Source organism: Dreissena polymorpha, chromosome 14 (genome assembly GCF_020536995.1).
Source record: "Dreissena polymorpha isolate Duluth1 chromosome 14, UMN_Dpol_1.0, whole genome shotgun sequence".
Lineage (NCBI taxonomy): Eukaryota > Metazoa > Mollusca > Bivalvia > Myida > Dreissenidae > Dreissena > Dreissena polymorpha.
In genome coordinates, this window is record NC_068368.1 from 26,214,585 (window position 1) to 26,286,673 (window position 72,089).

The 72,089-nt window shown below is 33.9% G+C and overlaps 2 protein-coding genes across 2 annotated transcripts in view; both read left to right on the plus strand.

Annotated features, from left to right (window-relative positions):
- The window catches only part of LOC127858731 (tyrosine-protein phosphatase non-receptor type 7-like), a 5,368-nt gene extending 953 nt beyond the window's left edge, over positions 1-4,415 (plus strand). The window contains exons 2-4 of the mRNA XM_052395972.1: positions 1,068-1,207; positions 2,403-2,538; positions 2,830-4,415. Of these exons, the coding sequence (XP_052251932.1) occupies positions 1,068-1,207; positions 2,403-2,538; positions 2,830-2,910 (357 nt within the window). The 3' untranslated portion in view covers positions 2,911-4,415. The remainder of the gene's footprint in view (positions 1-1,067; positions 1,208-2,402; positions 2,539-2,829) is intronic.
- Positions 4,416-19,424: 15,009 nt separating this feature from the next.
- Positions 19,425-52,045, plus strand: LOC127858729 (multiple epidermal growth factor-like domains protein 6). The gene is made up of 13 exons (XM_052395971.1): positions 19,425-19,640; positions 39,826-40,035; positions 40,298-40,510; positions 41,688-41,819; positions 42,857-43,006; positions 43,548-43,697; positions 44,096-44,233; positions 44,830-44,967; positions 47,454-47,583; positions 48,081-48,196; positions 48,409-48,489; positions 48,823-48,903; positions 49,312-52,045. Exons 1-12 carry the CDS (start codon positions 19,574-19,576, stop codon positions 48,900-48,902), a joined length of 1,605 nt encoding a protein of 534 aa, XP_052251931.1. The 5' UTR covers positions 19,425-19,573; the 3' UTR covers position 48,903; positions 49,312-52,045.
- The last annotated feature ends 20,044 nt before the right edge of the window (positions 52,046-72,089 follow it).

A 72,089-nucleotide genomic window follows, 5' to 3' on the forward strand; every position in this document is an offset into this window, starting at 1 on the left:
AAAATTTTGTGTTGAGATCCTCTTTACGTCCAAAGTATCAAGCTTTCAAACTTTAAATACTTTCATAGTATCACGATGGTACTGTACCCCCCCCCCCCCTGTCAACCCCCACCTCCACCCTCAACCCCCCACCCCTCCCAAAACATTTTTGTTTGAAAAATGGTTTAATAAACACAAATATTTATTTTTATTTCTTAAATTTTGAAGGACCGTCCAAACAACCACCCCAGAATTCCCCCCTTCCCCCGAAAACATAAATATTTGTGTGTATTTATTTTTCTTATTTTGGAAGATAATGTAATAAATGGCCACACGCCCACACTATAAACCCCTCTCCACCCCACACCTCTCTCCGTTTTGATTGAAGTATTGAGGTAGGTCCCTTTATCTTTAAAAAATAAAAATAGATGAGCGGTCTGCACCCGCTAGGCGGTGCTCTTGTTAACGTTTTAATGTCACTGTGCGAATAGTATGCAATACTCAGAGGTCAAGGTTATGGATATAGAACAAAAATTATATTATAATTACTAATCAAATGCCTACAATTTGATCATTCGTTCTGGTATACACTTTTGACGTTATGTAAGCTGTAAGTCTCCTGTTCAATTACGTTCATCCGCTCATTCGTCTTTCTGTCAGCCAAAAAAAAAATACTTCAACAACACGTAAAACATTATCGTTACACTTGGAAATAATATTTAAAGTGAAAATGGAATAATTGGAGAGACCCGTTATTACTGCAGATGTAAAATCTCAGGTGGCTGTTACAAAACCATAAGTACACTAAGTAACTCAATTTCTTGGAATGAACATAAGACATAATCATGAAATTCTTTATGAACGCGCAAATAGCACTTTGCCTACAGTACTAAAAACTGCTGGTCACTAATTCATTTACGAATTCATTCGTCTGGAAAATTGAAAAAAAAACACACGTAATATTGCTAAACTAAAGACGTAGTCAGATAAAGTGCTATTTCCAATTGTTTTAGATTGTTCAGTGTTTGTCGTACTGTTTTATGACCCCTGTCTCCAAGAAATAATGCTAAGCAGTGTGGACTTTACAGACACACAGGTTTTCACAGATAGTGTACACAGGCTGGTCGCAAACGATGGAACTGCCCCAGAGTCCTCGATCGTTTATGGATCTGTTGCGCCACGTACGAAATGTTGCCAGAAGTGAAGCCCCCATCCTAGTCCAATGCCTGTAAGTTATTTAACGTACCCATGTATACACATTTAAGCCGAGCCTTACACTGTTTTACATTATGTATAAAATGAACATGTATTTGTTTATTTCATATAGTGTATCTGTTGTAATAAATGCTATTACATTTTATAATAATAATAATTAATGATGATGAATAATTGTTAAGCTGTTACTCTGCATTCGTACCATACTCATTTCACATACTCAATATGAGACCTGTATTCCCTACTTCCTTTAGTTTAAACCTATTTATTTTAGCTCGATTGCGTCGAAAGCCTTAGGCTTATATAAACGCTCTCGAGTCCGTTTCCTGGGCCTAGAACCAGTACTTGGTGTCTTTGGGGGAGATTTAAAGAACGCTCCCGCGGTGGGGATCGAACCCGTGACCTCCCGGTCGCAAGGCGGACACCATATCCATTACACCACGGCGACCTTTTGCTGATACACGGCGACCTACTTCCTTTGGGAAAGTGTCAAAAACGAATCACCTGAGACTTTGTTATTAACAATTGTGATGTATTTTTCTATCTCTATTTAAACATGATCAATATATATCGACTTCTAGCACACGAAAACATCCATTTTCTTTACATGTTATTTACACTGTTTACATAAAACCAATGTACTGGGCTTGGGGAGTAATTTATTTCTTAAATACAATAGTATGTCAGTTTGCATGAATCCAGTTCACACACATATACTGCTGAAATTCTGCATAACTTCATACAAGGATTATGTGTAATGTAATTTATGTATTGTTTAGAATTTTCTTTCATATATTGTATTGATATTCCTACTGTTATTCTCATATTTATGATATTTAATGTGCAGCTTTAAAATAGTACTAAGGTTTTTTTTGCATACTGGAAATAGTTATAAGTGAACCGAGAATATAACAATCAATCATTACGAGAGGTAAATTGGTTGATGTGATATATACGGACCGTGCTCTTTGAAATGAGGGTTTAATGCATGTACGAAAAGTTCCGTCCAAGATTAGAATGTGCAGTCCGCACAGGCTAATCATGGACGACACTGACCGCTTGTGTGATATTTGTCGTTTAAAGAAAGTCTATTTTAAGCAAACACGACACTTTACGCACGTGCATAAAATCTCTTTTTTTCACACAGAACGACCCATATATAGTTATGAACTAATCATGAAACGTTTTTACATATCATGTTTAAATAGTAATGGCGCCGACAAAAGCGGTCTGTTCGTGGTCACATGGACGCTTCTGGAACATGTGGAGAGTGATGGTGAGGTCAGCATACCACGTGTCGTCAGGCACATGAGGCTGAGGCGAAAACAGATTATACCAACCTTCGTACGTTGTGACGCGTATTTTAGTACACATACTACACGCACTCAAAGTTTCGTATTTAGATACTTTGTGTAATAAAGATCATTTAAAATTGTTACCCGATCACTGACAGATTGACAGGACGGATGAGACCCCATATGACTTGCCCCGTAATTGTTAGTTTAGAAATGAACTAAATCGTTAGACTACTTCGCATTCGCAACTGTTTTGTAGATATATTTTGGCATATTCAGACGAGTCAGTATATTTTTCGGTTGTAAAATGATTTAAAGTAAAACAATGTGTATGTTATAGGACCAGTTCAAGTTTTGTGCAGACTGCATTGCGCTGGATGATGCGAACACATACGCAAACTTTCAGAAAGTGTCGTCATAGTTATAACATGAAAATGAAAGCATGTGTTGGATGTTTCTATACTGAACACGGATATGTCATTTGTGCGTTCGCAAATGTAAAATATATCGCACGCAGAGCAAGAAATACCGTAGGTACAGAAACAGATGCTTAATTGTTAAATGGTGTAGCAATATTTGTTATTGTATTATATTTGTCTTACGTGTAATTGTTTGTAATATTTGTTTATGTGTAACCACAAAGTGTACAGCAATTATGTATTTGTTAATGATTTAGTTAAAACATTATTTTTCTATATATTTACTTTTCCATTAATTTTATTATTTTATTATGCTTACTTATGAAATAAACATATTTTTGGCTTTTGTTATCAATATGTCAACATACAACATGCAGATGAAATGAAAGGACCAGTGTTGCAAACAAATCTAAGCGATTGAATGGTGCACGGTGTTTACTCGTGTTGGGCATATTCAAACAAATTAAAACTGTTTCGTGTTTCATGATCTGCTTGGTTCGTTCATTTTACGAAATATCTTGTTAAAATAGTGTTAATATCAAAAGGTTTTATATATGTTTCAATCTTTGTCTTTTACAAGTAAGTTGCCATTACAATACTGTTGGTCGACATTTTATGCTCATTTATGCATGCGACTAATAGTCTTAACAATACATAGGCCTTGCATAACTATGATAGAAACAATATTCTCGAGTTGGTAAGCTCTCTTATTGAGTTACGAACATTCGAGTGGCATTAACAATATGCAATAATAATCATCTTCGTTTAGTTTGTAAAAATGCAAGCGTAACACATGAAATAAGCGACATCCGAAGAAATTACTAAGTAGAATTATAATTATTATTACATCGAACATTCAGTAATGATGATTTCGTCTAATTTGCAACTGTCAGAATGTTTTTACGTTAAAGACAAAAAAAAATAAAGTATTGAGTATTTGACCCTTTTGATTATTTGAGAGTTGGTTACACAGTTATGCATCATTTCTGTTATAAAAATATTTGTGTTTGATATAAAGTTACGCTCCAATATTAGAAGGATATAACGATTTTAAACGTTTCACCATATAAATCAACATATGAACTTGTAGGTCGTTTATCGAAAGACACAACTATTGGTTTACTTATATTGAGTGTAAGTTTGTATGTATTACACTTGTTTTTCCATGTCAATTTATATTATTGGACTTATGTGGAAGAAATTCAAATATGACGTGATAATTGGCGTAAGATAACAATATTGTTATATCCGTAATCGTTATGGTCCCGTCAATATTAGAGTTAATATTTAAAATAATAACTTGAACGAACATTATAGACAGGTTGCTTGTGCACTGGTCGGCTAATTTTACGCCAGGGTATGAATATATGTATTCAGATGTTGTATTCTTTAATCTGACCGCGGATTTAAATGATGAATACCGTGCTTTACGTTCGAAAAAAAAATGTAGAGCTTTTTTGTTTGAAAATTAATTTTTGCCTTGGAAGTAATCGATATAGTCATATCATGAAGCATAATCAATACAATTAAAATGTTATATAAGATCAAAGTTGTAAACCTTTTTTTTTAATGAATGGTAAACATAATTGGTCATTATCGGTGTGTGGTGTATTGATGGTATGTTCACGAATTTCATTATATATAATATGTTAAGAATCACGTTCGTTAAGGTCATTAAAATGATTGAGCATTTCTTTCAGTTTTATTGATCTGTATTTTAATAGGTTTATTTACAATTGAAGTGTTTTCCAAAACTTGTTTTTTTTTCGTGAAATCCTACATAGGCATTTGCTTCCAATAATCGTATTGCTTTTCCACAAATAGCATTGTATGTTTTTCTTAAACGTATTCATTTTTGCCTGTTTGTGTTGGATGTATTCTTGTACAATAGATGTATGTGGGTTTCGGAAAGTTCTTATTGCTGTTTTGCAAGTCTTATCAGACATTTCTTTATTTTGTTGATGCTTTTGTGTATTGTTAATTAATTGTAATACTTTGCAAAATACATAAACACTTTTTTTCATATTGGTATTGCGTGAACATGTCAATTAGATGTTTAAATACTTATACATTTTATCTATTGATACATACATTTTCCTTTTATTATCATTATAAAATACTATTTTGTATCTATGTTGATTTGTCTCTTGTATGCTATGTACTTTTAACATTGTTTATCGAGAGAAAATTAAACTACATTGCAGCATGATCCGATAATTTGTTCCTTCCAAGTATTTCAAATCCATGAATGAATTTCCCATTAAACGTTTCTTAGCGAAGTGTTATTACCCACCCTATATCCGCTCAAACCTCCGTTAAAAATGGTATGATCGATTTATTTGCGAATATGGGATTAATTCTCGGCCCTGGCGCTAAAAATATGGTTCATTTTAATGTGAATGAACTTTGTTATTATCCTCCTAATGTTTATTTTATCTTTAAATATCGGATAACAAACAATTTCTTTAATATAATGCGTATATAATTAAAGTAAATCATAAGACGCAATATTGTTCTATTTTAGACTTAATTTCTTCGAATAAATGACATCTGGATATCTTGAGACTTTTGACTTACTTGGTAGAATTTATGCACAACCAAAACCTGTTCTATCTCATTTAAATAATAAGCCCAAATCTTTGTACGTTTACAATCAATGCTTTATATTTCAATACGCTTGTATAATAAATATAAAAACACTCTTGTCGCCCATTTTCAACTTCATAACATGTATGTCCATAAATGTATGTACTTTCAGAGTTATTTATATTTAATGTATAAACTATTTGTTTTGCTCTATGTTTTCCTAACAAAACATTATCGAATTGATTAATATATTCTAGAAGATCAATGTAATTGAATATGTAATTGAATTTTCTCACATGTCATTTTACATTTTATGATAATACTTTTAACTTCCCAGTGTTTTTATTTCACGACAGCAACCGTTTTGTTCTTTCAATAGAAGCTTAGAACCGACCAATATGGTTGATAAACACGCTGTCCGTTCTGTGTCAACCATGATTTTCTGGATTTGTCGCTTGTCGAGTGTACCGTTGGTTTGCTGCATTCCAACACGTTGATGCATCGCCCTGAATTCCTGGTTTCTTTCACTTGAGGTGTTGCTTACGCGCGAACGCTAACGAGCTCTCGGTCGGGGTTATGATGAAAAATCGTTTCCCCATGCTCCCCATAGAGTGTTTCATGAAATCTATCGAGTTCGAGGTTCTTTTCAATTCGACAGGCATATCCAAATACTGTTTTAATAACTTCCGATCAATTCTCTGCATTTGATAAACTTGATGCCATGGAATAATGTGTTGTCTTTTAGTGTGGAGAAGTCTTATATGCCATTTCGTTCGTCGATCAGAGTCGAATTTATTTGGTTGTTTTGGATGACATTGTCAAACTTGTATTCTGTTCAGTTATGCAGTTTGAACCATTTTCCATAAGTGTACTTGTACGTCTTTTTTTCTAATATGTATGGGTTTAATTTATATACTTTTCGAGTTTATTAATTATGGATACGTGCGGTAAGTTTCGTCCCTAGATACGCCTGTACGGTCCATACAGGACGACACTTTCCACATAAAATGGAATTTTGCTAGGAAGATATTTCCTTTTAACGAAAACTACAATAAAAGTAAAAATTGTCCTGATTATCCTACAAGGAATTCACAGGCCAAGTGTGAGGTTGAGCGCTCTAAAACCGACGCAAACCCCAAATGCTTTGCATTGACCGTTTCAAGGCGGTGACTCCAGCTTTATTCTTATATGTGTGTATGTTGTTTTGTATTGTGCTGTTTCATACTGATTTGGCAATTGGTCACTTGCCTTAAATGAAGGACCAACTAAGTGTATATAATGAGAATGCAATACTGCTCCAGCAGCTGGAGTTTCACTTCTTTATATTATCTTGGAAAACACTTTTCGCACATGTTTTTATCTCGTTTTCCTAGAACGATGTTAAATGTGGTCTCCTTTGATCTACATGCAGACTCGGGTTGTATTGAATACATTTGAAAATGTGAAAGATGCATTCCGATTTGATACACATAAGTGATTAATGTGAAATACCCAATTGACACAGAACAGGCGTTCACATAAGCACCATTTTAAAAAGTATAAGTGTGTCGCGTCGTGAAATAACCTGCATTATTGACAAAAAATCGATTTTTCATTTTTATATTAAATGCAAGTTCTTGTGTTGGAAATGATGTATAACACTCTTTATTTCAATTTTCAAAAGTTTATGAGTACCGTTGATGTACACTTGGTGGCCTATTATTATATTAAGACCATTCATCAAACGACACTCAATATTTCAACATCAACGAAACAGTTTAAATCTACGAGTTTAAAAATGTACATACAATATATCAGATGTAATTGAATAGGGAACAATTTGTGATTTTAACATACATTTCGTTCAGTTTTGGATTATTATGCATGATATGAGATGCTAGCTACCTGCTGCTAATCCCTCATATTTCAAAGACGCTTATTCCACACCTTTTGAATTTCGTACTGGTGGTATAGCGATAAAGAAACTTTACTTAATCTAAATACATTATTGAAAGGACGTTGTAATAGAGATTATTCAGGAGTATGTCTAAATTGATAAACAATATCGCTTCTGAAAGGTCTGCCATTCATTATATTCAATTTTAAACTTAAAGTAACATAAATACTCAAAATCAGCGAATATTTCGTTAAATATATCGTACAATATAGATAACCCATAAAAATCATTGTTCCTTATAGCAATAGCAAGACTTTCAACGCTAGATGTGGTATGGTAACTATGCTGTCTACGAAAAGACGCCAGTTACCAAGTCCAAACATTCCGTGTTATTCTTTTATTTTACAGATGTTAAGACAGTCGTGTATGTGGTAAATTACTGAAACATACAAAGAAAGAGAATCACATAATCTTGGCAATACAACAATTATTTTCCAGTATGCACAGAACACCTCATAAACAAGTAAACAAACTCTTTCTACGAAATACCCGAATATCAATCCAAAATACAACAATAATTTCAACATTCTTTTAGGAAATAAGATTTTAATCTTATACAAATTGAACACAAAAATGTTATAATATGTAAAATACTCACGCCATGGGTTTTAGCATCAAGATGAATGAGAGATTTAAACCAAAAATGTCTTAACGTAACATGTCGATTGTAATTACCGGAAAACTGAAAAATTCTATTTACGCCTAATAAATTTAAGTGAAGAAAAATAACCAACAAGAAAACCGATGTACTAAATCGACTATGAGACTGGTTTCCAGCTTGAGGCTGGGGGCATCACACTCCCCGCCTGATATAACAAATATCACCAAAAAATTATGAATCATTAAGTATCACAAAGAAAAATTAATACTTAAGTCTCAAATTAAACAAACATACCTTAATACAATAGAAAACAAAATGACCCACATACATTGTGTCATCATAATACAATTCAATTCAATATTGTAGTTAACAATATGTACACTATGCTGGAATTTATTTTCCTATACAAGAGTCTTACGCATTGCATAACAAAATCGTGTGTATAAATCTTCTAAACTATGTTCATGTCAATCAACAACACAGGTTATTCGGACCTGTTAGACAATGAAAAGTTACTGTTACTAATTACAGAAGTTTAAACCAATTTTATCATTTTGACAATAGGCCGAGTATAAAAGGATTTCTTTCCATTTTTTGACACTACAACCTCCACTGTACGAATCCGATCGTCAGCGCTTGGAAAAACCCTAGTTATGCGAGCTAATGGCCATCTATTTCGAACCAATTCCTGATCCTTCAAAAGAACAATGTCCCCAACATTTACAGGATTTTCTTCAATATTCCACTTAATTCTCTTCTGTAAAGTGTGCAAATAATCACGGCTCCAGCGAACCCAGAATTGATCAGCCAAAAACTGGACTTTCTTCCATTGATCCCTGTACAAATCCTTGAGATCTAAATTACCAACAAACTGTTCATCACCTTGGAGTTTCTGAGTAAGAAGTGCAGCTGGAGAAAGAACACTTGGATCATCTACATCGCTTGACACAGGCACGATAGGGCGAGCATTTATGATAGCCATAACTTCTGCCATAACTGTAACCAAAACATCATGTGTGAGATGTCCACAACCTGTAAGCATAGAATCAAGAATTCTACGTGCGACACCAATCATTCTTTCCCACGAACCACCAAAATGTGAACTATATGGTGGGTTAAACAACCAGACACAACCTGAATGATATAGAAAACTCTTAGTTTTTTCATCTTCAACATTGATAACGTCAATTTTAGCAGCATCTGTAGAACCAACGAAATTTGTTCCACGATTCGAACGAAAAACCATTACTTTTCCCCTAATGGCAATAAATCGTCTGAGAGCATTTATGAAAGCAGATGCTGACATTTCTTCAATTACTTCAATGTGTACGGCCCTGATTGTTAAACACGTAAAAAGAACTGCCCATCGTTTTGATAATGCTTGTCCACCTCTAGGCCGTCTAGCAACCACCTGCCACGGGCCAAATACATCTACTCCTACATATGAGAATGAAGCTGCTTGGGTTACCCTTTCTTTAGGCAAATCTGACATTTTTTGACATTCGAACTGACCTCGGAGTTTTTTGCACTTGACACAATTGAAAATAATGCTTGCAACCACACGCTTGCAACCAATCAACCAGTAGCCGCTCGACCTAATAGCTCTGTGAAATGACGGCCCTGATGATGTACAGCCTGATGACAATGAAAGACAATGAGCTTACTAACATGATGCCAACCAGGTAGTATAATAGGGTGTTTTTCAATTTCAGGGAGATAACCTCTACCTAAACGACCGCCAACTCTCAACAGGCCACCATCTAGGAAAAGGTCTAATGACAGGATAGAGCTATTCTTGTCAAGAGATTGATTGTTGCTAAGACACTCAAACTCTCTGGGGTATACTTCAAGTTGCACTTGTCTCAAAATGAACCTCTCAGTTTCTTCCTTAGATTGCGCAGAACTGCAAATATGCCAGCCACTACACTGTAGACGTTCATGGTAAGAAATGGCCACATGTCTGAGAACACTAACTGCACCAACCAACCTCTTCCATGAAGAGAAATTCTCAAAACTGTTTGTTCCTAACTGTGAAGTTTCACGAACACTTAAATGTAACACTTTAGCTTGAGATCGAACCTCATTGTCATGATCTGGACTCAAAAGTGGAAAGAACTCTGGTATATCAACCACAATTTCCTTTAAAAATGTGGGACCCTCAAGCCATGTACTACTTCTTAACTGCTGAGGGTTAGCACCACGACTTCCAATGTCAGCAGGATTGATGCACGATTGAACATAGCACCATTGTGTGGGGATACTAGATTGTCTAATCCTGTTTACTCTATTACAGACATACGTGTAAAAACGTCTGGACTGATTATTAATATAACCAAGAACAATTCTACTATCAGTGTAAAAGGTGGTTTTGAAAACAGAGACATCTAACTTATCAGTGACTGTATCTGCTAACTCTACTGCCAAAACAGCAGCACAAAGTTCCAACCTAGGAATGGTGTGTCCGCTCGTAGGGGCCAGTTTCGACTTCCCTAATACAAAGCTTACATGTTTGACACCTTCACTTACTCCTACTAAATATGCTACTGCGGAAACAGCTGTCTCCGATGCATCTGAAAAAACATGTAACTCTAAGTGTTTCAAACAGTTCATGGAAACCTTGAAATAGGGTCTGGATATTGTTATTACACTAAGGTCATCCAGCGAGTTCCTCCAAGTTAAAAATCTTAATTCAATGTCAGGGTCAATGGGATCGTCCCAAGATTTACCAGAAATCACCAATTGTCTCAGAATGACCTTTCCAAGGAAAACAAATGGTGCCAAAAAGCCTAGTGGATCAAATACACTATTTACTGAAGCAAGGATCCCACGTCTGGTAATAGGATGATTTAAGACCTGAACTCTGCAGATAAATTTATCTGAACATAAGTCCAAACTAACTCCTAAACTACGTTGAACATGATCAGTTTCTCTATCAAAGTCAGCAGACTTGATACCTTTTGCTAGGTCAGTTTCTGGAAACTGCTTGAACACCTGAACATTGCTAGATGCCAACTTGTGCAACCGTATTTTACTTTCAGCTAACACCTTTTGAGTTCTTTTGACCAAACTTACAACACTTTCCACAGACGGTTGTGACGTTAAACCATCGTCAACATAGAAATTGTTGTTAACGAATTCACGAACATCAAGATCAGAATTTTCTACAGACTTCCTCAAGCCGTAAGTAGCTACCGCTGGACTAGGACTGTTTCCAAAAACATGGACACACATACGATACTCTATCAGATCAAGATTTGGGTCATTGTCCCTGTACCAAAGAAACCGTAAAAAGTTCCTGTGCTTCTCTGTGACCAAAAAACTATAGAACATCTGTTCTACATCAGCCATAATAGGAACTTGTTCGCGGCGAAATCTAAGCAACACGCCTACCAAACTATTGGTCAGATCTGGACCCTGTAACAAAACTGAATTCAATGACATGCCCTTGAACTGAGCCGATGAATCAAATACTGCACGAACTTGATCAGGCTTTTTCTGGATGGGTCACACTGAAAATAGGCAAATACCAACACTCTTCTCCATTTGCTAAAGGAGGGGCTACCTCTGCATGCCCTTTATCAAAGATGTTGGCCATAAACTCTACAAACATAAGTCTTTTATTTGGGTGTTTTGACAAATTCGCATGCAGACTCCTTGCCCTATGCAAGGCTAACTCATAGTTATTGGGACAACGTTGCCTATCTTTTCTAAATGGAAGGGGGGCAATCCAATGACCACTTACGTCCTTACAAAAGTTTTTGTCCATAACTTCTAGAAACTCCTGGTCCTCAATTGACAGTCCAATCTTATTGTCATCTCTGCTTCTGTGAAAAATAGCCTCACACTCTGAAACATCATTCATATCAGAATCCTTCTGAAGAAACCCAGCTTCATTTATCAATAGATGTGAATCGCAAGGCTTAAACAAAGAACTACGTCCATTTGTCAACAAATGAGTCTTGTTAACATTTACAGTATTACTGGCATGAAATTGACCTAAACACATCTCACCCACAACAACCCAACCCAAACCAAGACGTTGAGCAAACGGTGTACCCGGAGGGCCTGTGACCTGTTCTAAAACATGGTGTGCATCAACTAAATCCCTACCAATAAGCATTAGTACCCCAGCATTGGTATCAAGAGATGGCAAATTATCTGCAACATGACTTAAATGTGCAAATTGGCATGCATATTCTGACAAACAAATATCATCCTTATTGCCAGGCATATCATCACATTCTAATACAGTTGGCAATTTGTAGCTAACCTCATTATCTAGTGACATAATTGTACAATCATTTAACTTGCGACCAGATACAAAAGAGGTGCCTGAACATGAATTGATACAATAATCAAACTTATCACCTTTTACACAAAGTTTATCAAAAAAAATTCTGGTTTTGCTAAAGTTTTGTTAGACTGATCATCTATGATCACATAGCATTGTAAAATATTATCTGGGTTATCGTTACAATACACTTTCGCAAGTAACACTTTGGCACAAGACTTAGGGTGATTTACACCAGTTCCACAAATCTCTGTACATCTGGAATTTCACAGGAGTGGACTGCTTTCCCTCCCCGCCATGCTGCACCTCGCCTCCGAAACGTGAACTGTTGTGCATCAACGTAATGTGACTGGTGCTACCACACTCTTCACATTTTATGTTAACATCACACTCTTTCGACTTATGATTCTTTGAAACACAACATTTAAAACATATCTTGTTTTCAAACAAGAACCTTTTCTTATCATTTAATGACTTGTATCTAAATACTTTACACTGAATCAAACTATGATTAGCATTATGAATTGGACACAACTTATCACTTTTTACACTTTCGGTTTCAGCTGGTACTTCAGTTTTCATGACATCAAAGGACTTCTTCGTGAAGACTGATGTGAGACCGCTTCTGGTGTTATTGCTTGTTGTGAGGTCATATCTGAAACTAGGATCATTCCTTATTTTGGCTTGGTCGTTCACAAAGTCAACAAACTTGCAAAAGCAGCCAACTTTTCTTGCATACTTGGAGGCAGCTTGGCCACAATTGGAGACACGCCTACAAATGAATCGAAGCTGGACAAAATGGTTGAATAGCTGGGATCCTGCTTAAGTCCTTGGATTTCAACCAAAATATCTGATAGATCATACAGTTTTTTTGGGTCTCGTATTGTAAACCTTGGAAACGCATCCAATTTCTTCATAACGGAACTGTATATATTCTCTGCTGCACCATATCTTTCATTTAACCGGGACCAAATTTTTTCCAAACCAGAACTTGGATTATTGATATATGCACCTTTTAAAGCAACAACTTGTCTTTTGGAGTGGTTACCCAAATATTTTATCATCAAGTCAATTTCTTCTGCTGGAGAAACACTTATTTCTGTCTTGACCGAGATGAAAGTCGCCTTCCAAGCATGGAAATCTTCTGGTCTGTCATTGAACTGTGTCAACCTCGACATAATAATGTCTCTTCTAAGAAGGTATCTTGTTATATCCTTTGCAGGAATATTTAACTCATGATCATCAGAATGTTCATGTTTAACTGTAGATGTCTGTGTAACATAGTCTGCTGTTCTTGCATATTTGTTTTCAATAGGTAGGTCTAACTCGGTACTTGCTTTAGATTCTGTTTTCAATTCTCTTTTACTTTCTAACAGTTTTATTTGTATCTGAACTTCCGATTTACGTCTTGCGACAGCTGCCGCTTGTATTTTTTCTTCTTCATCTATCCTTACCTTCTCTCTCTCCAACTCGGCTAGATCCGTCAAGATTTGTTCTACTTCAAATTGATCTTTCTGTTTTTGACTCGACCTGGTGGGTGTGGAACTATAGACCGACCTTTCATGTTTATCGTATTTGACAGTACGTAAGTTCTCTATGAAGGCATTAGTTTGTAAACGGTTTGAATTTATAATTGATGAGAACTTGGACAGAAGCAATTTACTTTCCTCAGTTTTAATGCCTTGAAGATAAATAAGATATTCTTGTCCCTTTGCATCATATTTAGCAAATGTTTCAAACACTTCATTTTTCAACGTTTTTAATGTTATGTAATCAACATTGTCAATGTTAGTAGAAATAATTCCTTGCACATTTTTCCACAAACTGTCTAACTGTTGATCATATATATTCACCTTTTCTTGGTATGCTTCCATAGCTTTTCCCGTCATTTTTCAGCTTACCCTGAGGCCAGCTGTCATCAGCAAAAACTCGATGTGTGGTTCCTATAACCTCGATGTGTTCTTCCTATAACCTCGTTGTGTGGTTCCCATAACCTCGATGTGTGGTACATAACGCCAGGCTAATTTACTATGCTGTCTACGAAAAGACGCCAGTTACCAAGTCCAAACATTCCGTGTTATTCTTTTATTTTACAGATGTTAAGACAGTCGTGTATGTGGTAAATTACTGAAACATACAAAGAAAGAGAAACACATAATCTTGGCAATACAACAATTATTTTCCAGTATGCACAGAACACCTCATAAACAAGTAAACAAACTCTTTCTACGAAATACCCAAATATCAATCCAAAATACAACAATAATTTCAACATTCTTTTAGGAAATAAGATTTTAATCTTATACAAATTAAACACAAAAATGTTATAATATGTAAAATACTCACGCCATGGGTTTTAGCATCAAGATGAATGAGAGATTTAAACCAAAAATGTCTTAACGTAACATGTCGATTGTAATTACCGGAAAACTGAAAAATTCTATTTACGCCTAATAAATTTAAGTGAAGAAAAATAACCAACAAGAAAACCGATGTACTAAATCGACTATGAGACTGGTTTCCAGCTTGAGGCTGGGGGCATCACAGTAACATAGATTTAACGAGATACAAAGTGCTTTTGTGTGTGTGACAATATATTCCATGTTATTTTCCGGCTACAATATTTGAATATTAACGCGCGAACGCGAGACTGGCTTCGGGCAGCGTCGGAGGAACGAAGCATTTTTGAGACCGTAGTCAAGAGTTATTTATAAAGCCTACGGTGCAATACCGAATCGGGTATGCGGGGACTTCATCACAGGATGTGATAATCTCGGGTATTGGGGAACCATCGAAAACCCACGCGTGGACCTGCGTCATACAGCCAGCCAATTGGAATGCAGATTCCGTAAAGTCCTACCAAGTTCCAGCCAATAGCTCCTGTCCAATGCGGATAGGCAAAGACACCCTTTGGTCGCGGGAAGTTCATTTCGGAGTAATCGATAATACATAGCCTGAATATCACCTGAAATGCGTACAAAACGTTGACCTATTTTAGGAACCGTTGTTAGTCTTATACAATTATAACGGTTGATACGCTCCGCTAAGAGAGTTTGAATAGATTTAAATGGGTCAATTTCGTTTGTACATAGAGATTAGACGACACTTCATAAAATCAAACCAATCTTAGCAATCTTAGGAGTAAGTGTATGTTCGCTCGAAGAAACATTTCAACAACCATGTTTTGAGATATGTGAAAACTAGAATAGTATTATTTATAGTTGTGTACAATGAACACTTATTACCCAATTATCACAATCGTATGGTTTTCTGTCACTTGTGTGATCGTATCGTGCTTTTTCTTGATAGAATGGCATTAATTAGGCTTACGTTGTGATAAATAAAACATATACTTCATACGTGTGCGAAAAATATGATTGGTGCACAATTATGATTTATGCATACTAGTATCCTACAACACAGGAAATACTTGTTTTCCATGATATTAACACAATTTCTAATACTTTAAAAGACACGTGTGTCTTATATAACATGTCTATATTACCATCAGCACTCACACAGTAACTTCGCTTTACACAATCGTAACAAGAAGATGGAAAAAGCGTTTAGTCCAACGGCATTTTCATCCTTTGCCTTGACACTCATCCTTAGTCTCCACCTGAAAATAAATCAAGCACCACTTTTTTGTCATAGACGGTCGAACACACAGCCATATAGGGAATTATTGTACGTCCATAACTCATAATAATCTTGTCATATAAATAACGGATATCTGACACAAGCATAGACATGCCAATGGATCTGCTTACATAGCAATAACATTTTAAATGTCCACACCCCTATTAAATCAAAATAAAAAAAAATAATGAATAATAATAAAGCAGTGAAATACTACTACAAAGCATAAGCAAACAAATTTCCTGCAAATTGCGTTTGGTGAAATATGGATGATTTTACGCTAGTCATTTGTTTCAGGAGTGAATGTATTATACAACTGTGTTTTTTTTTCTGATTAATTATGGGCTATAATTGACAGGTTAAGTATCCCTTTTAACCGGAAGAAGCCTATACTTTGTATTTACAGAAACAGTTATATTCAGTGACACCTCCTTTAATCATATTTGATGTGTTTGTGTCTGCTGTGTGTTTCTAAATTGACAGTGTCGTCTCTAATGACATTAACACAACCTAATTGAGTTCTTCACTTTGTTCATGGATTGGGGAATATTTTTGTCAAAAGTACAGTGGGAAAGCATCCTAAGTAGGCATATTACAAACCAGACCAGAGATGCACGGATTTTGCTTATATTTTTTTCAAATCCTGTTTTTTCCGAAATAATACCAAGGGAAGGTAAACTGTATGCTTAACTCTATTTCAAAATTCTTCAAGAGTTGCTTCTGCTTGTGAAGACTTTACGCGATAACTTGCCACAAGTGTTTGAGAGTGTGCGAAAATGTTATTCACCACTTCCTCTTCTTTTCTCGGAATAACTGTCACAACAATTCACAACTCATAATATTCATAACAGTTTACATGCGGAGTAGAATACAAGAAAAGTACCCTTCGGTGTGTCTGACATGAAAGTGACATGGAAGGCAAATCAACATTTGCACTGCTTAAAACCCTTTATTGTGTGTTTATGTGATATTGATACAATCACAATCTAACTTGTACAGTTTATACGCAATAGAGAGAAGATATCTCAGCATTTCATTTTCGCCCCTAGACTTTTTCCCTGTTTTGATATGTGATTTTTTTTACAAACGTGTGCTATGCATTATTGTATTGTGTAAACAGGCTGGTGTTTTGTTTTTCATATACTAGTAGGCAGCAATGTATTCGTTTAAAATGATTATTAAAAGGTGGACATATTTAATAGATACATAGGTACACTATTATTTATGAGTGTCGTATATGCTTCTTAGTACGTTCAAACGAACTGCTCAGATAAAGTGCATTGTTCGTTGCACAGTTTGTAAATAATAACGTTATTTTATATGTTTTGAAATATGTTGGTTTCTTAATAAAATGTAGGTTATGGAAATCATAGTTATAAATAAACTCTTTCTGTTTTAAAAGTAAGTAAAGAAGTGAACGTGTCAAGTATAATGACATACATAATACGTTGATACATACGTGTATACTATTAAGTCAATGTACATTCACTTACACAATCGTTGGAAATAGTTGACTTATGTAAAGTGCCCTGAACATGGGTACGCATAAGGTAGCACGTATACATTGAGCTATACAATTATTTACAGGTATACGTTATTATTTCCCTTGAATTATATATAAGCTGACACATCGACACTGCGTATTTAACTATAATATCTCCTTAGCATTAATAATAATTAAAAAACATAGTTTCATGTTTAAAAGTGGTCGTGTAAAGGTTTGTCAATACACTTATATAGGAGCTTAATGAGTAATTATATGCTTCTATTATCTGATAATTACAACGGATATGTTCTGCATCCGCCTTCATGTCAAAAATAGTAATTCTCGAGCATACATTTTCTATTATCTGCAAGATCCAGGATGTTAAGTCCATAATTATAATTAATACTGTTGTATTTAAGTGTATTGAAAGTGTGAATTAAATTGAAGCATGAAAGACTCGGATATGACTTTAATTTAGACGATGATATACAATGATGGAACAAGACTTGTTAGAAGCTTTGACCGGTGTTCCACCATTACAAAATTATACTTTTCGCAAAGCGTGTTCTCCAATGTAGAATTCCCGGGTTGAAAAGTCAGTTAAAACGAAATATACTATTTGAATATCATGAAACTAGGAAATACAAATTCAGCGCAAGAAATCGTGATGTAGTAACCAAATCGTGAATTCCCGTATTAAAATTACTTTGATCGTGTGTCGTTCGTTTAAGGTTTGTAAAAAAATATTACGCTAATAAATATAACTTTTGAATAACGCTGTTGTTTTTATAGTTATATCTTCAGTTTTTGCATGCTATGATTTACTTTCCTTTACTTGTGTTCTAATTATCAGCAGTTCGTACAATAATTATGTGTATAGCCAAACTTCATCTCAATTTGTAATTGAATATATGTATTTTGATGGCCAATACAATTGTGAACTTGTTCAATCATGGTCGATAATCTATTAATGTCATTGAAATCAGCAATCAAACTTTTCCAGTAATGGGATTATCGTAGATAGTTCTATATGTATCTCTCTGACTTCTAACCGCGCACGGTTTGTTTGAGGTGTGTGATAATTTGCTTATAAAATACCGATAGGTTGGTCATCGAACATTCCATGTTAATAAATAAATCCTCATATAACGTATTTACAGTATGTTCTTCAAATGATTTCAAGACTTGATAGTTAAAGTTTTGGTGACCTCATTATGTAATTCTTGTTTTGTTTTCGCCTAAGCGAAAGTGAGTTTCATTTGCTGGTGTTATTAGCTAAATTCTTAATATACACCATATTGTTTCTCGTAAAAATCAAGAAATGAACAAATTATTATAAATTGTACTTTTTTATATCAGAATACAAAATGGAAACCATTCAGGACGTTATTTATTTATAACCACTTACGAAATATGTTGTATAATTTAATGGCATATATTTACAAATGCATACTTCTAAAGGTAACTCTTCCACAGTTGTTGACGTCGTTTGTGTCACCTTTTTATGCATACATTGTATATTTAATGAACTTACAGACCACGTATTTAGATAAGTACTAGTTGAATAACAAATATGTAAAAGCACGTGCAAATCCGCAGAGCTTATAATTATTTACAAAAAGTAAAAAAAAAGGTACAAGCAGATCAATGTCACCCCTATTCTCCATTTTGAACTTCAATGCGTTTAGAAGACTTCTACTAAAACGAGTAAGTGAGAGTTTATAATAATTGAACAGAGTAGTTAAAGGACTTAAAATGACAAGACAACAGTCGAGAGGTAACTAGCTGAAAGGCTGGGTTACTTAACACTCGAATGCTGATTGTATATACATATCTGATTATAGAGTGTGTCTTCTTAGAATTTTAAACACCGGAATTGTGCACTAAGACAGTATCCGGTTTTCTCTTTAAAGAATACGATTCTGAAGTCTATCACGTTCGCCATCGATCTAGCCTCACAACAATTTAAGATATCAGTGTTATTATCTTGTGGGACAGAACATTTTATACCAGAACGTTCATGTGTGCAATTCACTAAAATATAATGTTGACATCTCTTAAGATTAGTGTTAACAAATATACATTGTATTGTAATTAACGCCAGTACAGAACGTCAAGTTTTCAGAATGTTTACACTTCAAATGAGTATTTTATTTTTATTCGGATATTTTCTGCAATCATGCAAAGTCGCAGGTATGATTCCAACATTCATGATTATTATTCGAACCTAATAATGATTGTGCTAACAATGATACTACCTGGTATCATTATAATATCAATTCTGTATTGTATTAACTATTTAAATGTATTTCAGGAATATTCAGAAACTACTCGGAGGCAATTGTATATGAGGTTACAAAATCAAATTTGGAATGTGTTATTCGGACAAAGTTCACTGTCAAAGTTATACGAGGTTAAGAAATTAAAATTTTAAATATTTTAATCATGTTACGAAATCAAATGTTTGAGCATGTATTGCATTGGACAACAATAAAGAATCAATGTTATATCAGGTTAAGAAATAAAATGTTTAAACATGTATGATTTTCGAAAGCTATTCAGAGTTAGTGAAATATAAGGTTACGTTTCAATTGTTAGAACATCTATGGTATGATAAATCAATACCGAGTTAATTTGACATCAGGCTATTCAACAACTATTCGGAGTCAATGTTATATGAGGTAACGAAATCAAATGTTTGAACATGTATTTTTTAGAAACAATTAATAGTTTAAGATATATTATAGGTACGTTACGAAATGAAATGTTTCGAAGTGCATTGTTTTCGGAAACAATTAAGAGTTAATTGCATATATGGTAACGAAAACACTAGTTTGAACATGTATAGCACCGCTTGAACAACAAGAAGACGTATTGATGTGTCAAACGTTCCTCAACCCAGGCGCGTCAAACTGTACAATTCCTAAAACGTTATGTCGTGGGCTAAAGGGATACGTTTAACAAGAAACAAACTTGCTCGAGCACTATTGTCGTAAATACTTAAGAGAAAATATTCTAGAATTTTTGTTCGTAACGTGTTAACCAGTTTGTTTCTTATGTTGCTATCAATCTTACCGCAATGCGCTATGGGTACATTATCAGTAAACAGAAGGTATTCTAGAATTTCTTTTTCGTACCTAGAATGCCAGATTGTTTTCGCGAATGTTTTGATTAGTAATGGTTTTAAAAACCACGTGTATGTGCGATATGCATATTTACTAATTAACTTATCGGTGCATATGATATTTTATGTTTAATGTTTATACCACATGCGTACTTTTTTCTGTTTCAATTACATCTAGAAGATTTATTTTCCTTAAAAATAGCAACTTATTTCCATGCCAATAAATAATAGTTCAACTATTTGTGTATGTAAGTTTACTCTGATTATGTCAATTTTTGACTGTGCTGATCGCTAAAGAAGCATAATATATTGTACTATGTATACATATTACTCTAATGCTTTTTGTCAATAATTGTAAACTTTTGTCTTATTATTAGTTCAGCTATTCATGTATTTGGAGGAAATAAACGTATATATTATTGCTATTGAATCGCACTGAAATATATTATAGTAACATCCATTATATATATATATATATATATATATATATATATATATATATATATATATATATATATATATATATATATATATATATATATATATATATATATATATATATATATATATATATATATATATATATATATATAAAGGTAGTTTACTGTTTTAATCCATTTATGCCTAGTGGACTCTCCCATCCTTTTAATGGGATCAATTTATTTCCAAAATAAGGATATGTCTAGTATATTTATTTCTATATTTGGAATTGTTCTTACAGATATTCCTTTAAGCAAACAGCGTAGATCCTGATGAGACGCCGCATCATGCGGCGTCTCATCTGGGTCTACGCTGTTTTCCAAGGCTTTTTTTCTAGACGCTAGGCATAAATTGGTTAATATGTATAAATTGCTCGTTATACTAAATACGTAAATACTTAAGAGGTTTTTGCCTATATATGCAAAATCACATTTATCAAATATTTATCCATGTTAGCAACAAAACGGGAGTTATTGACATGCACATGTAGAATTGGTATATGACTGTCTAATTTTGAAAACATTTAACTATTTACTTTGTGCAAAGTGTATGATAAAATGAAAAAAAAGCAATGTAGATTTTAAAAGATGATGGGCTCGTCCAAATTTATCTAGTATAACATTTTATCCCATCATCAGACGTGCAGTGCTGAAATATAGCTGTCACGCGCGGCGGTGAATGGTCATATTACTCGGAATCAACTATAAAGTAATCATTTTTAGTAAAGTCGAATCAGATTCAACAAAACAAACAATTTGATACCAAGATGTAATATATTTTTAACACATAATGCACCTCAAAAAGCATAAAAATATTATTTACAAATATTAAGTTCGCGTGCTCGTGACGTCATTATTAACACGTCATTAGGACACAATGCATGTTTAGTGTGTGTTTTTTTCATTATCTTAAAAATCGGGGACGTAGAGGTATGATAAACAGAAAAACAGGTTAGTTATTGATCTTTTTGTAATGTGTTAGGCTCGGCACTATTAAAATAATGAAACACTGTTTGCTTAAAATAACTTTGGGATTTTCCGTGTAGATCTAGTTCGATTTTCCTATTCTATGTTTAAAGAAATAATTTACGCCTAAGAAAATTGATGGGATTAATTGAATACTAGGTCGGTGCCAAAATAAAGCAAAGTTTATTTTTCTCGGCACGAAAATCTGAACCACTAGCCAAGGCTCGTGGTTCAGATTTTCTAAGCCTCGCAAAATAAACTTTGCTTTATTCGGCACCGACCTAGTATTCTCTATATAATGATCAAAACATAAAATTAAGTAAATCGATAATTCCATTATTTATTATATGATACTGTTGATTTCGCTTTACATAGATATGTTCATTCACTAGATGTGGCGTCCGCTGTCAAATGAGAGGCATGTGATTTCCACGTTGAAAACGATTAAAACTTACTTACTCTAAGATTTCGAAATTTCTCAAAAAATAGATAGACCATTAAAATACACCTATTTCAAATACGTTAATATGTTTGGTGTTGTTCTGCAGACAAATACGTTAAAGTTGAATTTTGACCAACGAGTACAAATATTAGCATTAATATGCTGTAGTATGAACCAAAACTTAGTATAATTCATTGTGACTAAAGGCATTAACCAATATAATACAAATCTTCAAAAGATTATAATATTTGACATTGAATGAAAACACGCCGTTGTTCTCAAATGAATACAAACCCAAATTGAGAAAACACACAGATCTTATTGATTTCCTATTGATTTCAATTTCGAAACGTATTATAGCTATCGGGTTAAATCAGTCTGAACTACTTACCTCGAATATATGACTAGTTAAAAACTAAAAGAATCAATTTAAAATTGTACTTCTTTACGCTGAAGTTAATTTACATTAAATATTAAAGACAGATTGTACAATATTTAATTCACAATAATGGCAACACGACGTAGTGCGCATTCACTGCGAGCTAGTGTATACACTCATGCGCGTACTTAATGAACATATATTCTTAGAATGGGCGCGAATTCTTAGAATAAAGGAAATACACACTTTATCCGAGCATTATTAAAAAATCAGACAGGAATATATATACAATTTTCGTGTAGGCATGGACAGACTTGATTTTCCTACGAAGACGATCTAACCAATTAACAGCTAGCGAGCTGCTACTTTTTCAAAACGTAAAGTTTCCTTCTAGACAAAATATTGTTTGCTGACTCTAGTATGATTGTTTCATATCTGATAGAAGTACATATATCGTATCTGCCAATCGTCTTGATCCACACCTCGACTTAAATAGTTGCTATTTCAATTGTTTGCTCTTGTAATCCAATCCGGACTTAACGTTATATGTATTTGTCATTCAATATATTTAAAGCTATTTTATGGATATTATTTTCATGACTACCATCGAATAAATAGGTTTTGTATTTTGATTGTTTAAAATTACTTTTTATACAAATTTTGCAAAGCATTCTCATTAGTTTAAACAATTATATAAACTGCGTCCGTTTCATGCAAAATTCAGCTGCGAGTTAAATATCATACTAGATGGCAGTAACATCTAAATGTTTAACCGCACAAGTATCAACATTTATATAAAATATATGTGCCCTTCAACGGACACACCATATATTCTACAACACATTTTTGAAAACCGTCTAATATCTTCCACTTCCGCGAATGTACAATATACACTTTGTCTAACTTCAGGGAGTCATATCATGAATTGTCCGCTCAATTCTGGGATTATTTGTTCGCTTCCGGGAATCATATCATGCCAATAGTTTTCAAGTTCGGGAGCCTGCTTATGAGATTCTGTGTCCGCTTCCGGGGCCATATCATACCAATTCTAGATGTAAGCACGATATGAAGTCTCACTTGAGTCATGTTGGAAGCCGGGAAACTTCTATGTTTTTTCCTGAAAATCAACTTCCTGTGGCTTAATGGCGTTATTAACTGTTAATTCGCGATTTGTATTGTTTATTGAAACACCAACATTTAATCCGTTCACTTCCGGAAACAGGTTGCTCTTTTTCTAGCTCATTTGCATTCCACGTGGTATCGTTAACTTGTCTCGCTGATCGCGAGAATATACCGTTGGCCTGTTCGTCAATGTAATTAATCAAATTGCAGTTCAATCCTACCTGTTTATTTCCAAGAAAAGCTCACACTGGAAGATCAGATTGCTTATCTACATTAAAGCTACAACTTTCAAAAACATTACTATAATATATACTACTTGCATCAGGAAAATATTTAACACACATAGACACTTGATTGAGTTGTACCTGTTGCCGCTGAAAAACTGATTTGTATGCATGACGAGCACTGGCTGAGTAGCATAATAAAATACATTAATATTCGGTTATCAAAAATCCAAACTCTACCACAGTATTTTTGTTAAGTCATTTGCATATATGTTTTATAGTCTAATTCGTCACAAATGTCAACGTATACAAATGCAAAAACAATTCACAGAATGTTAGGAAATATTTGACTAGTTGTATTTACTACAAATGGAAGCGTATTTAACAAACAGCACAGCTTGATAGTATATTGTTAGCTTAAACCTAAACATTTCCTATCTTCTATACATATATCATGTTATATATTGCTTACACCGAAATTATGGTAAGCAAGGAGGAAATTTTCCTAAAACATAAGGTCAGCGAGTAAGGTGATTTTAAATGTAACTTTATATTGGAGAAAGTGTGAATTAACGTTTTATCAGTTTTAAACTTTCTTATTAAATGCCGCTGTTAGCGGATTAATAGCTTTTCGAAATTAAAACTTGAAACAACGCGTTCCGAAAATAAAGTTTCAAATAGTTGTTAACGATAATTGAACTTACTCTCGCTGAGTATTTGTTTTTCAACTGATATTGATCGGGTGTAAATATAAAAGCCGGCTTATAACGGCAACTAACTACATCTTCAATATACATACTATCACTAACCTCCTCCAACGTTGCAAAGTGGGCCTTTAATCTAATAACCGGCTAATGTTCTCATTCAATATCAATACATTGAGTTTGGTGATCCATTTCGACATTTAGAAAATACTGTCTGTCACCATTTTCACACGGAAGCAAAACAACTCTTCTTTTCCAAACATATCTTTTTGTTTGGCGTGTATGCTGAACATTCTACAGCTGATCTTTTCCAATGGCCCAGTTTGATACAAGCGAAACATTTTCTTGTGCCTCTCAATGGTTATGCAGTAGGAGACCCACTGGAATGCGGTGTGAGGTGAAGTTACTGGCTTCCGGTATGGCCTGTTATGCGCGCCGAGCGACTTTTCCGCCTTAAGATTGTTTATTTTCAGCGCCTCTACGTGTACTTTTAACAAAATATTCTAAATATTGCACCATTGATGCTTTGTGCTCTATTAAATCTATACTTTTCATCAACAATATTATTCATTTAAGTTATATGTTCGTCAATTTTGAGTATACGATGTTTCCACGTATACGAACATTCTTACTTCTATAAAAAGCAACACAAATCATACTTGAACAACCGGTTTGTGTCTCATTTCCGTATAGACAAAAGTATTTCGCTATACGATGTACCGCGCAGTATACATACTTACCGAGTTTGTATGCCTATATACCAAAATAAAGCAAACTTAACGGTCTACTCACTCCTCGTATTCATCTACCAGGTTTTATAACCGTAAACTGGTTGGAAAAAAACACAGATGTGATATATCAAGGGATATACGCAAATACCAATAAGATTAATTTGGATTAAATGCAACTGTGCGAAAAGTAAGAGTCATCAAGATAGGGAAATTCTACTCGTCCAAAAAATAAGAGGCACATCATATGATTATTTTGTTTGAAAGATGTTGTTTACAAATGTATAGTGTCATTAAACTTGGAGCTACTACGGTACACTTAAAATTGACTCAACATTAGACGATGGTTGTATAATTAAGCGGCTATCAAAGTATTTACCACTCAAAACGGCAAATATCAGTCATTTTAGTTTGCTCATACCATTTGCCTTATTTGGACCAACGCTAATGCAGTGGGATTAAGTTATTTAACAATCTTCTCCTTTAGGCAATTGTATAACAAACATTGACATGATGTGTTTAAAATATCGTTCGGTGAAAGTGACCGTTAGCTATTATTTTAAAAATTAAGAACACACTATATGAATAACCGTTGTATAACGATCAAAATTTCTCAACTATATCTGGGCATTATGGACACTCAGGAGCCACACAACTTGTTCTTTATTAATGTCTTCATTGAATAAATACATGCAACAAAATTGTTTCATTAATTTCATTTGTTAATTTAACCCAACGAACGTTATTGCAATTATGTACAGGATCAGTCCGTCACAATTGTTGAAATCTCACTTTCAGCGTCTAACGGATAGACTCGTGTATCGTAATTGTCGATAATTATCATACGCTTGACAAACGAACATAAATAAGGTATACGGAGAGGGGAGGGAGGGATGTCGCATATCTGTATAATCCGGAAGTGCGCACAATACAAGTTAGTTGGTGAGCGTTAAACTAGATTAACTAGATCATTTAAATATATATCTACGGTTGTCGCATTTCTCATGAAACAACCAAATGTCATTTCCTACGTTAACTTCATGCTGCATTGCACATAACAATAAGGCAGTTTTAAATAAGGCTGTCACCGTGTGCGAATTACTTAAAACTGTTCAGGGGTGTAAATGAATGCGTGTTGTACAACGCAAACCTTTAATTATCATACGATTTAAGTAGAAGTCGATATTTTTAGAATATATACAAAAGAAAGGATATATTTATTTGTACTTGGATTTGTTCTACGTACATGCATATGCGCAGGTACTAATTTATTTTATTATTAATAGAGTTATACTATTATCATTTACGGTTTTAAACGCGAATACAACTGTGACAATTACCGATATAACGTCAGAGGTACGTTATCAACTTATCCAGTGTAATCCTAGCATCTTAGGGCATAATAAAAATACGTTGTTATCGGTATGTTATCAATTGCTATCCACTCTTGACAAACAATAAATAAGTTCATTCGTCTTCTGATTTTTGTGTAGTTATTATAGAAGTAACTGTTGGTCTAGTATATAACAGTCGTGTGTGGTGATGAAAACTTTGTTAATCGCTTGTTTGTAAGTATTCACAATCGTTGATCCTGTGGGTTTATTTGTTTTTGTTTGTATAACCGGTATCTATATATCTTCAGAATAACTAACTGTATATGGTTATAACGGTCCTAAACGCCCTGCATATAAAAGCAAATTTCAACGTGTAAGATCGCATAATTCGTTGCGTAGTATTCATTTAGTTTGTCTGATTGTAGTTTAACATGTTTAGCAAAGAGAGTTAATTTCAATGAAGCTACTAGCGCGGAACAAGATTAAACCTTATATGATCCATATTATTTGGCTCGGCAAAGTTTATCTGACACTGTCATATTAAATGATAGTTTATCAATTGTATTCTATGAATACCATATTTACCTTGCCATTGTTTTATATTATACATATACGCCATTGTATAATATTGTACATATACAAGATATCTCGCTATTTGTTTTTGAGTGTTATTCAATAATGAACAAACATACGCACGTAACAACGAATATGGGAAAGGAAAACGATTAAATGATTTTCATTCGTCTTAACACTATTTGGAGTAATGCTGACAATATATAATGACATAATAACACATTGCTGTGAGCCGAGGAGCTTCCGCCAATGTTGCTGACGTATTAGCCTTAGATATATGTTCTCGTTCCGCTAAATAAATGCTACAGTTTTTACAATTTGATACTGTACATCTCTTATATACATGAAAGGTTACTCTCTTGAACAGAAAGCAATTTCAATATAAAGAGACATAGACGAAATGCATTTGTTGGCTGAACAATGGTATGTCAAATATTATCCCGAAAAGCCATAATCTGTATAATAAAAAACAAAAAAAGACACTGATCGATGATGATGATGATGGCAAAGTTAAACCGTCTATTCATAGCGATGAAATACAATACTCTGCTTTATTGTATTTGGTTTACGATCCGCTTTTTGGTTGTTAAAGTTTATATTTGCGCTTTGATGGTTATGTTGGCCTTAACTTTCTTGTCACATTCTGTAGTTTTTTTTCCACCTACAATGACAAATGGCAGTATTGAAGGAATACTTGCTGATAATAAGCGGATTATTTATGATGCCATGCGGGATCAACGGTAACTAATTAAAATTATTGTCTAGTTTAAAGTGAATTTATGGGCATGTTTCACTTTTGAAAAGAATTAACAGGTCAAAAGATTAAGTTAAAATGTACTATCTGACTAATTATCAGCAACTCATCTTGCTACCAGTTGTTTACAAAATATATATTATATTTGATATTTTACATGACTCCCAGTCCTCTAAGCCGAGCGGAACTGTTTTTTTATTAGGATCGGAGTACGTGTTCGTTTGTCGTATGAATATATATCGTTGCAGGAAAACGAATCATTTCTGTTGTCGGTTGTCAAACGAAAGTACGGTTGATATTCAAATGCATTATTTTTCTCTTTACTGGATATTGTTTTAGTATGTTGATGCCGCATTAACAAATATAAGTGTATATGAAGGGAAAACACCAAAAACAAACATCGGTTGCGATAGACACCTATAAACATAGCGTTTACAGTTAGATGCGTATAATGTCACTTTAAAGGGGCCTTTTCACGTTTTGGTAAATTGAAACAAAAGGTTTAAGATTCGCAAATTTTCGTTGAAGTTATGATATTTGTGAGGAAACAGTAATACTAAACATTTACCATGCTCTAAAAAAGCAATTTTATTAATCTTTTGACGATTTAAAAATCTGAATATTATAAAGCGTTGCAACGCGAAACGATTTAATAATTTGGAGAGTTCTGTTGTTTTCGTTATAATTTGTGAAACTACGAGTATTCCTTATATAACGTATGAAAAACATCAATCAATGTATGAGCATGAATGACCGAGTGGTCTAAGCGATAGACTTTTACTCCAGAGGTCATTGGTTCGAGCCTAGTTGAGGGTTACTTTTATACGATGCTGGAACAGCATCGTCTAAGGTATGATAACCATCAAAAATTCTTCACAGTGGCGACCTATGTTAAAGACCGAGCCAGTCCGATTGAGATAACTCGATTTTTCTTATCGAAATACCTCGACCTCGTTGATTTTCATTGATAACATTCTCCTAGCAGAGTTGTCGTTCGTGTTTCAACATTCAACAATGGCCGCCCCCATGAGAGTCTCGAGTCAAAACTTTCTTACTGCATAAATTGGCTTGTTTCGCTATTTAGAAGCTGTCATTTATGATATATGAATTATTTATTCACTAAATCTCCGCTAATGACAACAATGGATGAAATTCGAAGGATATATTCGATGTGAATAGATCACTTTCTACAACAATGGCTTCGCCAATGAGAGACTTGATAACACTCGTGTCAAAACTTCTTACAGCTTAAATCGGCTTGTTTCGCTATTTAGTAATGCAACAATAAATTGAATTCGAAGGATATATTCAATGTGAATGAAGCACTTTCTGGATCTCGACAGCTTGACATGGCAAAACTTGCATACTGATGATACTGGTATTTTTAGTTATCAATTTGAGTCACATTTTGCTTTATACATTTTGTTCGAGCATTTTGCGTCTTATTGAATGACTATGATACCCGATATCAACATGGCATATTGGATTTGCATATCACCAAGCTGTCCTGAAATACAACATTGATTACAAACTCTTTACTCAAATTACTGGTTTGTATGAATTCTTTATTCTTTCTATTTAAGTAGTTGATATCATAATAGTCCAAATAATTAGACGTAATTAACCGTTTAGACTATGTACATCGACCTCATATTTATAGGAGTAGATATTATGTTAAAGGCCTTTTCACAGATTTTGACATGTTTTGAAGTTAGTCATTAAATGCTTTATATTGATAAATGTAAACATTGGATCTTAAATGCTCCAGTTAAAAATCCAGAATAAAATTCTTTAAAAAAAGTAGTCCGCAGCAGGGTTCGAACCAGTGACCCCCTTAGTCCTGGAGTAAAAACGCATTAGCCTGCTCGATTATTCTGCCAAGTATAAATGGTTGACGTATTTTATACCTAATATAAGCAATCTTCGTAGTTTCACACAATTAAACAACAACAACATAACTTTCCAAATTATCGTTTCGCGTTGCAACGCTTTATAATTTTTAAATCGTGAAAAGATGCATATTATGGCTATATTAGACCATGGTTAATGTTCAGTAATACTGTTTCCTAAAAATAACATAACTAAAACGAACATTTGCGAATCCGATACAACTTTTTTCAATTTTTGTCAATTTACCAAAACGTGAAAAGATCCCTTTAAAGTTAAATGAACTGCGTCTGTATCCCAGTAAAAGAGACATTAAGGCGATTGTGGCCAGTTTAGATCCAGTTCAGCCTGTAGTTGCTAGAAAGCCGTTGCTTAAGAGCGGTTTTCTGACAATGACAAATAGTTTAATTGAATACTGATAAGACTGCCATTTTCCTGTGACCTGGCTAATTAGATTCAGAAGCCTGGTAACAGTTTATCGTTAATGTTACCAATGTGTCAGACCAGGGACTGGATTTTGAAATCTAGGACATGCATGGTCAGAAGATGTCATTTAAGATTATATATTTTTTCAAACACATACAAATGCATACAAATAACGATAGTAAAATGCACTAAGACAGAAGGCATTTGACTTCGGCTGGTGCCTTGGCACACCAGGTGTTTCGGTTGCAATAGTTTGATGGACTCACTACTTGGATGTGTAGTTACATTATTTACAGTAAATCAAACAGTATTAAGCATGAACCAATGATTTTTTCAAACATAAATAATTGATGTAAAATGCTTGAAGGAATAATATTTAAGGTTTAAGAAGGCATTTTCTTTTTGTTTTAATGGATATCTTTGAAAAATATATTTTTTTATGAATTTTTTGGCAACAAGGGGTAACGCATTTAAAAAAATGTAATTAATTTTCTGACAAAAAACTGTTACCATGAATAGCATGAAACAATAATTTTTTTAAACATTTGTAATTGATGAAAAATGATTGCAAAAATAATATCTAGGGTCTTATAAAGCATTTTTTATTTTATTTTCATAGGTTACTCTGAAAATTCTATTTTTCATGATTGTTTTTTTTCAACAAGGGGTTATGAAATTTAAAAAATGTTAATGGATGTTGAGACCAAAACTGGTACTATGATAATACTATGATGCACTTCGCCAAAACATTTATAATTATATTGTTTATTCTTGAAAATGTATTTCCCCTATTCACTAAAAATAACACTTTTGATCAGAAAATTCATATATAATGATGTTTACTTTTATTTTCAAGAAGCATAATGCCTCTTTTTAGTTGTATTCAGCCACAAGTTCTTGTCAGCCACTTAAGGGTTATATGTTGCATTACTTTTACCAAATGCAAAATAATTCTACACTTTGAGACATTCATAAAATAGTTTATGTCTTTACAACACCGACAGGCTAATCAATGTATATATCAAGTACTATCATACTAACAGGACCATTCTAAGTGGGCAACCTAGCAACCTTGATTTTTTCATATCTTCCTATCAATCTGTTATATGTGTTATGAAACATTGCATGACATTGTTCCGCAAGATAAATATCTCGACTTTATTTATTGGATTATTTCGGACTGTTTCATCCAATCAGAAAATAGCTTTTAAACGTAATTTAGACCCATGTTTAGCGAGATAATTAAGAACCACTTTTTATACACTGCCAAACTGTGACATAACAAGTTGCCTCCCTTATTGGTTCATGCTACGGTATTATTATGCCCCCTTCGAAGAAGAGACGGTATATTGTTTTGCACATGTCGGTCCGTATGTCCGTATGTCTGTCAACCAGATGGTTTCCGGATGATAACTCAAGAATGCTTATGCCTAGGATCATGAAACTTCATAGGTACATTGATCATGACTCGCAGATGACCCATATTGATTTTGAGGTCACTAGGTCAAAGAGCAATGTCACAGTGACCCGAAATAGTAAAATGGTTTCCTGATGATAACTCAAGAACGCTTATGCCTAGGATCATGAAACTTCATGTGTACATTGATCATGACTCGCAGATGACCACTATTGATTTTGAGGTCACTAGGTCAAAGGTCAAGATCACGGTGACCCGAAATAGTAAAACGGTTTCCGGATGATAACGCAAGAACGCTTATGCCTAGGATCATGAAACTTCATAGGTTCATTGATCATGACTCGCAGATGAAACCTTTTGATTTTCAGGTCACTAGGTCAGAGGTCAAGGTCACGGTGACCCGAAATAGTAAAATAATTTCCGGATGATAACTCAAGAATGCTTATGCCTAGGATCATTCAACTTCATATATACATTGATCATGACTCGCAGATGATTCCTATTGAATTTCAGGTCACTTGGTCAAAGGTCAAGGTCACGGTGAGCCGAAATAGTTAAATGGTTTCCGGATGATAACTCAACAACGTTTATGCCTAGGATCATGAAACTTCATAGGTACATTGATCATGACTCGCAGATGACCCCTAATGATTTCCAGGTCACTAGGTCAAAGGTCAAGGTCTCAGTGACTCAACTTTGAAAAATGGTTTCCAGATAATAGCTCAAGAATGCTTACGCCTATGATCATGAAACTTCTTAGGTACATTGATCATGAATCGCAGATGACCCCTATTGACTTTCAGGTCACTAGGTCAAAGGTCAAGGTCACGGTGAATTGACACAGTAAAATGGTTTCCGGATGATTACACAAGAAAGCTTACGCCTAGGATCATCACTAGGTTAAAGGTCAAGGTCTCAGTGCAAAAAAAAAATATTCACACAATGGCTGCCACTACAACTGACAGCCCATATGGGGGGCATGCATGTTTTACATACAGCCCTTGTTTCAAAAATATTTTTATGTAGTATACTTATATTGATATTTACAAAATTGATGCATATAAATGATAGACTTTACTGAAATCATTTTAATGATACAGAGATCATGACAGTGAATGCATACTGGTAATTATTTAATATATTTTGCTTGATACAATCATGTACATCTATATCAAATGAGATCATACTGTAACTTCAGTGATGAATTTCAGTGAATTAAATTAAATCCAAAATATAAGTAACTCCTATATCTCTCCCGCAGCGCGCACACCTAAACATCCTGCTGTGTACCTATCCAGATCCAGATACAGAGATATGATACATAATTATGTATCATATTGTTCAGAGGGGATGATTTTACCTCTGTTGTATCAATGTATTGTTTTACTTCTTAAATCAGTGTGTTTAAAGACATAAAACATAGCACCAGGGTCTTTGCTTCAGGAAATGAATATTTCATATCCTGATCTCTTTTACTTATGTATATTTTAACTAGTTCCTACATTCAATACAGTCAAATATATGTTAAGCAGTATCTGTACACATTGGTAGATTAAATTTGTACATCAAATATTATTTTTTAATCGTTTTAAAAAGGTATAGTTCAAATGTTCATACTAGATTAATTTAGAACCTTAGTCATGTCACAAAGATCTAGAGTCCGTGGTCATGTGGTAATTAAACATTTTTAAATATAACCACTTTAATATGTAGTCCTGATCAGATCTCAAATGCATATCCCTTTTCTCTGTCACCCTGGTCATCTCCTATCAAAAAATTGCAATTTATATGCAGAACCGTTATTGATACACAATTGTTGAATGAAAAAATTGACATCCTTTTCACATGGAAATTTCACTTTGACAGTCATGGAAAAAGAGCCTGCACAACACAGATCAAAAATACTTTATTTGTGGATAATCCCATATCTTGAAACTCTATTTGCATAAATATCTCAAGTCTTCATGAAATCAGGACAACAAAAATGTTTTTTAAGCCCTTAATTGACCTGGCTATAGAAATCAGATTATTATAAGCTCAATTAGTCTATTTATGTCATATGCTTTGTGTATTGTAAACATACACACAATATTGCAGGTACATGATAGCAATAAATAATAACAAAGTCATCCACACTATAAAGGTCAATGGCAAAGCCTGTGAGACAAATTTGAACGCATTGAGTGTAATCACACAACGTGCTCATGGTGAGCTTTTGTGATCGCTTTATGGCCGTTCTGCGCCGTCAACATTTGCCTTGTTAACTCTGTGGATGCCACGTTTATATTCCAATCTTTATAACATTTGGCCAGAATATAAGTCTCAATGATATCTTGAATCAGTTCGAAAATGGTTACAATTGGTTGAAAAACATGGCTGCCAGGGGATGGGTCATTTTTCCTTATATTGCTATAGTAAAAGATTGTTAACACTCGAGAGGTCACATTTATTTTCCGATCTTCATGACTTTTGGTCACAATATTTGTCCCAATAATATCTTATTCTCTCAGGTGAACGACTTTGGACCTTTCAGGCCCTCTTGTTTGTTCATCTTACCATTTGAAGAAAAGATATTATTGCTCAGATGTCTTTTACTTTAAGAATGTGTTATGCTGCATCTCTTATGTGGCTTGTTCGGGGTATATTGTTTAGCACATATCGGTCAGTCCGTCAGTCGGTCCGTCCAACAGATGGTTTCCGGATGATAACTCAAGAACGCTTAGGCCTAGGATCATGAAACTTCATAGGTGCATTGATCATGACTGACAGATGAACCCTATCGATTTTCAGGTCACTAGATAAAAGGGTAAGGTCACAGTGACTAGAATGCTTAGGCCTAGGATCATGAAACTACATAGGTAAATTGATCATGCCTGGCATATGACCCCTATTGATGTTCAGGTCATTAAGTCAAAGGTCAAGGTCACAGTGAGTCAAAACAGTTTACTGATTTCCGGATGATAACTCAAGAATGCTTACGTCTAGGATCATGAAACTTCATAGGTACATTGATCATGACTTGCAGATTACCCCTATTGATGTTAAAGTCACTAGGTCAAAGGTCAAGGTAAAAATGACTCAAAACAGTAAAATAGTATCCGGATGATAACTCAAAAATGCTTACGCCTATGACCATTAAACTTCATAGGTACATTGATCATGACTGGTATATAATCTTATTGATTTTCAAGTCACTTGGTCAAAGGTCAAGGTCACAGTGACTCATAACATTAAAAAGGTTTCCTGATGATAACTCAAGAATAATAAGGTCTAGGATCATGAAACTTGATAGGTAAATTGAACATGACTGGCAGATGATCCCTATTGATTTTCAGGTCACTAGGTCAAAGGTCAAGGTCAAAGTGACAAAAAATGTATTCACACATTGGCTACCACTACAACTGACAGCCCATATGGGGGGCATGCATGTTTTACAAACAGCCCTTGTTTGTCTTATGTTGGTCAATGTTCATCTCGGTCAATTCTAGGTTAAGTTTGAAAATAGGTCATATGTGGTTCAAACTAGGTCAACAAACCAAATCACAGAAAAGGTTAGTGGACACTCCAGAGGTCACATTTTCTTCCAGATCTTCATGACAATTGGACAGAATGTTATCTCGATGAATGAAGTTTCAGTTTGAAAGTTGGTAGTTTGTCAAAAACTAGGTCATTAGGTCAAAATTTAGACAACTTCCTTTACCTTTCTACAGGTCACATTATCTTCCTGATTTTCATGAAAATTGCTTACAATGTCCATCTTAATCAAATCAAAAGCTAAAATTGCAAGTTGGTCATGTGCAGGCTAAAGCTAGGTTACAACTTAGTCAACAGTTTTTGACACTATAGAAGAAGTTTTGGGTGAGCGATACAGGGCTATCTTGTTTTAGAACAGCCTGTAGTAAGAAAGGGAAGGTATTGTATTTGTTTCAAAAGTAACATTTTATTGTTAATGGAAGTAACTGAGCAATTATATAATGTCATAGTTTTGGTTATTTTGCTCACTTGTTATGATGTGACAAGGTGAGCTTTTGTTATCACTCTTTGTCTGTTGTATTTTATCCAAAGTTTATTGTGAACACATGAGATATCATTTTACAATGTTTAAATTTGGGTGTCACCTCTTTGCCAGATTCTTATGAAACTAGTCACCTCTATGTCATTTTGGGCTTCATATTCTATCAAAAATTAGGGCACTAGGTCAAATATAAGAAAAGGTCTGTTAATACTTTAGTGGTCACATTCTCTCTCTGATCCACTTGTAAATTGGTTAGAACATTATTTTAAATGATCTCATAGTCAAGCTTGAAAATAGCATATTCAACATTTAGGTTACAAGGTCTAGTCTCAGTGATTAACAGGTCACGTTCCAAAGTGGGTCATGTGCTTCCAAACATTTGATCAATAACTAAATCATTAAAATTTATGTTAACACTTACATTTTTACCTGATCTTCATGGCAGTTGATCAGAATGTTCAAATAAATAAAAGTAAAAACTCGGTAACAAGGCTCAACTAGATCGAATAGACGCAAATAGTTTGTTCATGCTCACAATGCCTTTTTTTCTAGATCTTCATGAAAAATTAGTTAACACCACTAAGAAACAATCAGTTTCAGGTGAGCCACATTGTGCTGTTAAAGCTATCTATGTATAGTATAGATTGTTACAAAACCTTGTTTATCAATAAAAATAAATGAAAAAAATGGCTTTCTAAAAGTTGTAGTCTTGGATGATATATTCCTCAAGTTATAATCTACGACAATCTTCTGAGAAGAAAAACAAAATTTGACTATTATTATACCCCAACATACTGTGATTGGGGGTTAGCACAGGAATTCTCAATTATTGGTTAGCATATTGTTGCTGTTTTATCCAGTTGTCTGCACCATTACTCCCAAAAGAATTGTAAGTTAAAATATGATATATTTAGGTAAATAAATCTCATTGAAGGGAGTGCAGTGTCAACGAACGAAAACGATTGCACCACAACCATTAACTATTGACCTGCGTCTAAATGACAAGCAATAAAAATTACACAATTGCGTTGATGTAGATTAATTTAAATGGATGCTTATTTATTTTATGCTTTCCGGTGATTTATACAGAAATATCAGTGAAATAAACTGGTATTTCACTGTTTTAAACAGTAAAAAATAACAGTGGAAATATCGAAATGTTTCGCTGTTTTTCTGGGAAAATCGATATTCCACCGAATCAAACAAATATCGTCTATATATCCATCCTCTTCAAAAGCATCGTCAAACCAGTACTTTCAGTACTTTGATTTCTTTCTTTAATTGTATTCTTGTTTTTAATAGACCTTTTTGATCAAATATTTACATTTATCAATATAAAGCATTTAATGTAAAACTTCAATACATGGAAAGTCCCTTTGCATTAATCAATTAAGTCGAAATAGTGCGCAAATATTTACTTTATACACTTAGCGACATATAGCTTGGTTGGATGATTGCGTTCTTTTGAACGACATTCTACTATTTTAATTTAAGTTAATTTAATAAACGTATTTTATTTATCGATGTATATTACATCCGCACGCGACAGCTATGACGAAAGCAATTGATTGCTGGGGTGGTGTAGTTTTCCATAAAAGGCTAAAGTGAAATGTATGTACAAACTTCAGTAATCATTTTAACACAAATCTTCATGCAAACTTGTTCAGAAAATGATTTTCAAATACATCGGTATATATTTCGTGAGTTCGAAAAGATTCCGGCCGTTTGAAACGTGCTCATGGGCGGTTGGGTTATAAAAGTAATAATATAATAAAACATTACCATCGCTTGAATTTCAAAAGTGGGCGCCTTAGAGCATTTTGACTCGCGTTTCAATTCGGTAGGAAAGTGTCGTTATCGCATAAGTAGTGCATACTTTTTTAAACAGAAAAAAATTCAAGCTGCTTTTACACATGTTATGCAGGCCATATAAATTTTTAGTAGAAAAAAGTATGCATGTCATTTAGAAAAGCACAAAACATTCTTGATTAAGAATATTAAGACAGACAGACAGACAGACAGTTTATTTCGACTTGAACAATGTTCATCGTCAATAACACATTATGCAAACAGTACACTGTCAATTGTGATAGGAACAAAGTTTTACAAATATTTACAAATTAGTCTTACTTCATTAAAGGTCAGTACTCATAATACTTTCTATGATGACTGATAGACGTCTGACACTTACTTACAACAAATAACAACAATTAAAATGTTTAACAATTTGACTATGATGTAGAATTTAATAAGTTTCAAGTCGAAATTATGCAGTTTATTAAAATATAGTATGTTGCATTTTTAAACGTTCATACATACGTACACATTTAAACAAAGTCATTTATATGTTTTTAACAATTCTAAACGTTATTATGATATGTACACATGCTTTTTTATCTATTTCACAAAAATTGATTGATGATATTTCAATTAAATATAATATCCTTAATAACACTTCTTTATGTAAAAGTGTTGTTTTCATTATATACCGATGCTACGTGTCTTTACTTTAAAAATCACACATGGGATAAACATTCTGTTTCCTTAAGGTAGTGCACCTCTAATGATTTCCCGCGATTTCTTCGAAGGTTGAAGAGCCCACTATTAGGTGCCGTAGCCTAGTGGTTAAGGCGATAGACTAGAAATCTTTTGGGATATTCCCGCGCAGGTTCGAATCCTGTCGACGACGTATACTTTTTTGCGACGCGTTTTTTTTTTTTCTAACGTAATTTGATTTAATATGGCATATAAGCTATATTTATTGTTAAATATGTTGCAATTTTTATGCACATTCTTCAATTATTAAAATTAAAACAACGTTATGGCGAAATTGGGTGATTTGCTGTTGAAAATACGAACCATGCATGTTGCATTTTTATTTTTATTTCAAAAAGTAAACGGTAAATCTGTCTATTTCTTGGTATTTTTGCTGTATATAGTGTTTCTATAAAAACTAAGTTTAAAATATGACTTAAATGATACTATTTTGAATTTTATGACACTGTTTTTAACCGACCCAATTTTTACTTGGCTGAAATCACTTACATTTCATGGCGCTCTTCCATAGATAAAAATTTGTAAAAAATAAATGTCTGTAAAAGAATACTTATTTCATCTTGTTTAAACTTTAAACACCTTTACAGCATCTGTACACACCAACTGCATGCCCATATTTGGAAATTTGAATGAATTATGGAACTTTTATATACCCCAGGGGTGAAAATAAACTGGACAAAAGCCGAGCGTGGGGGTGGTTTTGAAAAAATCGGTATATTTTTTTAAAAAGCATGGAAAGCCTACCTACAAATTTGCATGTAGTTCAGTGAAATGATGCTGATTAAGAAAATAATTACTTAGATTATATTTGGATATGTGCCCATTAGAGGTGCGCTACCTTAAAACAAGGGCGCGAAATATTTTATCTTCACATCTAATTACTATTTCTACGTTGGTTAAATGTGTAATTGGGTTAAGAAACTTTGGAGTGTTTGTAGTTAGAAATTAAGACAACATTTCCGGACTTTTAAATTGTGTACATGCATTTCCGAGAAACAATCCACTTTGTCGTTTTATGTGAAGACCGTATATACTTTTTTTTGAAACGACAAAACATAAGCGGAACGTTAGAAATTAAGATGAATGTATTCTTAAACGTTTAAACCAAATCACTGCAAGGAGGCACTTCGCTAAATCAATGGAATAAAGAAAATAAATTGCGTAAAAAATTGACTGCTTACGGGATTCCACACTGCTTCACATCAATATATTGAACAAATTATAAAAAATTAGCATGTTGTTTTTAAGGTGATATCAAGATTGCAATACCGGGATCATCATTGTCGACAAATGCATCGTTATATGCTATTTGGAGTGTTGACCGAGCTGTTGATGGTCGCATCGGAGGCGGGAAGTGTGGATGTTGTACCGCTATTGAAAGGCCATGTTCGCTCCAATTAGATCTACAACAAAGCTATCTTGTGAAGCGCATCGTACTTAAAGGGAGAACAGACGGAGGTAGTATATTAATACAGATTCAAAGATTTATAAGAAAGGTATACTTACACGGATATAATTATGTATTATTGGTCTCTCTGTATTGTTTATGTTATGGTACTCATACACAATTTTAATTTAATAGGTGTTAAATGATAATAAACATATAATTAAACGGATTCATATTATACAATTAAAGTTTGTACATACATGCCGTTTAACCTTCACAACGCAGTTCATCGTGATCGTGATCATATATTGAGAAAATGTGTTTACATTTCAGCATACAACCAGTTCGCAAACATTACAGTGTATATTGGTAATGACGTCAGTCAAATGGTCGAACAACCGTTCTCTACAATATCTGATTTAGTACAAACCTATGTGTTAACTCCGCCACAAGCTATGCAAGCAATAATTGTGATTGGTGGCATGTCTGGTAAACGGGACAAAGATTATATGGTAATATGTGAAATAGAAGTTTACAGACAACAAGGTAAATATACAGAACTTTTTATGTATGACATTTGATTGAATAGGAATGCAATTATTTTACAATACGTGACTAGCTGATGATAAATTCCCATATACTTAGCTTTTTGTATTATACCTCACGGCTGTATTTCTATTCTATTGGAACGAATACAAACAATAAGTGGATACATGTTTGATTTATTAAGCGCTAAGTGATAAAATATTGAACATTTACATAGAAATTATTCCCTATATCTTTCTCAATAGCATGGCTGAGGATTTTCTGTTTAAAAATGCTTATTTGCATTGCCGTTAAATGTCCTGTAAGCTTCCGTTATAGTAATACATCAACAAAAAGTGAAGATTAATATAAATAATTGAATGGCGTTAATGCATACGAAAGAAAGTAACCGTAATGTCCTCAAGATTATTATGTCAACATCAGCATTCCCTCGGTTGACATTACCATACTCGGGTTGAAATGACGTGTTATCATCCACTGTAGTGATAATGAAATAATTTCAATGATGACAGTATATAAAACCAACAGTGGATCGTTAACAACGAAAGTCACAATGGAGTCCAAACGGGTCGCCTCTGATTATGTTATATTCTTTAAAATACCACACGCTTATCGCGTTATTTGTTCTTAATACCCATAATTCATTTTGTATTCAAAATATATTAATCATACCTGTGTCGCAAGATACATTTCAATTTATTAAACCTTACTTATTTCTGATAAATGAAGCTTTGCAAGCTCAACAGTGCGACGAATTGTGTAATTTTTACAACTGGATACAGTACTTATAGATATTTTGTGTTTCAAATGTCATTATGTATGGTCCCAGAAATGTTTTCAGCCAAAAAATAAGGATAAATATAATCTCTATGAGCTACAGCTCAAGTTTTATGTGAACATATTTGAATTTCGGCTGATTAAAATGGATACATAAGTTACTGTACATGTATTGTTTTCGGTATAATAGTATAAATATAACACAAATAGGGCGTACAACTGCGTATTGTATTCCCTTAAACAAGTAATGTAAAATTCAGCATACGCCTTCGTTCACATTTACCATATGGATAAAATAAATATACATTATTGCTTGCACAGATCTTAATAAATAATTTATGCATGCATTTGCTTAAATGAACGTACTTTTGTTAAAAAAGTCTGATATGACATTTTATAGATTGCGCAAATGGAACCTATGGACCTGATTGTAACAAAACATGTCATTGTGTGGAAGGACCTTGTGACGCTGTAACTGGTATATGTGGAACAGGGTGTAAGAGAGGCTGGAGAGGGGCTGCCTGCAATGAAAGTAAGTACTATGTTGGTTTGTAATTTCGTTAATGGAAGTACATGTACACGTCCTACACTAAGAGCATGGTTGTTCGAGATGTATAAATATGTAAGCCCACGTAGCGATACAATCATTCATAGCATTACAAAAAGATAAACAATGTCATACCAATGAATGTGATTATAGCACTGCCAGGTGAAATGCTTACAAAAAAAGACTGCTCGATTAACAGAAAACAAATGCACATATATTTTGGGTGCTTTGCATATAAAAACAAATATTTCAATTTCCCTCCACGATATCCAAACATTTACGAGCGAACGCAAAAATTTGGTTCAAATGCACATCGTAGTTTTCATGAACTCTTCGTTCTGACTAGGTCCCTGATAAGCCTGTGCGAATTTCATAGGGTAATCCGAGACGTTACTTTACGCACATGCATTAAGCTTTAAGAGCGCGACTCACATGTATTACCAACCGCCTTGCAGAGACTTGACTTGAGTGAGCATATCAATACAAATAAGCATAAATGTCTTTTATTTGCTGCTTTCCGGTGGTTTATAGAGAAATACCGGTGAATAAAAACTGATAATTTTCACTGTGTCAAACAATGAAAATTATCAGTGAAAATTATCGATAATTTTCCCTTTTTTTGTTTAAAGGAAATAATACAAATGAGAAAATCCGATTTGTCATATTATAAATTTTAATGTTATCTCGGTAAGCGTGTAATTGTAATTGTTATTTAGATCCTGATAAAACATCAGTAGCCACAGTTATTTGTTTCGATATAACTTTGTAAGATATTCAAATATATTTTATCTAGTTAAACACGTTGCATTATATACATGTAGATACTACATATTATTATTGATATTAAGCATTAATGTCGTTCTATTTACACTGTTGTGTAGAATAAAAAACAACATAAATTAGCTGTATTATGCGTATAGCAGTAATTATACATCTACTTATTCTTGCGTTGATGCATTTGAATCGCTACATAATGCACGATGTACTTTCTTTGTTGTAGAATTAACCTTAATATTTTACAGCTTGTGCAGATGGATCGTATGGTACTAACTGTTCATTAACCTGCAGCGCATTTTGTCGAAACAATCGCCCATGCCATCATATTAATGGGACTTGCATCGAGGGTTGTGCAGATGGATATGACTTTTCCACTGACAAAACGTGTAATACTCGTAAGTAATGAAGAAATAGAGATGCTATAACATATTAACTAGTCTGCCCCATTCCCGTTAATGCGGGCGATAGGACAATAAAATATAATTGTTTGTAAGCTCCTATAAATATAAAATAAGATGTTTATATGCATATGTATTTTCGGTGTATGTTTAGTGTAACTATACAAAGAGCATTTCATAAGGAACTAATTACTTATGAGTTATGCCAGTGTGTTACCTTCACGTTAGTGATCATTGATCGTTATCTTTTTTTTCACGAATATAAAGTATAAATGCAATAGTAAATATGTTAGGTCGACTTGGCTTAGCGGAAATTGTGTCCGTCTAGCGACCGGGGGGTCATTGGTTCGATATGCATTCGTGCTAAAATAAATAGGTTAAACTGCTACATATGCCTTGTGAGAAAGGAATTTCCATTTATAGCCTGTGGTCACAGAAGGTACGGTAAGTAGTAAGTTCTTTATATGCATAAGCCCTAAAATAAATAGGTTTAAAATACTAGATATTATGTCTTGTAAGAAAGGAATTGCCTTTTCAGCCTGTGATCACAAAAGGTACGGTCGAGATTGCTCATCAATCTGCAGCGAATATTGTCACAATAAGCAGACATGTCATCACATAAATGGGACATGTCCTAACGGTTGTGGAGATGGATATGACTTTAACCGTGACAAAACCTGCAATGCTAGTAAGTTAAGTAACAAGTTAAACATTATAATCATGAAAATATCTATATACACAGAACAACTTCCAATCTTTTCTGATATATTTTGCCTTAATAGGCTTTTTCAAAGTTTGTTTTTACAAATAAGCTACATTTTCTTTTTTTATCAACAAAAATTATATTTATACCTACTGGATGTCAAACTGAGTAATATTTATATATTTTCGTCTTTTTTTTTTATTTTCTCGAATGCCTAGTGTATGAAATTTCTGACCGGTTTAACAGTAACGTTTATCCAATACAATACATACGCAAAACAAACGTGAAAAATATCCACGCATAAATCAATCAATAAAAATATTAAACTTATTCTCATTTATCCTATGTACAATTAACTGAGGTATGTGTCATTCCTCTTTCAGCTTGCAAAAACAGAAAATTTGGTAAAAACTGTTTAATGGACTGCAACTGTGATGAATGCCATCATATTAACGGTTCATGTGCCATCTTTAAGCAGCAATGCGACACTGGGTTTAAGATGGACAAAGATATCTGTCAACGTATGTTGTATTAAAATGTATTACTTTGCAAATTATATGTTTGTATCGTATAGCTAGATATGTCACTTGTAAAATTAAATTCTTACAAATAATATTGTTTATAGTTATGTGATTTGCTCATCATTGATTATAATACAACATTTAAATAAATAAACGTTCCACATCTTAATATTAACGTCCAGTTGTTAAAAATCAATACGTTCAATTCAATGTTTTTCTCGATTTGTTTCGGTATGGGACACACGAAATCAACGACGGAAAAAACGTGCATTGATCATTTTCTTTTATTGCACGAATACGCTAAATGAAACACATTGTTTAGTTATTTTGTGCCATAATTACAATAACGAAACAATAATCAGCATTAATATAAGGCTATCAGCAAAACCGTACACAGACAATGATATTTGTCATTTTTAGATCTGAATTGACATTGCTTGATAACAAACCTTGGTATTGAAACAATGATTGTTTCATAAAGCAAATAAATGGATTCTATCGGCGGGAATTTAATATTTAGTTGTTGAAATCAAGGTGGAGTTCGGTTGCTGACATATTTAAATACATATTTCCTTAATACTCTTTTTGAATTATAGCTTGTGAACGAAGACGCTTTGGTCCTAATTGTTCAAATGAATGCCATTGTGAACAATGCCATAATGTCAATGGATCGTGTGATCTGTACACCAACAATTGCGATGGTGGCTTCCGACTTGACAATGGGCTATGTAAACGTATGTGTTAACGAAACAGCTTCATTTATGAACGCTTTAATTGACTAAGTATTTTTATCGAACGGTATTGTTTTAATGCCATATTCAACCAATCAAAATAGCGTTACTATTTATACTTTTCATTTTCATTTTTAAATATTTTATATGTATTATATGAATAGTACCGAAATAGCGTTACTATTTATACTTTTCATTTTCATTTTTGAAATATTTAATATGTATTATATGAATAGTACACTAATAATTCTTAATGATCATTGTTCTCGTATTGGATTGTATTGTATTGTACTGATGATGATAATGATGATGATGATGATGATGATGATGATGATGATGATGATGATGATGATGATGATGAGTAAGTCGGTTGAATGGGTTGCCGAACCTCACACTACCCTAAAATTAATCGCAAACGGAACTCGCGTCAAAAGCAATCTTAATAAAAGGTTCCTATGAATTGAACAAATAAATGACAACACGAAACGCGTGAATCGAATGATGCGCTTTTTCATATTTTCCATTTCGTGTAAAGGAGAACAAGCACAGTACATTTTATTATATTGAAGCATATGTGTGATCAATCAGAATTTGTTTTTTTTACTGCTTAAGAATCACGGATTGCTGACCCTAAATCCGAAATTAAAATCGATAATGTTTCTAAATGTTTTACATTTGAATAGAAAATAGACCAAATATGACCAAATAATGAAAGGCTTACCATGTTTTTGCACCGGAAACTTATTTTGTATAATCACAGAGTATTGTTTTCGGAAAGGTTCGAATCTAACACAATGCGAGGAACATTCATGTGCAATGGTACAAACAGAATTATATAGCAGTATTAGTATGTACGGGAATACATTATCCCATGCTTGTAGTGAGACAACACATAAAAACACAACAATTCCCGATTAGATCCATGCATTTCTAGTTTCGAGTTACAACATACTTTGTCATTTTAGTGGACGACCACATAACCTTGTTTATTGCAACAACTTTACATATAAGGAAATACATTTCAATTCGAAACCTTATTAATACGTAATTAATAATGATCGCCGAATAGTTGCCGAAATTCGGTTTTGCACCGTCTGCCAGTGACTGTTTTCTTTATTTAACATTGACATATAATAAACGTGTAATTTGGTTTATCCAGAGTAAAAAATATAATTGCATTTAATTTGAATAATAAACAAAACAGTGAATCTATTAGATTGCTTTAAGCGAGTGCAGACTTTTTGGGAAACGTAATTAACACATAATATTTGTTATCATGAACGAATCCACACTACTTAGAAAGAAAGTTGTTGTGCTTATTTCATTATCGCATAAACATGGCGTACTTCAACATTCTATTATCTGTCACGCAAATGAAAGAATTTATTATTTAATTTCAGTGTTATAGTTTATGAGGAAAGAGTTGATGTGAAATATAATCTTTTAGAGATTTTTTTTTCAAATGTTACGTACATTTTAATGTAAAAAGCCTGCCATACCGGTTGGTACGGCTAGGGCTTTCTGACCAGATGTGGTCAATGTCTGAATAACGCTGACTGTAATAAGACTTCCGGTGTGTGTTCTGATGAATGTGCTTCAGGTTATAAAGGTCTTCTGTGCATACATTGTATGTACAAGCTATACATTTGCAATATGCTGTTTTATGCCTAATAAATGTTATGTTCTGTTATGAATAAAATTCTGATTCCGATCAACTGTACTCTTACCTTTATAATAAGTGACTCTTTATAAACTTCTTATAACTAGATCTTTATTCGTTTACGCTTTTATGTTGGCTATTTTAACTGAATGTAAGAAGTATGCAAACGGTAATGTCACGTTTACACTTAAGGTAAAAGATGATTAACAAATCGTAAAATATATATGTAATACGTGTATACGTACCATCCTGGAAACCTTTTCACTTAATTTGAATTGTGACCATTATGCGATAATAATAATTAAATAAATTTCGTTTAATTTAATTCACCAATATAAACATATAACAATAACAAGGCATAAGTAACACTTTTAATTGATCATTTATAATTTGAAACCCAACGTTTAAATTCAGTGGTCGCGCGTTAGATTGTTATAATAAAATCAAGGCCCCTATTGGTAATCGAAATTGTCTTCATAATGTTTTTCCGTAAATTATTCGTATTAATATAGTTGTGTTATTTAATCCATTTAATATTATCGTACACAAAAATTGTTTGAACACGTCCCGGTAAACTACAAACATTCTATCCGTGTTAAAATTGACATATGCGGAACATTAATCGCTTTAAAAGATGGAACTAGTTCGCGTTCTCGAAATAGAAAAATTATGATAAAGAGAAAAAAAATAACTACATTAAATAAGTTTGTTCGTTTGAGATACATCGTCTGAAAACAATTAATGATTGAGAAAAAAAGTTTTAAATAGTCATCAATGATGACCAAAGACATCCACACATGTTGCCTATGATACGTGTCATTCTTTCCAGCTACAGAGGAAAAGACGACTATTGAACTGTCTCATGGGGAGCTTGTGGGCGTCATATGTGCAGCCATTGTGGCATGCGTTGTCTGTAGTGTAGTCACGGCATTATGCTTGAGACACAGAAGGCGTCACCAGTAAGTATATATACATTTACTGCTATCAATATAATCAACAGAATTGCTTCGTAGTTTATTGATATTTTCAATTGCTCCTCGAATGTGTTTTAATTTTTGTCGTCTGAAGATTGGGTATCAGTTGTAATCGAGCAGATTTATGTTCTTATGTTTTGTATCTTTCACTGTGTAATGTCTTTTTACGTGATTTATTCCGGGCTATGTGTGAGGTTTGAAGGGTCTTTAAACAGGTTTAAACCAGATGATTTGCAGTGATCGTGCAAGCCGGCGACCTTACATGTTTCGTGCGTATTGTCACATCTATAGTTATGTTTGTATAGGCATTTGGTAACTTGCGTTAATTTTAGTTATACAGATGGCGAGGGGCGTTTCTCTCCTTTGGATTTCTGTTTGGTTTCAGTATTCATTTATTCAGTATATCACCTATGTCGATGTACATTTACCGAGCATTATTTATGCCCATTCAACGCTATTTTTATCATCTTTTATTTCGCAAGAACATCTGCATCGAATACAACGGAATCATGTCAAGGAACGGCTGTTTCTGCCTACGATGAATTGTCGCCAAAAACAAAAGCAACTAGCCACTATGACACACTGACCATTACAATCCGTAGGTGTTGTGTTGAATTTAAAATAATTTTCAACACACTTGTGCAACTTCTTATCAGTGAGTTCGGGTAAAGTTTATAAACGTGTTAAACTAAACCACATATTAAACGTAATCCATAAGATTTTATAACAAAAGTTGCAAAATGCTTATATTTATCTTAGTTAAGTATAGGAATTATTTGTGGTATCCATTCTATGCTCGTATGCTTTCAGCGCCAACGTCTTCTGAATGCGAACAAATTCCAAAAGCCTTACAGAAAGCTGAAGAATACGAACGGTTGCAATTAAACCAAAGTAAGTCGTAGTATGTATTATCATATCAACAGTGCATACATTACATAAATATATTCATGTGCATGGTAAGAGGAGTAATAATCAATCAATCAACCATTCAGTAACAAAAGTTCTGTTGCGTTCAAGGTAAATACTCAATGGTCAGTAGTGTGCATGCTTAAAGTTTTAATAAAAAAGCTCATATAAAATGAGAATATAAATATCTGTATTGTTTGAGAAATAAATTCGGACAGAATACCAGAGTAAATCCCAAGACGGTACTGCATGCAGATGTTGTACAACATAATTTGAACGTTACTCAATCCGATAGCAAGATGTGTTGATCCGTTACAGAAACAGTTGCTGCCACGTACGAAAAGCTGTCTCCAAATTTAACCACTGGGGAACAGTACGAACGATTGGAAACCTGTTAATGTAAGTAATGATATAAAGTCGTTTTATCTTGAAACAATATATCATATTTTGTATATAATACATTCATACTATAATAATCATGTCAATATAATTTACTGTAAATGCACAAGCAATTATATTGCCTCTTGCGTAGACGGAGCTATCGCATCAAAACGGAAATTAAAAAATCATATTCGTTATGTTGCATAAAGCGCTCTAGAGCAAGCACTGTAATTTGTGACATTACACCATAAAACAGTGTATGTGTGTCTTTGTTATGCATATAAAAACATACAACAAGTTATAACAATTAATCTTTTTAAACGATGTTGGCATTGTATTCTTGCCAGTAAATTCTATCATATTGCGTTAGTGAATGAATGTTCTTCATGCAAGCACGAACAATGATTTTAGTCATTCATGTTTCAGTGTCCGGAAGAGACATCACAGTGAATTAGGAACTTATCGTAGACCACACGTTCGATTTGAAAACAATTGATTCAAAGAACAAAGCAACGCCCAATTTTCAGTAAAACTAAATGGATGCCGATAAATATGTGTATTTTCATATGAATATATTTTTGTGTGGAATATAGTTTCGTATAACAAACATTTTGAATACATATAGGAATAATGATGCTTTAATGAATAAGGCTGTTTCGTACATATTTAAATGGCTTGCAGGGAGAAAACGCTGGAACAATATTCGTATATTTATGTTTATAGTTTGGGTCTGTGAAAAAAAGATATATGAACATTATCTAAAATCAGACACCTTTTACAAACATAAACTGTAAACTTCGACGCTTCAAGAAAAAAAGCTAATATATATCGGTGAAGTTAAGCTTTGTATATATTTAAAGATACTATCTACTTAACTGTGGCCCCAAAAAGGCAACTTATTAAAATATGTTAAATTTGACAAAACTTATAATGGCATAAAAAAACAGACACACCTCTCTATAAACAATAAATAATTAGTTGATACATTCAGACACAAAATAGTCGTTTTATAAAATGACAACTGTGTATTTGACCTTTTTTATTTTAACATTTTAACGTCATTATTGTGAGGTTTCTATATTATCCATATATTGGATGTGGTTATTTATCAGACATGATAGCACAGTTAGCTTAGGCGATGTCAAATGCCATTTCTTTGTACGGTTCATAAGTCAGGAGTTTGATGCCCACTGAGTATTTTACTTGTTCTGACTATTTGCTGATTTGTTTATATCGATTTCTCATATGGTGTTTTACAATATTGTATTAAATTAATGAAACAATCTGAAAAAAATGCCTGAATATATATAAAAATGCATTTCAGTAAGACTTACACCTTTGGAGCATAAGGTTCAGGGGTCGATTATTGATGTGGATCTACACATTTGTATTAAGGTTCAATAGGTCTATTATTAGTTTGAACTTAAATCTTTTGATTAATAGACCCAGGGGTACATCATTGCCGTGGACTTGGATCAAAAGCTTAAGAATTCTATCCTTCGGGTTACCTACATATTTTGATCATTATGTCCATGGTTAGATCATTGGTTTTGACGTACAATGTGGATCAAAATGTCCAGGTTTAAGTCCTTGGTTTGAACTTACACTTTTTATCACAAAGTCCAAGGTTAGATAATTGATTTGGACCTACACATTTTGATCAAATGGTCCCGGGTTAGTTCCTTGGTGTGGAGTAACATCTTTAGATCAGAAGGTCCAGGGTTAGAACATTCATGAGGAAGAAATCATGCAGTTATCGCATTATCACCCCCAGCAAGACATGGACCTTTTTTCAGGCATCCTGTCGCCTCGTCCTCAGTTTTATCGAGGAGAGCGCGACCGACTCGCAGTCACTAAATTCCTCTTTTAATGACATAAAGTTTCATGAATGAGAACTTCTGTTCCGCAACTTATTTTTATGTTTAGTTCTTTATTAACGTATGCTTGTCTATAACACCTGATTAAACAAGTTTTAAATTTAATTGTTGCAACATTTGTATATTTTATGAAGTTATTTTATTTATTTAAGTTTTGTTTGTTTTGTTTTATTTATTTTTTTGCAGTCACATAAACAACCCAGCCATGTAATATGGATCTTTTACACTTATTATGGCTGCTTCTTCCTGTATTTGCAAAATGATGATCTGAAATATTACCTATATGATGCTATACTCTAAAATCTTTTTCTAAAAAGAAGGGATGTAGTTGACACTTGTTCATTTAATCGTGTCTCATTTAGTTGTTGCTCTGGTCTTCTTCTCACCATTGAGTAATTAAATTGTAATTAAACTGAATGCGTTTTAATTCCCCTTTATTATTGTTTAATTTGATTTACAATGCTATTTAGGTTAATTTTTATTTACATTTATATATACCATGAATATTGCTGGGCCAAGTTTGAAGTTGAGCGCTCTTTAACCGGTTTAAACCCTCAATGCTTTGAATTGGCCGTTCAGAGGCGGTGACCCCAGCCTTATTCATCCATGTTTGTATGTTGTTTCCTATTGTGCTGTTTCGTACTGTTTTTGCAATTGGTCACTTGCATAAAAATAAAGGACCATCTTATTGTATATAATGATAATGCTATACTGCTCCAGCAGCTTGAGTTTCACTTCTTTATATTGCACTGCCATGCCTTTATCACGCGAAACTGTAATATCGTCCGCAACGTTCTAAGCATACTTAGTATACAGTGTAGTAGATGTTTGCTTACCTTGGTCTTGTGGTTTGCTAGTACGGCAATATACTGAACGTACATGAAACAATTTTCGTATGCAGTTTAAAAACCATATAAATAGTAAGGGAGTTTTCGTATTTAATGATCTTGTCGTCATTAACAATCCAAAAAAACACATGAATCCCTAATCTTCATTTTTTGTTGAACTGTTAATTTGTCCCAATAATATGCCCCAAGTTCGAAACTGGATCATGTGCGGTCAATAACTTGGTCATAAGTTGAAACTGAAGAGAATGCATTTAAAACTCTAAAGTCATCATTATTTTCTATGTATCATAAATCTTTATCAACCCATTTGGTATACAGCATCCTCTTTAAGTGTTACAAAATGTCCTCTGTTCCGAAAATAAGTATTCTCGTATGCTGACTGTATATATGAATAAAATGAAACGATTATCCCATTCAGTTCATGTTGTATTTCGTCCAAAGATATGATGTGATGTTCAGCTTTTGTATGTTGTCCATATTCAAATATATTTGGTTCGGAGTTAGAACGTTATGAGATGATATCGTTAACTAATAGAATATGCAAATTGTCTTATAAACGTCTATTTCTCTGTATTGAATTAGATAGATTATTCTTAAGCGAATATACATGAGTTCTCATAATGGCACAATGCTAATTTCCAGAAAAAAAGTTTTTAACCCGTTAATTAGTGTGTGTGAGTTCACGAAAATACAATGCACAGATCTATTCGAATGCGTGTTGTGTTACACAGGCATTCGATTATCACGTCTTAACCAATCGCGATTAAACAAAATAAATACTTTCATTCGTGGCAGCGCATCTAATGAAATATATTTCTTGAATACTCTTGAATTCAAGTCAATGCTGTACCACTTAATGTAATATTTGTTGGTTAAATAATTTATAGTAGCTGTAGTATTCGGCTGTTATGCTTACTGAACTGAAGATTTGCTCTCCCGTTTGTTTTGCTCGGGCGATCTTTTGTCTGATATTTGATGCGAATGAAACTCTACAGTTAATAAAGGACCTGGTAATACACCTTTATAACATCACCCCTTGAACGTGTGCACCCGTGTTTTTTTCTGATGGATTTGTGAACTTTAAGTTTATTAAGGATACAATTGTCATTTGTTAACTTGTGTCACGAATAACTCTAAATATATTGTAGCTTAAAATGTAAAACTTAATAAAAAAAATCAAATAGTATAATGCTGCAAGAAATAGCCTCCGTCGATTTAGATGAGTTTTATCTTTAAAAAAAATATCTTGATCTCCATGAATCCGGCTTTAAATTCGGTACTTTTACTGTTGACAAGTTAATCACATTTTAAAAAGAATGTTAAAGTTTTAAAACATAAATCAACAATCTCTGTGGTCAAGTCGCTGCGCTGCTCAATGATATTCAAGGCAGTAAAATATAGTAAGTAGGTCATAGTGAAATTTCCATCTCAAAAGCGATGCATTATGGGATAGGGTTAGGGTTAGAGTTAGGGTTAAGGTTAGGGTTAGAAAAAAAGCGCCCGATACGCGAAATTTCCTATTTGTTAACGACAACGTCTATGTACAAATTGCGAGCGGAAATGTCTATGTCCCGAAACACGCAGACACGATCAGCGAGACCGTCAACGTTCAGTTCGAGTTGCTCCCCTTTGACGGAATCAGTACGGGTTGCTCCCCTTTGACCGTCGATTAAGCGTAAAAGTCGCCGCAAGCTAACACACGATGAACTTGTTCAAGTATAAATATATACCACCCCAATCAGCGGGACCGTCGAGGTGGTGCAGTACGGTTTGCTCCCCTTTGACGGAGTCAGTTCTGGTTGCTCCCCTTTGACCGTAGAGTAAGCGTACAAAACGCCGCCAGCTGATACACAATGAAATTGTTAAAGTATAAATATATACCACCACGATCAGCGGGACCGTATGACAACCACCGAGACACACTGCCTAAGCGGTACTATCCCTACATCCCGAGAAACTACGCAGTAGGCGTCAGTAGGGCCTATGCTTCTATGCTTGGAAATGTTCAAAGTCTCCATGCACGCAGACACGCTCAGCGGGTCGATGACCTGAAAAACGTGAAAGCATCCCTTCTCTGAGTCAACTGGTGGACTTGTAATTTTTCGTGCGAAAAATAAGCCTACCAGTACACGTTTCGTTGATGTGTTTGTTAGCCAGTTCACCGCAGTGACACTCTACTGCGTGAGCATGGCTCCGACATACGGTTGAAATGCCTGTCTGAGTGCGGACAGATGGTCCCGTAAGTCGAAGCCAGGGTTAGTGAACTTAGTCTTTTTCAGTGGCATGCCTACCAGGGACTTCACACCGCTCCGACATACGGTTGAAATGCCTGTCTGAGTGCGGACAGATGGTCCCGTTAGTCGAAGCCAGGGTTAGTGGACTTAGTCTTTTTCAATGGCATGCCTACCAGGGACATCACACCGCTCCGACATACGGTTGAAATGCAAGTCTGAGTGCGGACAGATGGTCCCGTTAGTCGAAGCCAGGGTTAGTGGACTTAGTCTTTTTCAGTTGCATGCCTACCAGGGACATCACACCGCTCCGACATACGGTTGAAATGCCCGTCTGAGTGCGGACAGATGGTCCCGTTAGTCGAAGCCAGGGTTGGTGGACTTAGTCTTTTTCAGTGGCATGCCTACCAGGACATCACACCGCTCCGACATAAGGTTGAAATGCCCGTCTGAGTGCGGACAGATGGTCCCGTTAGTCGAAGCCAGGGTTAGTGGACTTAGTCTTTTTCAGTGGCATGCCTACCAGGGACATCACACCGCTCCGACATACGGTTGGAATGCCCGTCTGAGTGCGGACAGATGGTCCCGTTAGTCAAAGCCAGGGTTAGTGGATTTGGTCGTTTTCAGTGGCATGCCTACCAGGGACATCACACCGCTCCGATATACGGTTGAAATGCCCGTCTGAGTGCGGACAGATGGTCCCGTTAGTCGAAGCCGCCAGCTGGTGGACTTTGTTCTTTTTCAGTGGCATGCCTACCAGGGACATCACTCTGAGACAAGCATCGATTGACATACGGGAGAAATGCCCGTCTGAATGCGGACAAATCTCCTAGTCGAAGGAATAAGTCTCAAAGGATCGCAGTGTGGTAGCTGCTCTGCCTACGTACGACACTCCGACCGAGAGCTAGGTCGTCTGCGGATGATTTCACACCGCTGCTTTCTTATGGGATAGATGACGCTTAGGCCCACGGCGCTCGTAGTCGAGCGGCCCGCCGAGCGACCGCCTACTGTGGCAGAACCGACACGCACGAATGCGAGCGTTTCTTTGCCTCCCGGAGGCTGCGGTGCACATGTTCTGGGCGGGATTCTGACTAAGAGGCTCCATAATCCCCAAGATGGTAGCGTCGCACCATTGCTCTATCGGGCAGGCACCTAAACCAAATGTCTGAACCTGCGGTTCCTCTCGTACTGAGCAGGATTACAATTGCGACGACTCTGTGTCAAAAGTAGGGTAAAACTAACCTGTCTTACGACGGTCTAAACCCAGCTCACGTTCCCTGTTAGTGGGTGAACAATCCAACGCTTTGCGAATTCTGCTTCGCAATGATAGGAAGAGCTGACATCGAAGGATCAAAAAGCAACGTCGCTATGAACGCTTGGCTGCCACAAGCCAGTTACCCATGTGGTAACTTTTCTGACAGCTCTTGCTTGAAACTCTCAACTGGTCAAAATGATCGATAGGCCGCGCTTTCACGGTCCGTATTCGTACTGAAAATCAAGATCAAGTGTGCTTTTGCCCTTTTGCTCTACCCGAGGTTTCCGTCCTCGCTGCGCCCACCTTAGGACACCGTCGTTACTATTTGACAGATGTACCGCCCCAGTTAAACTCCCCGCCTGACAGTGTCGTCGGATCTGGTCGCCCGCCACCACCAGGGCGGCAAGTTTCGCTCCAGAACCTGGGCGCTTGCGCGCCGGTCCCCGTCTCACCGAATAAGTAAAGGAACGACAAGAGTAGTGGTATTTTACGGTCGCCTCGCGGCTCCCACCTTTGCTACGCCTCTCGTGTCCCTTAACACAACCAAACTAGAGTCAAGCTCATCTAGTTATTTATGTAACAACATGCATTCCATGTCCTGGTATTCCCACTTAATTCGAAATCTGTTGACAGCAAAACTCAAACACTATGGCTTCACCCATTTAATGAAACCGTAGAATGAATGAAAATATCATTTATGGGCGCGTTTTATAGTACAATTAGTATTAGTATTAAGTATATTGGCTTTGATTCTTTTACCACGTGATTAACAGAATAGGGGGAAAGAACAAATGATTCTATATTTATGGCACGTGTTTGGACGTCTTGCATAGAAAGCATTACGGGACTTACTGTTTTTCAACAGTCACTATGTTTGCACACTACACACTGTAGTCGAGCCAGGAGCACTTCCATATGTATGAAGTGATCTCGTGTTGAATTCTTTAGATCATAACACGCACAAAACAATACGGGTTGAAATGGTATTACTTGCACAGGATCAAATAAGTCTTCAATTGACTGTCCAGTGAATAAAACAGTTGAAACATGGTCTAAAAAAAAACAACAATATAGCGATTGATGTTTTAACTATATATATTATTTATTCATTATAGCGGATGATTTTTTATGTTTGCACACTCCATTTTGTCGTACTCAAAATCAAAGAAAGGGGTTACATTTCTTTTCAAAAGTGCATACATATTTTAAAGAAAACATACGTTGCCGTATTGTGCTATAAATTGTCTCACCAAAACAATGCTGTTGTTGAAAATAAAACATGTTATGTTAATTTAGAACAACGGAACGATTCACGACACAGGGACATCATATTTCAAACATGCTTATTTAAACATTCTTAATTCTGTCCAGACATAGTGTTATCATGTATTGGAAACATGTCAAGTCATTTGAATTTATATACTTCAGATCGCACTGTCCATTGTGAAAGCGCAATTTTGACAATAGTGTATTTTACAATATTGAAGTATTACAACTATACAAACGCTCACAATGGTTCATATAACTGTATTGTGTAAAGGATAATGTAGGATTATAACGTTTCTAAATAAATGATTGAAAACTATTAAGCGTAGTTAACAAAGAAACTAGAACATGCTTACAGCCTATTAGTTTTCTAGTTTCGTCTCCGTGGTCAAGCATTCTTCATTTATATATCATATCGTTTTTATATCCAAAACAGACCAAATCATTATTTCGAAATCGGAAAATAACATTGTAACGCTCTGTAAAAAACGTCATTGTATCAAAATATTATATTTGTTCCAGTCTTTGCAAACTGGGAATATCGTGTTTTCAAAAGCATCAAAATGTCATCGTTTCATGTCAGGTGCCTTTAAATATACCGATATATCCGGCATTTAACAGATATTCTCGTGACTTGACAATATTATAAAGTATGTTGCTAATAAGTGTAAGCATCAATTCAATGCGCAAGACTTGGAGCATTTAGAATTGATAGTAAACCAAATACTTATGAAGACGCCCACGTGGAATAAATTCCATTTTTACTAAACCAAGAGAACAGTGCATTCGTTCATTAATTGGTGAATAAATTTGATCTTTTCGAAGTCTTATTAATATAAACATGGTATTCGACTACGATTATATTGTTCGTTACATTCAGAAAATGTCATCTCTTTTTGAGGTTTATATTAAAATATAAAATGCAAGTATTACATGTTATATTTCTACAACGCTGCGTGCCTTGAAATAAGTTTAATATCAATTACTTTTTATTAATATGCATTGTATGATATCCTTCTCGAGAATTATGTTATTTTGATGGTGGCGTCTTATTTGGTATAATATCAAAGCGGGAAGTCACGTTATTCGATATTGTCCCACGAAGCAATGTGAATTATATGTTCGTGTTTTGCTGAATTAAATGTAATCATGAGGACATGCATTAAGTCATGACCACAGGTATAATAATGATGTCTACCGGGAAAGCTTCTAATCGTGTATCATTTTTATGAGCGGAAATAGCTCGTCTACTATTTTAAAGGTAGTGCTGACAATGGAGCGGCTCGATCACTTTTGTATTCGGTATTTATAATTTATATCATTGTGGCTGTATTTAGTAATTGATACCTTTGCACATGACGTTGCTCATAATTCATGTGAAGTGTAACATGTAAGAGACTTATCGTCTCATTAGCCGGTAATAGTTGACACATCAAGTGCTCAAATTAACTTATATTGAAACTTAATTCTGACAATGAGCTTATAATATTGACACAGAAATATCAGAATCACTTTGATAGTAATATTATGACCAAAAACTTCACCTATCAAACGTAGTTTTTGTAATAAGGGAATTACATTTAAAAACAATTTTAACTACCATAGAGGTTAAAATGTTAAATCATCTCTGGTAATATTGTAATGAAAAATAAGTATTGGAAAGTCTTTTTACTGTCTGGTACATCAAAAAATCTATGGATTTACATCTATATCTTGTATTAGTTTATGAATTACTTTCTGAGATCATTGAATAAGGGAGGACATTTGCTGTCAGCAAAGCGGTATTGAATTTTAGAATCCAACTGTTTTGTAATGATTTATCGATTGGCTAAATTTGCGAAGGATAGAGAAATGTGCGAGATGTTTAAAACTGAAACAATATAGTGAGCACATATTGCATGTCATAAACACAACTCATTTTTGTAAAAATGACATACTTAATTACATCATATTCAAACACAAGCGATTACATGAATTTTCGAAATAAACGCATCCCCACAAATAATAAATGACATCGACCTAAAGTGGCGTGCAGAAGTTCAATACATTTGGAAAATATTATCACACCCACCCATTGAAGTTTGAGGTTGTTGATTACATAAATGATCGATGAAGAATAGTAATTGTTTATGTTCTCCTGGAAAAATGTCCCTGCCTTAGATTTACTTCTGTAGTCAATAATTAGACAATGAATGTTTACACTTAATTTACAAAATATATAATTCTACTTGGTACTATATTTACATGTAAATCTACTTGACAATCTATTAAAATAAATAATCTCGCCCAAACCAGTGCAATTAAAAATGTGAAATGTCATTTGCATTAATTAACATGTGTTATGAAAAAGCAATTGTAGTAAATTGTGAAAAATAAGAAAAAGCACCGTGCATTGGTTTCATAATGATATAGATAATTGTTTAAATTTGAACATATCTTTAAAACGTATATTTATGTAAAAGCAACAAAATAAGGTACCATAATGAATTTTACCCATGCAAGAACACATCTGTCATAAATAAAATCTAACGAAATATTTTGTATTATTACAAGCTCGCTTTAAAAGCGCCATCGCCCTTTTGCAATTACCAATTTGTTGTCATTTACTTGACGTGCCGAACAAGTTTTGTAACACCACTAGTAGTCATGTAGTGGTGTTTGTGGTGTCAACAATGTCATAAGCTCTCATCGTTTCCGAAGACTTTAGTGACCCGCACGGTAAAATATTCCTGCTGAAGAACAGGAATATGACTGGATTGCACGCGCTGTTGAGGGGATATAAGCGCTGCAGCACGATGTAGTAACGACAATCTAGCATGTTGATTTGATAAACGTCCAAGATGTGAAACACTGTGGCCGGCAACCAGGAAATAAAGAACGCTGAAAAAGATTTTAAAATTATTTGTATATCGATTTGTTGCGCATAGTGACAATAATTATATTTTATGTCTTACCAAGTTCTTTATTTGAACACATAAACATATGTGCGTATGATTATGTAGCATGCATGGCGAACCTATTTGTGTATCAGCAGGTTCAGCAGTTTGATCGTGAGATAACTTAAGTTAGGTTCAGCATCATTAAGCTTTGTCGGAAAACTATAAAGGTGTATCACTTTAATTTGTAGGCCATACAGCTTTAAGCTTTGTCGGAAAACTATAAAGGTGTATCACTTTAATTTGTAGGCCATACAGCTTCTAAATACTTTACGTAAATGATTTCTTTTTATAACTCAATACATTTGGAAAGCTTGTTTACACACTGCTGTTGCTAAATACCCCTTAATCTATTTATGATATTAATTCAGTAAGAGATTATTGTGCGTTTACAGTATAAATCAATCTCTGTTAATCACGTAACGATATTTAATATATTGTTTTTATTTACACGATTCATAATGTTGTTAAAATGCATGATGTTGCACAAATTGTTGATATGCTTTCGTTTTATAATAATCATTAAAAAAAAGAATGAACCATTCTTCAAAATTGATCATTGTATGAATGAGGCATACGATATGTTTGGTATATTTTCAATGATCCATTAAATATTTGAGCCCGCCTAAAATAAGAATAATTGTATTTCAGTATCGGGACTAGAAACAACATGAAAACTGTGTAAACCGCGTATACATGCATAGTCGCAGAAAGCATTTTTTACATGCACATGTGGAGACTAATATATATTTTTTACGTCGATGTCATGCAAACGATGAGCATTTCAACGTTACATTTGGTATTCTATACCTGATATTGTGTTAGATGTGTTGTACATGTTGTTAGACAATTAATAATTTTTCGATTATTATTGCATTATGATATTTGATTTAATTGAATAATTTCATGAAACTAGTTGTATTATTGTAGCATCTTCTTAAATAATGTAAATAATATATTGCAAAAAATTTAAAACATCGACAAACAAACTTACTTACCAAAGCATATTATCAAAGTCATCTTTATTGTTTGGATTCTTGCTTTTGGTAGTAAACCACTGTTTTTAGTTTTATGACATGGCTTAAAAGTTGAATCTGAAATAATTCACACAGGTAGGACATTCTGACTCAAAATTTCTCTTTCGTAAAAAATACGTAATTTATGCAATGCGAATGTGATACTTATTTATAAATTATAAATTATATTTAAATTAAGCATATACAAGTTACAATAAAGCTTGCTATCAAATAAAACAATCACCATAATGAAGCTACATGTATTAGTGTGATGTTGCATTATTTATTAGCGTAACGTTATCTTAATTCTTAACCAACCCTACTTTAAATTGTGTTTATATATTAAATGTTTAATAGATAAATTAAATGTAAAGCATTTATGTCACTGTATTCGGATCCGAATTTACAAGTGCTATTGAGAGCTTAAAAACAATAATCCACGTGTTGCAAATAAATAAAAAAACACAATATTTACAAAGAAAAGTATAGGTTGCCTATACTTGATGCAACAATCTTAAGTTTACCTTCCAATATGGAGTTCATTTCTGTAAGATGTTTGCTTTCCCGCCAGTGCTTCCAGACAACAAGCGTGATTCCAGTGTTGCAGACGGAGACAGCGAGGAACGGAATGAAGAATACGAGCAGAAGTGTGAACCCGACATAAAGCTGAAATTGCAATAAAGGCTATTGCAGCTCTTACATTATAAGAAAGAATACCAGGTTACGTAATGAACGTTAATAAAGTATCACAACAAATATTGTAAATCAGAATATCACATAGCCTTAGTGCAAGTTTCAAGAAAAGAAATGTTCACTGCTTTCATTGTGTCCTTTTAAACAATAGTGTTATAATAAGCATACAGTATTTACAAATGCGTTTATTAATATAAAATACAAAGAATATATTAGATTATTTTAAATTCCTCAGTGTTCATTGTGTTCTCTTTCCAATAAATGCAACTTATATTGCCTAATAAGCGAACAGAAAGATTCACACCGAAAACCAAATATATGTTTTGGAATAAATTTAACAGTAGTATGACGTATCACTAAGTAGGGGTCTTGTGCATTGTGATGCGTGCGTATGGTTTTCTATTAAACGATATGGTTTCCTACTAATTTATCATTAAACGGAATGCATACACACCTTCCATCCAAGTTATGTGGTGATAGTTATGTCACAGTAGTATGAAGTTTCATAAAAGACAGCTCCCGTTAACGAAAACGTCCACACAGGAATCAGACAAGCTATTACCCATGAGCCGATAATTATGGCTTTGTATGGACGGTACTCTGCAAGGATCGAACATTTAAAAGTCTGTGTTCCAAATTGATAAACTTTTATCATCTACTACATTTGAACGATATTAAATAGTTCCATATTACATTTAAATAACAGGATAAAACTTCCACTGATATCAAATTAGCAAGATTTTTTTTATAATGTACTTTATTTTAATTATAACATACAATATATATATTATGCAACTATAGTAAAGTATGTATATTCAACATAATTTACCTCCAGTTATTGCTCTAAGCGGGTATCGTACAGCAAAATAGCGGTCCACGCTCATTCCAATAAGAAAATTGTTGGAAACAATCAGAACCACAAACGTAGAATAGCGCCAGATGCGACACATGACGTCAACCAAGAACCATTCACCTCGCAAAATACCGTTGAAAACCCCGTCGCCAAGAACGCTGATTAAGCCGACACAAAGGTCTGAAATATAAGCATTCATATGACGTTAAGTTCAATATTCAATAAAAAAAATCGAGAAACACTCACTGAACTATAATTCTTAAGCATTAATATCTATTTGCATATGATGTGCATTATGTTGCGGATGTTGGTCCTGCATGAACAAGGACAAGTTTGATGAATAGTTATTTGATAACATTACTGAACTTGTAATTTGATAACTATTCTGAAAACAGGCGTTTATGTTAAATACACTAACCAGCAATCGCAAGATGGAATATGAAAAAGTAAAGCCGGTTGTTTCCTTTCTGTCGGGATAAGATAAAGATAACAAGACCGTTGAGGGAGATGATGAATGCCACCATCAGCAGACAAATCGCAGAGATGGCAACATACGACCCCTGCAACGAAATACGTTAAATTATACCAGGCCCGTTATAGCACAACCGATACAATGTGTATTTTATGATGAATTCGCCCCTTTTAAATCATAACGATGGGCAATTGATACCCAGAACAATAAACAAAGTACATATACATCTCATGATAATCTTTTACACCTTCTTTTGATAATGCATTAACAAAAGTTGATCAATTTCATTTTACGATTAGCAATTATTGTTGCCTATATGTGATACTGCGCTATGAAACCTTCCATTTGTTACAATTTTGTTTCAGTATTAAAAAAGTACGTAAGGCGACGTCATGTGTTAAGTAGTTGTTATTTTCCAGCTAAAATTTGCGATATTAGTGAACAATAACTCTACATATATATGCAGACACGTCTTATTTAAGTTGTCTTCGATAAACTTAACAGAATGTCATAGTTATTTTCTATTACCGCCATTTACATGGGTGAATACAGTGCCTGTAAGAGTCTGGTCACGGTTCGTACATTTTTAAATAGATGTTATGACAATTTAAAATCTGCCATTTATCAGTTGAATTCTTTGTTAGGCGTATAATTAAACCTAGTCTAAAAAATTATAATTTTGGAACAATTTCTATATCAATTTATATATCACAGTATTCAAAAGATTATAATCCTTATTTTTATCAACAATCTACACATTAAAAGATTAGTCTACACATTATAAGAATATTGTTGAACTATAATCATAACAATAAATAAAATCTGTCGAAGACAGATATTTGTAAGTTGATTGTTTCTCAAATATAACTGAAGTGTAATATGTTTTTATTGACATTTGCTTGACATTCCTTACATGTTAAGCAAACCACAATGAATCGACACTGTACATAAATAATTCACATATTATGGAGCATTACATCTCAGTCGGTGGTTTTTAGCTTTATCGTCTAACATTACAGAGTTTAACGGATCAAAGATCTGAAGTTACATTTGTGAGCTATAAATCACTGATTTGTATAAAGTGCTTGAACAAATCTAATCACGATCATTAATGATGTTATGGGTTATTTAACTGTAGATGTAAAACGCAGTAGCTCGTATAATGCAAAATTCTGTCAGCGATGGTAACGGCGTAACAAGTTCCAGGGCACGATTACACGAGTATAATAATCATTTTCTTCTCAATCTATAAATTCTAAGGTAACATAGAAAGATATGCATAGCGATAATGTGAATAGTATGACGACTGATCAATGTGTGGTCCGTGGTGAAACGCTATCAAAATAAATGAACTGAATGAACCCATTTACTAAAAGTAATACTCACATTCCTACCGGATTTCGAAACGCATTACTAGTAATTACATTTGTATCACTGATCAGTATCTGTTCCATATTAAAACACTAGTTTATTTAGTTTACTTCTCGTAGCTTTTATTCCACTGAAATTACAGGTACCAACTATCTGGATTTAATCAAGCTCTTCAATAGGTAAGGATTGCTTAATAGGTACTAATATGCAAAAAACGATCAACACTATAGTCCCATATATATCTGAACATACTTTTTTATTATTGATTATAAGAAGTTAAAAAAAGTGCCAGTGATCCCGTTATTCTTCATTAAAATTTAAATTTTCTTTAAGGATGATAAACAGCTTAAAAACAAAAAAAAACATACAAAAACACATTGCTTGTTTTCAGGCAAGTCAACAGTTACAGGAAGTATATTTGTAAAAGGATGTGTTCAACATTCAATTTGTTCGCAAACGTTTCTGTGTTTATGTGTACAACGGATATCTATGAGCTAAACATGCAAGTTGTATCGACAATGTGTAAATACAAGACCAACTCCGTGAAGCATTGCTCCCGCCTCCACACACAGACCCCACAGACATCAAATCACTTATTAATTACTTCATGGCATCTGTTTACCGCGAACGCACCGACATAATTCGCAAAAATAACGACCACCTGATGGCATTAACTTTACTAGAGCGCAACTGATTATCTTGACATATAACTAAAATATAGATATACTTCTCTCTTATACGACACCACTATACACATCATGTTTTCTCAGCCATGTTAATTTAAAAAAAGAAAATGAGATTCAGGTATCAAAAGAAACGAATTAAGAGAACAATAAAGGATAATTGTCAGCAATTTTACATAATGTCATAAACTGACAGTGTTTAGTCTTTAAGCAGAAATCAAACACAAATCTGAACGGCTTAAAAGAAGAAAATGTAACAATAAAAATGATAAAAATGCATTTACTTGATGAATTAAATGACTAACAAGTATAAAATCAATCAAACGTTCGATACAATAATCATACTTACGGACAGATCATGCTGGACGATCCCACTTTTATTCACATTTGAACTGTTAATCTCCATCTCTATCGTTGTATTTGTGTTTGAACACAGTTAAAAAGAAACATATATATTTTTGAATCGCATCTGCTTTCTACAGTTTCATTGTTTGCTATGTTGCTATTAATTTCCTGTGGAAAAACAAGGTTTAACACTATTGTCTCGATACTAACGTCCTGTTGCCTGTTAAAATACACGTGGTAAATAAGTTCCGTTTTTAATTTAACTACCATTAAATATTTCCAAAACACAGTTTTGGTACCTGATTCTTTGTTACGTTCAAATAATTCAACGTGTGTTAATCGCTTAGTCAGTCATAACACCATGACGATTTACCAATAAGCATTGTGAATACCTGATGCTATAACAGACGGCGCCTGTCAAATGTATCGGAAATCTTCAAGCTGTGCGTGTTAGGCGATCAGTTGGTTATAGTCTGCTTTTCTTCAGTGTGTCCCATCAGTCAGTACAATCGCAATGACGCATTTGATCGGTTTCCGCCACAATTACTAATCGTAGCGTTAAATGAAGTTACACAACTCAAATTATATGCTTTATTTAAGGCCAGTAATTTGATTTGTGATGGCAATCGATTGAATATTGCAAATTGGGTGCATGTATGTGTAAGGAGTCGTTGGATGCATCATACATACAATGTGCACCTGGTCTTAATATGTTTTCAATTGTCGTGTTTATTATAAGCTAAACCATACATATATGGGCATATTATTTATAAAATTAAGTATTTAATCTCTAAGCTCAGTTGATTTATCCGAAGGGATATTAAATAATCATAACTCTCTGATTATACTCCTTTAATTGACGTTTCGGCATAATGCCTTTATCAAAACATTGGAAATTATATGTTAACTACATTTTTACGTCTTTTGACTGCACAATTTAAAAAACAAAGAAAAATGTTTTTAAACGTCAAATGACGTTGTACATGACAGCTGTCAGGACGGTGGAAGGGCCAGGTCTTGCTCTGGTGTTCAACCTGCGAGTCCATTAGAGTGGATTTAGGGATCCCGAAAATTTGTGCTGCCTTCCGCTTCGACATAGCGCCACTCCTCGCCATAGATATAGGAAGTTTTAAATTGGCATCTGAATATGTTTGTCGTTTGTTGATAATTGTAGTTGCTTTGACATGATTCTGCAAAATAAAAGAGTCAATATATAGTTTGGCTAAACTTACTTCAGCATAAACGTTATTTCCCGCAATTGACAATACTGAGTGGCAATTTTTGACCATCCAAGTAAACAGACGACGGTGATTTGTTTTGAATAAACGATTAACAGTCTGTATATTAAGGATACAAATAATAACTTCTCACTATTTCAGGACTTTATAGCATTAAAATGATATTTTGTAACTAACAGTGATTTGGTACCTACCTTACAGATGTTGATAAGACGCTCACATTAAGATACTGTATGATTTTAATCACCCGAAAACAAAAGTCGCTGAATGGAACTGGTATAAGTCGTTCTTAGAAAAAATGTAAGATATATGATGTCATCATCAATGACGTTATATTTTTCAAATACGTAATAGAAATAACAATAACTCAAATATGTACGATAAATACCACCGGACGATATTACCCGACCTTCCTTTATTCTACAGAAAAGTAACACTATCATGCATATCAATCAAATAAAAAAAGCACCTCTTAATCCATTTAATAAATGAATATTAATATCTCATTTGGTCAAAATGACTTATTACGGGTTCATTTTCTTAAATCGCGGCTAAAATAATGACCGGTTTTTATCAAAATTTAATGAAATGTTCCCAACATATCGCATGAACCTTTCCAGATATAATTCGCTGATTTATCAGTGCCGTGTTGCCTGTCACAGATACTAAAAAAACAACGTAATCGTACGCACGTTTTATGGAATGTGTATGATTAAATTTAGGTTTGGGATTTTCAATATGATGATGAAAGAGGTGTTCATAAAACAATTGCAAAAATCGAATTCCTTCACACATCTTCAATACAATGTGTCCTTCCAAATATACCTAAATACACAGAAATCATTTGGTCTTTCACATTCTTGCGAGAATGTTTATCGTCCAATTTAAAATATGCAAACGAGGTTTTACTTTGTCTTCGCAACGACCGTTTATAATTTGCGGGTAGCTTTCCGACCAAGACGGTTTGTGTGCAGCACCAGAATTTCCCAATAATTGGCCTTTAATGTTTGCTGAATTTATCTGTTGCTAACATTTTATTGCATGTTGTCTGAAATCTAGCAATAATTGTGATACTTTGTGTGACCTATCTTAATATTGTTAATCTGTTAAATATAGCTGACTGTTTCCATTATTATTTTTGCGAAGCATGTTGTCATCCCAACACGCCAAAGATAATATATGTTAATGCTTGGACTCATTAAAACGCTTGCCGCGCTCGCTAACTTTCAATCAGAATTCGAGACAGTTTATTACGATAAAATATTTTGTTCGTTATTGGCAAAGGTTTTACCTGATGTTAATGTTTAAATGAGTACTGGTGAAATTCAAGTTATATGTTAATTTGTTATATTCTTGTATGTATTTTGTCTTCCGTTCATACAATCGTCTTAAAATAGGAATAACGAACTCATTAGACTTATACTATTTTTCTTATTTTGAAATTGTATCTTGTAGCACGTATTTTATTTTGTATTCTTAATTCTTTATTTTGTAAGATACATACGCACTTGTTAGACTTACGTACATATGTTTAATTTGCTAAATGTTCATTAATGGTAGGAAATTTTTCACATTTATAGTTTTGGATAATGTGTATTTATATGGTGCACATTTTGATGATTGGGTAATTTTGATTTGTGCAAGAGTACTTAATTAAAACGAGCATAAGGTTTATACTTTATATACCGCACAATGTTTAATGTAATCATACATATAAATATATTGTACGAATACGTTAATATTAATAAAATCCCGATCAATGCAAGAAACATGCTCATATTGACTTATTCATGAAAATATGTTATAAAAATCTCTATGAAAAAGATGTGCATACTGATAAGGGCAAATAAATGTGTTTTATTTCAGACTATTTACTATTAATGAACATTATAATATAAAACATAGAAAACCCATTGATAATACACATACTTTCATCAAGGTAATCGAAATGAACGATTTAAAGCCACATTGCTGTTGTGTTTGTTCGGTTCGATGAAATATATTTTTAACAATACACATGGGAAATAAAATGCATTACTTGTTAATGATACTTTGTACATTTCAATAAAAGACTATTCATGACAATTCGGTAGTTGGCGTCTATACGTTTTGCATCTGGCGGGAAACAAATAGAAGAAGCAGTTTTATATTGTATGTTTATTTTCAAATACTGCAATCAAGTTTTTAAGTCACGTTGAGAGGTGGGTACTTATTTTAAGCATATCTTTTCATGTTCAACACAATAAGGTGTTGTAATCCTCCAATAATACCATTAATGGGTTATCCACAAGTAGTGATTGGTGTTTTATGTAGACTTTAAACACACGCTTTGCGGTTGTTTTTACAAGCAACTGATGCTAACCTTAATTTGGATCAGTCGCTAGAATCTTGGTCCCTTTTGAGTGTTTGTTTGTTTTAGCGGTAATATCAAAAGTATTATCGCTCCGATGTTTGTTACCAAAACATTTGTTTAACGTTTTCACAAAGTAATTTCTACAAATCAGAACTCGAAATAGTTTGTTATTATTATAACATCAACCTTATTTCTCAAATAAAGTAGTTCGATAAAATATAATCACTTACCGTACGAAACTCTTAGATATAGGTTCAAATATAATATACTTTTGTACACAGGTTAAAGTCTATAACAGTTAAATACAAATATGTAGGATCATACAAAGCCATGATTATCAGTAATTTCATATTTTAATGATTATCCATGGATTTTTTTGCACCTAACAATTTATGTTATTGGCAAATGCAAGACGGGACGTGAATAATTGAAGCATATTGCTTCCTTTCTGTTGATCAAAGATTGACCTCACCAGGCCGTTGAGACAACTAATGACCTGAGTCATCATCAGGCAAACTAAAGAGATGGCCATAAACGAAATACATCTGGCATGGCAAATAGCTAGATAACCGACCGCTATGTATTTTTGGACTCGAATTTCGTCTTGATATGTAACTTATTACTATTGATCATAAACCTGGCAAAAAGAAGCCGAGATACTTCATATTCAGTTGTTAACGCCTAGTTATTGCTAAGTTTAGATTATTATCAAGCACGTAACTGTTTAAGATTGTGTGTTCCAATTAGCCAGTTGGCGTTTATATGATGAATGTATTTCGTGTGTAATGAAAACCATACACATAAGTAATGATTATAAATTGGTTATGTTATCAGAACGGACACCAACCAGAAAGAAATCATGTCTTACTTACAATTAGTTGTTCAATGGGTTTTATTCCTTGAAGTAGCATACAAGAAGTTACTAATTATCAGTTAACAGTCGCTGCACGGATATATTATATAACTAAAAGTCTTATTCAGCGGCCATATCTAATTGACAATGCCATATATCTTAAAGAATGAACGACCTTAAATATATTAAGCGACATCATTCGGCAATCAGCACGAGCACGTGTTGTAGTTTTTATACATACATAACAAACAGTGTAGGTGCTAAAATTAAAACTTAGGATGTAGTTACAAACTGTATAAAACTTTGCTGGTTTAAATAATTTCCAGAGCGCATTCGTTGAATTACTTCGATATTTCTTTTGAAAATACTCTCCTATCAGTGTGTAATACAATTCTTAAAATGTTAAGAAAATACTAATTCTGTATTTATGAATATTTTGCATTGTAAAGATTTATTTGACAACTAATCATTTCCAAATGTTATATAATAAGCGTAACCAGAGTTGATATTGTTATATAAACCAGATAATAAGTCGCTTCCGACATCTGTTACATTTGCAATGGCCTATAAATCAACCGGCATTGCACTCAAATACCTACAGATAGGCAACAGTTGGGTTCAGAACATGTTTCGATCAAAGCTACCGGGATGATTGTTCTGTGCCATTTGCTGAGTCTAATCAGAAATATCCCGGTAATCCTAGTTGTATGTCATTGGATGACGAAATGAAAATGCAGCAACCAGTGCAATAAACAGAATGTCCAGTTATGTATCCTTTATTCAAAGCAGGGATTGGTAAAAGATACAACTGATGTTGCGTGTATTACAGGCTTCAATTATTTTGCCATCACTAAACTAACTGTTGCAATATTGCTTGACTCCCAACGGTTTAATCGCGTTGAATGTACTAACGATTTGTTCCACGATTTTTGTCAAATGAAGCATTTGCATGAAATAAACCACCTGAAAAATTGAAAGAAGGCGTACTAATTTTAGGAACTTCCCCAACGCAATATTAATGATAAAGGTATGTGCTTCTATGGAAATTATAACTATGCACTTGTCATATATTCTACCGACTGCGATTGATATACATGGATTTTCCAAGTTAGCTATGTTAATGTAGCATGCTTATGACGTAGTTGTTGATATTTATCTTTATTTTGCTAACTTTGTCAGCATACTTTGTATATCTGGTAATAAGATACAATTTCTTGCACAAAAATTGAAAAAGCGTTTTAAATTAAAATGTAAGAAAAATCATCGATATGTTGTCATTATTGATGTCGATACGCATGTTGATAATTCAACAAGGTAAACAGTACACTACTAACACCAGAATATAGATCTACCTCCCTGAAGAAATGTGTGCTACTTCTCTACACAAAATGAGCGTTTTACCTAACACCTATACATGTCTAAATCTTAATGCAAGGTAATTCACTATATGTTGCGTGTGAATTTTAGTAAATGAAACATACAAATATCAGTTATGGCATAAATATATCATTCGAAAGTAAATAACGCAGAATTCCGGGGTCTCTATACGGCATTTGATTTGAAAATGTAATACAGAGAATACACGTATATTATCAGAATAATTGCACCGTCAGTCCTGATTATACACGAATACGTATATTGTGCAAATAAAAGACAAAGACATTGTGAAAAAAAGAACTAAAGAAACTAACAACTAAAACGGGTTATACTAAATACGATAAGTTATGACAAAATTCGTACTATACTAAGATTTATTTTTTTAGAAGACATATAAAGATCTGGAACTTGTTGTCATTTCATAACTTTTTGTTACATTCCGCCAATAAATGTCAATGTTGGGTCATCGCAGAATGCGCGCTTAAATTATTTATGAACTCGTTTAAAATACTTTAAATTACAAAACTCGTCATATTAAATTCAAATGCTGTCGGAAAAATGGAGTGTATTCAAAGGCAATGATAAAGAACATTTTAAAAATCGAACTTTGATCTGACCATGTAAGGGGTTTTGTTATTATTGGCTCATACAATCGGATATTACATTCTCAAAATTATCCAAATGAATATATATTTTATTACTGTGTTGTTTTACATTATATTGTTATAATTAAACAGGAATAACGTAAATAAATATGTTATATTATTATTTTAATAATTTAATAAGTGTTCTGTTGACAATCGAACTATCTAAGTGGCCAGGTATATTGAATAAATCATTAATTTGCACTGTTGAATTGAGCTGAAAAGAATTAACAGGTCAAAAGAGTTAGCTAAAATGTGGTAACTGACCAATTATCTGCAACTCATCTTGCCTCCAGTTGTTTATAAAAATATACATAATATTCGATATTTTACATGACTCACCCACTCCTCTAAGCCGACATGATCCGTAAACCACAATTGTGTCTTTGTGTCGTATGAACGAATCTGCAATAAAACTAAATTTAGATTCACATCGTACATCGAATCATTTCTGTCGTCAGTTGTCAAAGCTTGATATTCAAATGCATTATTTTTCTCTTTCCGGGATATTGTTTTAATATGTTGATGCTGCATTAACGAAAATTAGTGCATATGAAGTGAAAACACCAAAAATGAACAACGGTTGCGATAGACACCTATAAACAAAACATATATACTGTTAGATGCCCATAATATCACTTTAACTATTTCATTACATTTTTGGACAGATTGAACTTTGACAAATTTTAATTTTACTGGTGTTGTGTTTTGAAAACAAAAACGAGATTGTCAGTATTGGCGAACATCAAGCAAATTGATTTGATATACGAAAATAATATGAAACATTGTGGCCGGAAGCCAACACATAAAGACAGCTGGGGGAAAATATGATTAAACGGTTTGGGTCTTGCATATGGAACAGAACTTCTCCTTCTAGCTTGTTTTGGCATTAT

Excerpts from the sequence above, each read along its gene's own strand:
- LOC127858729 (XM_052395971.1), top strand. The coding sequence starts at position 19,574 with ATGTTTACACTTCAAATGAGTATTTTATTTTTATTCGGATATTTTCTG. Across the intron at positions 43,007-43,547 it reads TGACAAAACGTGTAATACTC|CCTGTGATCACAAAAGGTAC; the intron begins GTAAGTAATGAA and ends TTGCCTTTTCAG. Across the intron at positions 44,234-44,829 it reads GGACAAAGATATCTGTCAAC|CTTGTGAACGAAGACGCTTT; the intron begins GTATGTTGTATT and ends TTTGAATTATAG.